The sequence below is a fragment of the Anastrepha ludens genome, chromosome 4 (assembly GCF_028408465.1).
Source record: "Anastrepha ludens isolate Willacy chromosome 4, idAnaLude1.1, whole genome shotgun sequence".
Classification (NCBI taxonomy): Eukaryota; Metazoa; Arthropoda; class Insecta; order Diptera; family Tephritidae; genus Anastrepha; species Anastrepha ludens.
In genome coordinates, this window is record NC_071500.1 from 75,344,604 (window position 1) to 75,416,692 (window position 72,089).

Sequence of the window (72,089 nt, forward strand, 5' to 3'; positions counted from 1 at the left end):
GGAGATGATGACCGCTGCTTTGGTTGGTTTGAATTTACTTCGGAATGTGGAGGTACGTAACCGTAGTTCTACAGAAAATCTTTTTAAATTTCCAAAAGCTTCAATAGCACCATGCCCTTCATGCAGAATGATCATTAAATGTGTAATTTGCACATCATTGTGCGCGATCAGGGAGTTAGTCTAATATAAGTTGGTACAAATTATTGATCAAAAAAATACAAAAGTATGACAAATCATTGAGCTAATAAAATTCGTGGACGCCCAGCAGCTGAAGAGCCGATATTGGTGTTACCTTACTTAGTGCCACAATCAGAAACTCAAAATATGTACAAATTTATTTGGTATAATACATATGGAGAGCTATATGGTATGTTTGACCGCACGCTTTCAAATCTTACAAAGAAGATCACAATATTGATGGAATATTTCTAGAAAAAAGTTTAACTAAGTCATAGACGACTTTATTAACATTAGACCAGTGCTCATATGGTAAAAGAAACTGTCATAATGATCTTAAGAGGAGGGCAACACTAAACTGAAAATACAACCAAGTGGAAATTGAAGCTGGAGCCAAACTGCCAAAAAATGAATATAAAAAATGCAATAAAACCAGAAAATACATACTTGCTAAATAAAATAAAAAGCATACAAACAAAAAAGTCAACTCGGGGAAAAATGAAATAAATGGTCAGATGAAATAAACAGTCCCATAAAGAATAATCATTCAAAATGTGCTGCTGAATAATGCATGAAGCCAACAAACCGGCGATGAAAGTGGCATCGAGCAGTAGCAGTAATGGCATAAGTAGCGTGTTGGTCATCTGAAGCACACTGCATACACACACACACACACCTCATACATATAACCAGTTGAAAGACAACAAGGCTGAGCTTTGCTTTGGCAGCAAGGCTATGGAACGCAGTTGAGTGCAGGCTTTTCCCCTAGAAAGTATTATTTTCCTTTTTTCCTCGATTTTTATATAAGTATATACATACATACATATCCATGTATGTAACACAAATCTGTTTGTGTTTGTTTTCTCACATGTGCCCCTGCTGGAAAAACTGCTCAACTGAGTATTTGACAAGGTGGGTTTTTTGGGTATCCAGTTGCAGTCGCACTTGAACTTTTATTGTATCCCTGCTCCTGCGTCCGCCTACGAAAATGCAGGGCAAGTTGATTAGCCCATAAGTGAGAAGGAGCTGTAATGAAAGTCCCAACCAAGGCGGCAAAGACTATTCACCAGTGTGTGCAGCTGTAAGCTTCTCAACAACCTCCATAAAGTCTTTAAAAATTTGGACCCTGCCGCTTAAAACCCACTTTTTCAATGAAATCGCTTGGCAGGCTAAAGGATCATTTAAGAAAAAGTTAATCAAATTTCTAAATATAAACTGAGTTCATTTCGTAAAATGAGAGCCGATCGGCTTAAAAAATTACAATTTTTATTTTTATTCATGCCCAGCAAGGTTGGTGATTTGGAATTAATTAGTAGGCCTGCGTTTGTAAAATCCAGCATTATTTCCGAATAATCGAAATATTCGTAGATTCAGAAGGCAGATCTTGACACTTCCTAGGATTTCGAAATAAAGAAGATTAAGAAGAATGTGAATTATTATTATTATTTGTTAGTTATTATAATCTAACAACACGGTATTTCTTACAGACTATGCAAAACAAATTAATACTAAACAATTATGTTTTATTTTAGTTCAATTAAAATTAAAATGAAATTATACTTTACTTATTTCATTTTAAAATGTAACATTTCTTATAGTTACAGAGAGAATATTAGAGAATACTTAGAAGTTAGTTAAACAATTCATTTAGTAACATTCTAAAGAAATGTTTTATGGAAGAAAAATCCAAGCCAAATTTATTTAAAATCGAATTAAATTATCTCAAGGTTCTAGAAATCGCAGCACTGGAAGCATAATTAGTTCTAACTATCCCTAACCAGAAAATATCAATATTTCCTAATAATAAATTAAAGGGGATTCTTAATGCACTCGAATGGCAACGACTCCCTGCAGGGTTTGATGTGTGATTGGTTGAATATGTTTGCAACATCCCATCCTATTCACGCTCCACCTAGACCCCAACCGTAACATCAAAGCTCAGACCTCCTTTTACTGTTACGATATTTTGTGCAAGTTGGGAGGGGATTTGGGATTATTATCTTCGTAAGTGTGCTTTTTCGTAATGGCTTGTGGTCGCTATATCTTACATCACATGCGAAAAAGTGTGTACTGTTCTGGCAACGAAATAAATACTTATACTAGCACAAGCGTATGAAAGCGTGTATATCTATGCAGCATTCACAGTAATTTTATGATGTTCGAACGTAGATAACAACCAACCAAATATTCACTTACTCAATCACGCTATTCTAGTACGCATTTCTGCGCCACCCCTCCTTTTCATGATGGCTTTGCTGAAATTCCCTTCTTATACGCGCTGGCTTCGTTTCTTTGCAACGCACACGCATAAATTTCAGGATCTGAAAATGAGAAACCAGAAGCTTTTTGGCAAATGAAATTCAAGTGCTGCTGCTACATTGGATAGAAGGGAGAAACTGAAAAGAATCTAAGAGCTGACCTCGGTCAGCGCCGAATTTCTGTTTTTGCTTCAAAAGAAATGGGTTTGAGCCCTTCTGTCTCCGAAGTGAATTCCATTTCAACACGAAAAATTCATATTATTAATGAGCTGGTAGGTTACAAGCACGAGGAATGGAGCTTGCGTGTGTCTAATGAATGGTGCTATTCAATGGGCGTTGATTCAGTTGCACTAAGTAAATTATTTTCTGGCAGATAAATATATTTATTGCATTTATTTCGGTCGAAATCATTACTTTATTTTGCAAGTCATCACTGATGTACTTTTTGGAAAGTTGGAAATTTTTAAAATATTTTTCCCTTCATTTTATCTCAGCTTGAATGCACTTATGATTACGTAATTCGACTGGTAAGCCACGAATAGGCGACGTATTATTTTATTCCGAACCCAAATACAAATATATATAAACATGTATGCTTTAAACGGATGAAGTAATGGTTTGAGACCTATTCAATAACAAATTTTGTAAACTTCATTTTAAAATTAACAGTTAAAAAGGGTGGTTAAGTTTCAAGGGCCGGTGTTGATATTGAATAAAATACAATTTTTTTAGGAAATTATTGTCATTTCTCTTTATTATGATAATAATGGTATGGGTCAATTACGTATAAAATAAAATATCGGCCAAATAGCCGCCGCGGCCTCGGCGGCACACCTCAATCCGATGGTCCAAATTTTCGATAACGCTGAGGCATAGTTGAGGTTGTATGGCGTTGTTGTGCCGAATTATCTCATTCTTTAGCTTTTGAATTGTTGCTGGCTTATCGACGTATACCTTTTCATTCAAATAACCCCAAAGAAAGAAGTCCAACGGTGTCAAATCATATGATCCACATCCATATCTTCCAATTCGGGACATAAAAAGTTCGTTATCATCTCACGATAGCGAACACTATTCACAGTAACTGCCTGACCGGCCTCATTTTGGAAAAAATACGGCCCAATGATGCCGCCGGCCCATAAACCGCACCAAACAGTCAATCTTGGTGGGTGCATTGGTTTTTCAGCAATCACTTTTAGATTATCATTCGCCCAAATGCGGCAATTCTGCTTATTGACGAATCCACTGAGGTGAAAATGTCCCTCATCACGAATCACGAAGTGCGCGATATGCATTTTGATTTGAACGCCCGTTTTCATAAAAAGCCTGAATAACTTTAACGCGTTGCTCGATTGTGTATCTTTCCATGGTACAAATTAAGTTAGTCTGAAATTGAAAAATGTTAAATGAAATGCAGAAAAAAACTTGACGTTTAGGTGTGGTTCACATTCAATATCGGCCCTTGAAATTTAACCACCCTTTATATAAAATTAGCAAAAGTCGCTTAGGAATAGAATAGCCCCTTTTATGTTTATATTTGTTCTCAATTTATTTATTGAATTCCTTTCAGTGATTGTAAACTCCCAACAATAGCTGAATATTGTGAACAAATTATAAAATAAAAACGACCACTAAAACAAAATACGAATAGAAGCTAGTATTTATAATAGTTATAAGAAAAACGTCGATCTGTCTAAAGAAAACGCAACTACTTCAAAATTTACTAACAGGTATCCATAAATTTAGTCGCGAAATCGCAAACTTGTCGAAGAAACTCTTTTCGTTCTAATGAACACAAGAAAATTGTGAAAAAAATATTAAAAAAAAGTTCGCATGTGCTTGACAAAAGATACTAACATTACCTTTCATAACTTAAGAACTAATTAAAACTTTTGTTGCATTTTGCTCCACTAAAATGACTCTCTAGAATTCCTCTGAATATTATTCACAATATTTATACCCCGCACTTAGGCATAAGGATATTATAATTTTTTCACATATTGGCAGAATATATATTAACAGCATAAGGAAATCGGCCGCCGTAGCCGATTGGTGCTTGGTTACCATTCGGAATTCACAGAGAGAACGTTGGTTCGAATTTCGGTGAAACACCAAAATTAAGAAAAACATTTTTCTAATAGCGGTCGACCGTCGGCAGGCAATGGCAAACCTCCGAGTGTATTTCTGCCATGAAAAAGCTGCTCATAAAAATGCTGCCGTTCGGAGTCGGCTTGAAACTGTAGACCCCTCCATTTGTGGAACAACATCAAGACGCACACCAAAAATAGGAGGAGGAGCTCGGGCAAACACCCAAAGAGGATGTACGCGCCAATTATATATATATAAGGAAATCGAGATAGATATAGATATTTGTATGAATGTTGAGAAGTGTCGATTTAGCCGTGTCTGTCCGCCATATGTCCGTGCGCACGAAAACTCTCGACTAAATATTAATTTACCACTTGTATCAAAAAGTTCCCGAAGCAACCGTCAGATGACGTTCTAAGTTAACTGATTTGAGTTCTGTTTTTTTTTTTTTGTTTTTGTGGTTGATTTCCACATCTGTGATTAACATTCCTACTAACATTTTATTCCTATTGCTTGGTATTTATAAAAATTACGAGTTACGTCGCATTGAGTAAATCTACCTCTGCACGGGTTTTAAATTCTTTACAGTTTTAAAAATGGAATTTAATTTGCAGCAACGAGTTTACAGATTTAATGGTGCGAAAACCTTAGAAATGCTAAGTAACTGTTTCCGTAATGATACTCGAAAGAAAACAGCTATTTACGAGTGACATGAATGCTTCAGTAGAGGTCGGAAGTTCATTGAGAATGGCGAACGTAGTGGCAGGTCGTCGACATTGAAAACTAATGAGTACATTAATAAAGTGAAAGAAAAGTTTATCCATAACCGTAAATGAACCATCAGAAGGTTTGCAAAGGACTTGAAAATTGCTTATGGATCCATTCAGAACATTACAGTTAATGATTTAGGTTTGCGCCGTGTTTCTGCAAAGTTGGTTGTTGGCCCCAAAAGACCATTTGGATATCGCCAAAACATGATTTCCAAGGCTGAGTGCAACCCAACATTGATCAAACGCTTCATTACTCTCGCCTCCAGTAAGCCCACAAGGGTTTGTGAGTACGAAACACAATCCAGATATCAGGCGAATGACCACGTCGTTTTCAGTCTAAGTGATACTCACGGTATTTCTGGTACAACGGTATTGTACACGACGAATTTTTGCCAGAAAATCAAATAGTTAATAAGAACAATTATTTGGGCATTATGAGCCGTTTACGTTAAGCAATTCAACCGAAACGGAAGGATTTGTGGGAAAATAACTGGTTGATTTTGCGCCATGATAACGCACTTACTATGTGCTATCAATATCTGTGAATTTTTGACCAAGAACGAAACGATTACCATCCAACACGCATTGAATTCACCTTATAAAGTCGCCTGCGATTTTTTCTGCTTAATCGATTCAAAAAACCTCTACGGGGAACGTGTTTTAGCTATACCGAAAGTAGAGTTCCAGCTCTTTCAGCTCAGTTGATGAGAAGTACTTTTAGAGCGATACTATCACTTTTGAAAAATACACTTGTATTTTCTGAATATATTCCCGGAACTTTTTGATCAAGCTGCTATTGTAAATTTTAACGCATCAATATTCGTTGCATATTATCCGTGCCCAGTTCGAAGATTAAAGAGGAAAAAACCACATGAACTTGCTGGCTATTAACAGAAAATAAGAAATATTGTTTGTAATTTCTTTTTATCAATTGTAATTTATTTTCGAATCAAACTGCTCGTTAGTTTCTGAACTAGTTGTAGTGTAATTAAACATTGTAATTTACTTAATATATTATGTTTGAAATAAAAAAAAAAAAAAAAAAAAATATTATCTACAATTTAAACCATATTTAAAGCATCAAAAAGACAAAAAAAACATTAAACAAATTTTCTCACAAAAAGAAAACGGATTTCGATGAATCACTAGTGACAGGTCTCAAATTTCATGCGTTATTGAATATAGAAAAAGGCTTGTAAAGCGAAAAATTACTTTACTAGATATATATTCAACCTGTTCTATTCAGGGTTAACACGCTACAAAGTACATGGTAAATTGTAGTGGGCAAGAGAATTTAATACGGAATTTTCCCAGTACTTATTTCGTTTTGCATTCGCCTAATTTTTACAACATTGCTGCATTTACAGTATGGTAAATTACAAAAATTTTAAACAATGTTGGCCCATATAGTGTTTTTTTATAATATGGTATTTTAACAGCGGTTACTCTTTCCCACTGGAAATCGTAATGAAAGTTTGTATCATATCTCTGCGAAACGAAATGAATTGCTTTACACCTGAAAATGCTGCAAAATTCCTACGGTCGGTGGTGTGTTGCCCAAAGAGTGCGTTTATTGAATATAAGCTAAAATCAGCCTTTCTGAAGAAGCGCATTCTCATGGGACCGCCGATCTGGCGGAAAACGCTCACATGATCGTTGAGAAGTCAGAGCCCGAAATTTAAGACGTCGTGTCCCATAGTCCATGCCACAATCGATCGTTTACACGCCAAATTCGGTAATAGTAATCCCCATCTCGGCGATGTTAATTGTCCACCTCCACGTCGTTAGATTTTTTTTTTGTGGGTTGCCGCGAAGGCATTCGAAGCGGCCACATAAATAAAAACGAGTTCCATAAATAGAGGGAGCGTTTGCTCTTTCGAATAAACCAATAAATTAGATTTCTGCTCGTTTTTCAAATTAAAAACAGTTTCTGTATAGACCACCCTATATAATCGTATGAGTATGTTTAATATATACGTATAGGTACATTCCATGCCTTTCCTTTTCAAATCAACTTTTGCGAATTTTGCAAATGCAAAAAAAGGGGATTGATTAGATTGCAACTTCCAAAACGAAATGAGAAACTATAAATAATAATATTGTTTTCAACCCGAGGATGGTTAAATGTTTGCTATGTAATTTGAAATGATAATTCTATCCTCACCAAGGCCTGATTTTCTGACGTCGGATTAGTTCGCTCATTGTGCACAAAAAACCCTTGTGAATATACGGAAGCTGCACATCTGATAATTTCAATAATGGAAGGTACAAACAGGATGCGAAATATAGCCAAATATATCAAGCCCCAAAGAAGATTTATTTTTGCTACTGACAAATCGACACATATATCTTTCATTAGCACGTTTCCATTATTAAAAAGATGTTGGATGAGCAAATAGTAGCCTTGATTTATTTGGCTATCACAAGCTTTAATCTTGATCAAATATTGTATATGTATATAACCTCGTTTTATTTAAATTTAAGTTATGTTGGCAATGGCAGATGCGCTGGCAATATTGTAACGTTAAAAAGCAAATAATGGTAACCAGGAAAGTGGTAATTTTCAATATAACATACATTTTAATTTAATAAATTAATACATTTTAATAATTTACAGCATTAGAAATCCACCGATCTACCCGTGGCCAGTTGGCCTATCTTTCCAGGAGCAGACCACAGTTAGTCAAGAGGATGCGGATCCTGTTGCTCATTGTATTGCGAATACCTCCGCTTGGAACACACTGCAACAGTCCAATGGCCTTAAGTTTCATGGAATGTGAGCGGAAAATGTCCCGCTCGCACCAAGCGAGGGTGCACATTAATCCGTCACGACGGTGAAAATATTCGTTCAAAATAAAGAAGTGATTCACCTCTTGCATTAATGACAGAACTTCCTTAGCAGCTGTGGTGGGAATTCACGTCGATACCTATTGTGTTACATTTCTCATCAAGAATTAATCTTAGCAGCGAGGCCACCTCATCCTCATTTGCTCTAAAGCCTTCCGGGAGGCCCTTTCTGGCTCACTTTCCCAATGCCTTTATTGCCGAAATTAGGCAAAATAAATGCATCAAGTTCCTTCCTGACGCGCAAACAAGATCCTTGTTTACCCACCTCACTTTGTGTCAGGAGTTTATGCTTTTTCGTTCTGAGCCCAGAAATTCCACCACTCCACAGACACGGCTACTTGATCAATACTACATGAGCTCCATCTTGCTAAGGTAAAGATTATTTTTATTGAAATTCAATATTCCGTTTAATCTAAAACCCATTCCACAGGTACCCTCAAGGAAACGTAGAAGCTTAATTAATCCGTCGTCGACTCCGAACGACAGATATTTTTATGAGGAACTTTTTCATGCAGAAATACACTCGGATGTTTGCGTTTTGGTGTTTCACGGAAATTCGAACGTACGCAGTCGCGCACCAACCCATTCGGTTATGGCGACCGCCAAATCAGAGAATATGGTACTACGATATATTGCGATTTTGGATGATGTGGAAAACATACCTTTATAACAAACACAGGGTAAACTAATTATTGGGAGGTTGAATTAGTTTTAAAGGTGACACACAGATAGCGCTATTTATCACTTTATCGCGTTGGCAATACTGAATATATATTCATGACAAAGCCTCATCCCTAGGCTTTGTTTATCAGTATCTGTCATTTCGCTGAAGTATAAACAACGCAGTGTTTTCGTGCTCCGAGTATGTCAACTTTCGTGCCGTCGAAACGCAATTTGCGGGAAGCTTTGCTTTTCTGCTTCAATTTGAAAAAAAATACAGCCCAAGCCCGTGAATTGCTGCAGGAGGCTTACCCAGACCATACTCCGTCGATTTCAACATGTGAGTACTGGTTTCGACGATTCAAAAGTGGTGATTTTCACACCGAAGACAAGGAGCGTCTTGGCCAGCCCAAAAAGTTCGAGGACGCGGAATTGGGGGAATTGGTAAACGAGGACTCGTGCCATACCCAAGAAGAGCTTGCTGAATCATTGGGCGTTGATAAATCAACCGTTTGCAAGCGTCTAAAAGCGATGGGAATGATCCAAAAGCAAGGACATTGGGTCCCGTACGAGTTGAAGCTGCGCGACGTCGAACGGCGACTTTTTACGTGCGAATTGCTGATCGAGCGACAAAATCGGAAGGGTTTTTTGCATCGGGTGGTGACTGGCGACGAAAAATGGATCCACTACGATAACCCAAAACGCAAAAAATCATGGGGTTTGCCCGGCCACGCATCAACATCGACGGCCAAGCAGAATATTCACGGCAAGAAAATCATGCTCTGCATTTGGTGGGATCAGGTCGGCGTCGTATATTTTGAGCTGCTCCAACCGGGCGAAACAATCACGGGGGATCGTTACCGACTGCAATTGATGCGATTAAGCCGGGCATTGAAAGAAAAACGGCCGGAAACGGTAAAAAGGTACGACAAGGTTATTTTGCAACATGACAACGCTCGGCCGCATGTTGCTCAACCTGTCAAAAAATACCTTGGAACGCTTGGCTGGGAAGTGTTACCCCACCTGCCGTATAGTCCAGACATAGCTCCCTCCGATTATCATTTGTTCCGGCATATGAGTCTCGATTTGGCGGACCAGCGGTCCTCCTCGTACGAGGCTACCAAAATATGGGTTGAGTCATGGATAGCCAAGCAGCGGTCAGAATTTTGGAGAAACGGCATCCGGAAATTGCCCGAAAGATGGGCGAAAGTTGTAGCTAGTGATGGCCAATACTTTAAATAAAATATTTTGTACCGTTTTTTCACAATAAAGCCCCAAATCTTCGAAAAAAACCTTTAAAACTAATTCAACCTCCCAATATTATATTTCTTTTTATCTTAAATCTGTTCCCTCTAATTTTAGCTAGAAACTACAACAGTTTTACAGATACATATATCTATGATTGAGCGGCAGGCTAATCACCTACTCTGCCAGAAAGCAAAGTCGATTAACGAAACCAACGCAAGAATGAGTTTTGTCGAGGCTCTATGCTCCCGAGTGGAGGGAACAAAGGAGAAAAAAATCTATGATTGACAAAATTTTAAAACTGGTTTTAAGTTAGTTGGTTTGACCTAAAACGTGCTTTAACATTGAGCTATAACTACGGTCCATTCTCTCGAAACTATCTACATATAATAATAAAATTAAGTAAGGATTCTTGCTTACTCAACTAGTCCATTAGTATTCGGTGTTGTTTGGCAAAAATTCTAATATAATAAGTCGTTAAATCAATAAAATTAAATAAATCAAAATGGCGGTGAATGCATTATTTTCCGACATTAATTAAATCCATAACATCTGCCGAATTACGTACATTTGTACACACTTTCCACGGCAAATCAAATATTCTGAAAGCCAATACAAGCGTATTAAATCAATGCTTCGCGAAAAACAAACAGCTGAAACGCGTCAGCGAATTCAATTAACAAACCGAAATGAAGAATGACCGCTAAAGTCTCAACGAAAACCGCTCGTTATGATTCCGGCGACTTTTACATAAGTAAATACTTAATTTCATTTCTCAGTTGGTCGAAAGCAGGGGAGGAATGTAATCAGCGATGGGGACGATGAGCACTGATTTTTAGAAAGGTGGGAGTGGCAGTTGCTGCGAGGCATGCGGTAAATTTTTGGGAAGCTTGTAGCTATTTTCTTTCTAAAAACTTTTGCTTTGCCTTTTCGGCGCAAAATTTATTTATTTTTTCATCTAGAGCCTTCGTTCGTCCTTAAATCTAGATTTGAGTAAAGTTTTTGCATCCAAATTTATTTTGGTTTTTTTATACATTCTTATATACTTATATATTACACCTCCATTTATTCAATGTTGTGATGGCAGGTATAATGGGGCAAAGATTCAATCCATAATTTAAAAAAAAATGTGCATGTTCTGTTGCTCGTCATCTGCCGGTAGCTACATTCGTCAACATTTCAGCCATTAGTCCTTTCGTGGTTTGATCGTAACCATTTCTTTCTATACATATTTAACTTGCTTTGTTATTTTTATTTTAGGTGGAATCTAAGATATTTAAATTTCCACAGCTTTGCTTTGTCTCATCCAATTTTAATTTTTATTTTTTGAAATGGATTTGCATAATGAACTTGAAAAAGAGAATATTTAATTTTCATATATTAGTGAAAACTTCTGTTAAATTCCTTTCCTCTCAGCCTGCCTTTTCACTAGCATTTCGCTTGCTGTTTTCGTTCATTTATTCAAATTCGTTTTCTAGGATACAAAACGTATCTGCAATTAAATTTAAAGTAACAGATAACTTGCGTGAAAAAGGGGCGTTTCAACGAAACTGTTTAAAAAATGCGGAAAGGCGGAAATGCGGTGCAGTGAACAAAAAATACATTTCATAAATAATAATTGAATTTTTAATTCCAAAACTATGATTGTAGAATGATAGCAATCATATGGGCTTTATACTTACACAGATGGCTGTAAGCGAAGTAAATAGCCAACACTGATATTCATCTACATCTAGTTACAAAAGCTGTGATTGGCAGATGCTTACAAAATGGTTTATAAATACTTTTATAAAAACGATACATACATATGTATATATGTAACTAGCCGCCTGTATAAATATGCATTTGTGTATGGCAAATTGATAAAATTTCATCACAACTTCCCGTTTAATTATGTACATATGTACTTATATATATTCATATAAGTATTATCGTACATACCTATGCCTGTGTATATGGTATGTCATGCAACAGCCTTGTCAAGTGTCCCACTCGATCCCATTATGCCACAATGCGGCGACAAAGGCAACACTGCTTCAACACATGCAACATAATAATTAACTTTTTGTCCATACCACCACCATCCTCATTAGCTTCTGGTTTCTTCCTCTGCTTCACCTGCTTGAACTATTTTCATACAATCGCTGCATTGCCCCATTTAGCCGGGGCGTAACCTGGTGTAGTGATTCCAAAATGGTCACTGCACACCTGCATATTGTTGCAAAATGACTTTATTTTATTTTATTTTAGCTTTGTATAATTTGTTTTCATAGTTCATTTTTTTTTTGTTTGTTTGTTTTTGTTACCTTTGCATTTACTTTTTATGCGGCTGGTTGATTTCTGTGATTCCTGCTCGGCATTCATTTGGTTAGCAGACCGTAAACAACGGACCACACAAATATACGTAGGTACAAAGTATATATGGATGTACGTCAAGTATGTATGTATGTGTGTTACATTAATGTGTATATATGTAATATAGATGGCTTTATTTTCTTTTTTACCTATTTTGTTTATACTTATTGCATACACACGCATTCGCACTTTATATGAATGTAGACACAACCCAACAAAATGAGTTGCAAGCGTGGCTTGGAAGCGAATACTTTTAACACCGAAGGCGATGTTTTAATTGTTTTAAAAATATGTGTGTAACAAATGCAGTTTTAAATACATTTAGATACAATTTTAATATACGAGTACATACAAGGTGAATACAAGACTTGCGTCATAAAAAGGTTTTTGATGGCGCTAACTTTCTAATGAGTTACTGCGTTGGAAGTTACATCCCTAGCTGACTTCGAGTGAAAGCTTGGTGATATTCGGTTCAGTGGAAGCAAAGTTACTGCGTCTAAAGTGTCGGTATGTTTGTGTCATCGGTACAAAAATGAGTTTCGAACAAAGAGCTAATATCACACGTTGTTTTATCAGTAATCAAAAATCAGGCCCCCAAGGTAAAACTCAGGCCCCAGACGAAACACGACCCAAAAAATCGCGTTTGCAGAAGTCAAAAATCAAGTCGATGCTAATTTTCTATCTTGGCGTTTTGAAGCGTTTGTTGCATCGCATTCGTCGAATTCGCCCTGGATACCCTGAAGGAGGTCTTCCTATCTGGCGCTTATTGCATGATACTGCTCCATCTCATCGGTCCACTCTTGTGACTGATTTTTTGACTAGCAATCGCATTTTAACCATCAATTACTCACCGTATTCGCCTGATATGGCTCCCTGTGACTTCTACCTATTCGGAAAATTGCATTTGGCCATGAAAGGAAAACGTTTTGCGTCCGTAGAGTCCATCCAAAGGTTTGTACTGACATTCTGAAGGACATTCTGGACAATGACACTCTTTCGAAAAGTTTTTAGAACGTGCAAAATAGTGAATCGAGGCCAGAGGGGACTATTTTGAATAAATAAACTCGAAGTTAGCAGACCAAAACTCATGTCGTGTCTTGTGTAGCTCAGTCTTGTTTATTTTGGGCTTCACCTTGTATGTACATAAGAGCGGGTTAAATTTTTTCTCCACGACTGGCGACTGAAGTATTCTACTGTGGATTCTGAATAAAAAACTCTATGGAAGTATTGTTCTTAAATTAGTTTCGAGACTCCCTATTTTTAATTCTAGTTATTTATCCCAAATCATACATGATTTGTTTTTATTTTATGGATGGTTTTTAAATACGAATTATTTGTTAGGTGAAACACATATATGTATCTTTAAATCTATGCTTTATGCAAAGTACCTCATACCCAGACAATACTTAAGACGATTTTATAATACTTGTCTGGCAACAGATAGAAATAAATTTTTTTTTATATCTCCCCTTTATTTATTACAGTCTGTTATATATTATATATATATATAATTGGCGCGTACCCCCTTTTTGGGTGTTTGGCCGAGCCCCTCCTCCTATTCTTGGTATGCGTCTTGATGTTGTTCCACAAATGGAGGGACCTACAGTTTCAAGCCGTCTCCGAACGGCAGATATTTTTATGAAGAGCTTTTTCATGGCAGAAATACTCTCAGGGGCTCCCATTGCCTGCCGAGGGGCGACCGCTATTAGAAAAATGTTTTTATTAATTTGGTTTTACCGAGATTCGAACCAATGTTCTCTCTGTGAATTCGGAATGGTAGTCACGCACTAATCCATTCGGCTACGGCGGCCGCCGTATTATATATTAACAATATGTAATTTTTGTTCAATTAGGGTCTATTATGTTCTTTTAGCAATGTAAGAAGAATCTGTTATAATAATTACTATTTTATTTTATTTTTTTTTGTTCAGTAATTAGTTAGATCAGTCGGTGTGAGTCGCTTTAATCTTCGTTTGATATTTTCTGCCGGTACTATTTTACGCATTTGTTCGTTTTGGTGGACTGACAGTCGCTGGATATGCTTAGTGCTACATTTTGCGATTTTTTCTTGGATAGTGTCTATGTTTAATTCACGATGTATGGCTTCATTGGAAATAAACCAACCAGCATTTGTTATATTTCGTAATATTTTGGATTGTGTTCGCTGTATGAGCTGAAGATTTGTGTTTTTAGCCGTTCCCCATATTTCTATTCCGTATTTCCAGATAGGAGTAATAATTGTTTTGTATATAGTCACCTTATTATAAAGTGATAGTTTTGATGCTCGTCCGATTAGCCAACTTAATTGCCGGTACTTATTCTTAATTTGATTTATCTTGTTAGTGATATGCTGTTTCCATGTTAGTTTTTCGTCAATAGTTATTCCAAGATATTTTGCTGCTGGGCAGATTTTTATTTTGTTGTTTTTTAAGGTAAGATTATATTTTGATGGCTTTTTCATCAAACCAATTTACTGTATTGTTTATTAATTTTTGAAGTGTAAAGGTCGCCAGTTTTTCGTCATTGTTGGATGCAATTAATACAGTATCATCCGCAAACGTTGCTATCATTGCATTATTGCATTATTATATAAATTAATAATTAATATTTCACTTATTTAATGTCACGAATTGCGATGTTAGTACAAAAGGGTCACAACTCAAAATTTTCCACACTCGAGCTTGACTTGTTTACAGTAGCACAAAAAACAAACTATGTGACATATGACGCTGAAATTTGCCATGTAAGCTTATAACAGTCCTACCAAAAAACAAAAAATTTATTTTTGCCATATGTCACCGCGGACCGTTTTATTGATAACGTCTCGTTCATATTTGAGCAGAAAGAACATTTTGAGTTGTGACCCTTTTGTATTTAGGGTGCGATATATTTAACATTCAATTCACAATGGGTATGTCAAAGCCTACCTCATTCTAGATGATACATTTTTTTCCACTAAAAATATGCACTTATTTAAGAATTTTTTTTGGAAAGATGATTCATGTAAATTTATTTATCCAATTAGTATACTGTAAACTCATATTTCAAAAATATTTTCAAAAAGTTTCACAAGAAAATATACAAAATTGCGCCGTTGACAGCTGATCTACGCAGACGTCTCGAAAAAAAGGCAATTTGCCGTGGACAGTTTTTCTCAGCATTGGATCATCTGAAATCAAAAAATCAAAGAGTTTTCATTAGGTAATTAATTGTCCGAGGTAACCCTGCCGAGTTTTTATTAAACAACATTTTTTTTTCAATTTTTTTTAACATTTGAAGTAGAAGTTCGATTTTTAGACGATAAATCGCATAATATTGTTTATTGTAAAATAAACAAAAATTGAAAAAACAAAAAAACCTCCCAGGGTTACCTCGGTAATTATGTAGAGAAAGTGTGTACAAAATTTCAGGAAGATCGGCCGAGTAGATTCAGAGAAAAAGTGTCCACCGACTTGAAAAACGTCGTTTTCCAGAAAATCGATTTAAAGTTCGACCATAGCAGGTAGCCGAGTCGGAGCGGCCAACGGTTATAATGCTCTAACTTTGTGAGTTTTGCACCGATTGACTTAAAATTTGGACACAACATTCTTGAGATTATGTACATTCATTTTCTCAAATAAACCAAAATCGATTTTTTTTACCCTAAAAAAATTCAATCTGACAGACCAGATGGCTCCCAAATGTATTGGCATAATTAATGGAAGAAAAAGGCGGAGAGAATCTCTAGTAATTTCGGAGGGGGTTCTGTTATGGTTTGGGCAAACATTAGAGTCAAAGGCAAAACGCCTTTGTGTTTCATATCTACAAAAATGAATAATGTTAAGTATAGTGAGTTATAACTTCTGTACGAAGTATTTGTTTCATTTTTTGATGATAATTTCGATAAGGAGTAGATTTTTCAGCATAACAACACAGCTGTTCATGCTTCCAAGGCAACAAAAGTGTTTTTGTCAGCGAAAAAAACGTAAATTTTAGAATGAGCTGCCTGCAGCCCTGACCATAATCCAATCAGAAATGTATGAGCAATACCTGCTCAATCAGTTTTCAAAAATGGAAGACATTTTGTAGCGCTTAGAATTGCGATTAATGACGAATGGTCAAAAAATTATTAAAATATTATAAAAACTAAATCAAATCAACACAAATTACTAAGATCCAAATTATAAACTAACCAAGAGAAATTTAATTGCTTATTTTAAATATAAAAACATTGGCCGCATACTTTTTAGTTCTAAAGATTTAAATTTTCTTGCTTGTTCTCATTTATGGATATTATCAAAACAATTCTCATTAAAGGTTTAAACTTTAGAAACATAAGTTGTTAGCCCTAAAGTGATAATAAAAATATATGAAATTTAGTTGGTCTTATAATTTTTTCGTGAGTGTATTAATTGGTACCCCCACGATTTCTTCGCTCATACACCTTTCAAACCTATTGAAAACCTCTTCTTTATAAAAATATTCCATAGAATATGCAGTTGTTTGAAAGGTGGTGCAATTTACATTAGAAAAATGGATTGGAACATTCTATAACTCATTGTTTTTTTTTTGAAAGAAAGTATCCATAACTCGTACGTCTGATATAAACTTAAATTAGAACTTAGATTCGTCGAGTTCTTCGACGATTATCGCTTCACATCGTTTTCCCATCTACCGTTATCAGATTCAAATTTTATATTATTTTTTTTTTTTGTTACATTCTGCTTTATATAAATTTTGCATCGACAATTATACGTGGTAAGCTTACCAATACTAATATTTGAAAGTCAAAAAATCTAATTCCGGTGAAACTAATTGCGAAATTTAGTCGGAGCTATATTTATCGAAATTAAAAAAAAGTATGTTATTAAAATGTTTAAAAACATGGCTCCTCATTAAGGGGTTATACGCAGTTATGAAGCAAATAAAAGACGGGTTGTCAAGGATTTATCCTAAAGAAACTTCAGAATATTTTAATTTGAAAATTTTTGGCGGTTATAAAAGCATCCTTCAAGAACGTAACACAATTTTTTATTTATGAAAATGTTGATTATAGAGCGCGCTGCAGGCGATTTCTGGAACCTCCTTTAAAAAAAGACGATTTACGGTGTACATCGTAACTCAGGATTGGATTATCTGAAATCAAAAAACCAAACAAATTTTGTTAATATATTAGATTATCTAGTAATTAATCGTTCGGCTAATCAAAATAGTGAATTTTCACAAAATGGCAGCTTTTAAAAGAAATGATTTCGATTTTTACGTTAAAATTTGGCCGTAAATTGATTATAAAATGGAAAATAAGTATCAGATTTACAAAAGGAACGATTAATTACTAGAAAATGTATCTTTAAAGATTGAGTTAAAACGGTTGATCGATCAAACAAGCCGTTTTCGAGATATCGTGTACACCGACTTGAAAAATGCCGTTTTGAAAAAAACACGTTTAAAATTTCAATACCTACCTTAAAACGTGCCGAGGCATCTCTACATATTTAGGTATAACTCCGAAAGTATTGCTTAGATCTACTTCAAATTTCGTGCGTATACTTTTGAATATATGTACATTACAAAAATGCAATAAAAAAATCAATTTTTTTGAAAGTCAAAACTGCGTATAACCCCTTAAGGAGAGCCCACGAAGCTCGGTCCGAAATGAGTTATTACTATGGTCTGACAGGATCGGGAAAGAAGTGAATCGTAGATGGACCAAAAAAAAATTACAAAAACTTGGTTTTTTTAGGGTATCATTGCTGTGATTAAATAACTGTTTAATCTAGAAGCCATGCTTATAGGTTTTTACTTTCATGGTGAAAAATATCTGGGGGATGGCTTAAAACACTTATTCGACATTCTTTTAACCCGTTGTGAATTGAAAAAATTGATTTAGCCAATAAAAATTGTCACTCCTATTTTAAAAAAGGTCTTTTTACTATAAAATAAACCTCATATCTTGGTTATAAGCCACACCTTACCTCGTTCGTTGAAGTTGGTTCTTAAAAGTGTTGAACAAGCCACAGAGATATCGGGACCGATTTTCGAGCGCATAGCGATATCTCTATAATGCAATTGGAAGTTTTCAAGTCTGTGTAGATATTGCTGTAAATTTGAAGTCATTTTGAATTATAATAATCAAGCCCTCAATTCAGATGATATAAATCAGAATTTACGGCAACCGACTAAAAATAAATAACACTCAATTTCCGGACTCATAATATTGGAGCATAAAATAAAAATACATACCGCTGTTATTCAACTATTCCTACGTTCGCCGTTGCAAGTGAAAAAAAAATAAAAAACCCAACAGATGTCGGCGAATTATTTGGCCCTTAAAAGTGAACGATTGAGCGATATCTGTATAAGTATATCAACAATAGCATATTGACCTACGCCTACTTATTTTCCAACCATCTCTCACCACTATGAACCAACTATTCGGGGTTTCACCTACTCGATCACGCGTACGATCAATGCGCACGCAACGGTGTTGTCAATACCCACCAAACAATCAAGAATTTCTCTCACTTCTACAATAGGCGCAAAGTTTGTGCGATAAATGTCAACTAACTATTTGAAGATAAACGAGAGAAAATATCAAAGTCATACGTAGCAAGCAGGCACATACCGTTGTAGGAAAAGAAAAGTTTGAAATAGTCGTAAATTTCTTTGGGCTGCGGCAGGTGAATGCCTAATGAGGAAGATCGGCTCCGGAATACTGAGCACTGTGTAAATTATGGCATGCAGCCTTTGGTACCTTCTTTGGCGATTTGTCAGCCGCATTGATATCACAGCCGAGCAGCCATCAACTGCTTTAGGTGCCTTAACAAGTGACAGGCAACAGCGCTCTACTATTTTGAAGACAATCAAGTGCCAAATTTATTTTATTTTTGAATTTTTTGACGAAACTTCACTTGCTTCTTAATTTGTCACTTGAATGTGTAATGGTGTACTTAAAAGATCTAATAGTAGCCGAATTCAGACTTACGAGCAAATTAAAATTTCGTAAACGTTATTTAAATTAAGACCAGCAGTAAAGAATAACTGTATTTTTGTTGTTAGTTCAACGACTATTACAAACGTTGCCTTGCAATTAGCATTAGCGCACTCTGAGTCGCTTTCAAAGAACTTGCTCCAATTACGCGTGAGAATTTTTAATACACTGAACACCGTAAGAAAACTGCTGATAGTAGTCGGTCAATTGAAAGACTGCGGTAAGTAAATTCTGAAAGGTGCCGAAACCCAAGCACACCCTGCTCAAAAGTTAGCGAATTCCCACAGCCTGTCAGGCGTTGATGTGGCTTAATTGGCTTAGTGCGGCCATTTGACGTGGAAGCAGTCGGTTAATTGACCAGCTGCACAATCGATATGCCCACGTGCACGTTATAAAAGCCAACTAATCTTCGATTGTTCGTTTCCAATTCTTAAAACGAAATGCATTCGATAATCGTAAAAGTTTATTAAACAGGAACCTTTCAATAAACTTCGGCGAACGAACTCTCATAATTAAATTATTAACAAATAGGCAATTCACTGCTATAAATAAAATGTGGGAATTTACAAAAAACCTACATATGTATGTATTTGTATGTTCGTAAGTGTGTGCACATGATATGGCAGGGTTAAAGGTGCTCAATAGTGCACACCTACTGTCCAGTAAAATTGTTGCAGACAACGATTTCAACGCCGCAACTTCTACAGCCATTGCTTTTACATCGGTTACCACAAACACAGTGGGTTAATGTATGTTAATTACATGCAAATTTTATGTATCGCCAACGATGATCTACACAACATAATTTGCACGGCTCAAAAACGTTTTCCCTCTGCCAGTGTCGCTAAAACCGTTACCGCATAGCGAAGTCCATCATATTTCGCTTGTTGTTGCTACTACCTTTGTTGCGGGTTCTCACCCTTTTGTTTTCTTAACTCCAATCAACAGCAATTTAGTGTTGAGCATATGAAGTCATAATGCACTTTAAATTGCATATTTTTAGGTTGTTTAACTGGAATGCCTGGAGTGCTTGTACTGACTCAGAGACACATTCGCACAAAGGAAGGCCAGTTGCAAATACCGAATACCAACTTCAAATGTTTTTATAATGTGTATTCATACATTTATACACATGCATACATACATATGTGTGTATTTGCATAAAAGTGGTTCAAAAATGTTTATTTCAACCTTCCAAAGAAATATCCCGATTGTCCACATACTACAGAAGCTAAACAAATATACGCACAGAACATATTTTATATAATAATAATATCATAGTAATGGGCACAGAAAGAGCTACATGGCAAACACTTACACATTATGGAAGAGCCAAATATTGGCAAAATGAACAGTTATACCTGACTTCATAGAGAAGAGCTTCATCCTGAAACGGAAAGATTTATAATCGCCGTTTAAGATCAAGTAATTCTCACAAAAAACTATCAAAAATATATAATAAGAGACCCGATTACAACTAACCACAATTTGCCGAAGATGCCAAATACACCCAGAAACAATAGACCATCTAACTGCAGGATACCAAATTCCAGTAGGCACAGAGATAGACATAGACACAACAAAGTTGCAAGAATAATACATCAAGAAATAGCTAATAAACAACATTTAACAGAAAACAAAGATCTATATAACAAATATACCCTCTCAAACATCTTAGATAGTGAAGAATATACCCTCTACTGGGACGCTACAACACACCGATAAAACTATAATGAGCAGTACACCGGATATTACTTTAATAAAGAACATTAACATACATACATACTTTATAGAAATCAGCACCCTGTATGATACCAACATACACAGAATATATCTAGAAAAAAATTAAAAATATGGTGAACAAACTCAAGAAATAAAACGAATATGAAACAAAATACTGTAAAAACAATCCCATTTGTGATTTCAGCAGCTGAATTTTTCCACAAAACATTTATTAAAAACTTAAAAGAACTCAACAGCGAACCAATTATACATCACAAGATACAAAAAGGAGTGATTTTAAAAACATGCAAGAAAAAAAAACACTGGCATAAATATCAATAATATAATATAAAACATATTACAAAAACACCAAAGTGCCGACACGGCTTGCAGCCCGAAACTGCCGTCGCGTTATGTAAAAATGGTCCCAACCTTGCGTCTTGCTCTGTGGGAACAAGAAAACAAGGAAAATTATAAGGGATCCTTTAACTCAGTATTCACTAACTATACTTGAAAAACCTAATTTTGCTCCTGGATGCGTTATTACTGAGAACGTAAAAACTGTATTTGCTTAATTTGTCCTCTTATTTTAGAAAACAATAAAATATCACAGTAGTAGTAGCATTAAACCTTTCACGAGGTTCCAAAGGCTTTCTGTACGACGTGGAAATGGGAACCTCAGTATAGATATATAAGTATTGAAGTCACACATCGCAATTGCCCATTTCGTTTATTTCGTTTATTATATGTCTTAAACATAACTATTGTTTTTACAGACCACTTAGATCTAATATGAGCTTAAATTACAACTATATTACTATAATTATTAAATAAATTAGTAAAAAAGAGTTTAGAAATTTATAAAATTCATTCTTTGAAATCGAAAAGTCAAGCGGAATAGAACTCGAGATCTCATTGAATTCTCTTAAAGCGCGGAGAATAGGATGATGAAATGGATAAGTATTGCGTAACGGTCTAGTAGGAATATGAAAGTAAATGGCACGTAATAGGCATGAACAGTCCGTTTCTCCTTTAATTACACTAAAAACAAAAGACAGTGAGAGTATTGACCTTCTACCCTCTAGAGACTTTAAGTTAATTAAAATCAAACGGGAATGATAGGAAGGGATAGGATTTGAGAATATTAACTACCTGAGAGCATATTTATGGAACAACTTCTGTCCACGACCAATACTCTCAATAGCAAATTGGTGGCAAGGCCTCCAGATAAAAGTTGCAAGAGCAAACAAAGAAGTAAAAAGTAATTTGTGAGTGTAAGGGTTCGAGAACATCGAGCTATTATGCCGCATAAAACCTAAGATTGAGTAAGAAGTGGACACAATAAAGTTAATGTGACTGTTGAAAGAAAAATGTGAGTCAAAGATCACCCATAGATCCTCGAGTTCATGAACAAATTGAAGTAAAGTATTATCAATGCTGTAAGGTGACTGGAAAACATTTTGAGTTTTAGCGAAGTTGACATGAAAACATTTCTTAATATAATATTTAGAGAGATGCCAGATTTACTGCACCAGCGAACTCAGGGCAAATTTATTTAAAGATCGAAACTTCTGAGCGCGCGTTTTGAATCACTCTCATACTCTGATATAAAACATATAATTGTGTATGTGTAGTGCACACATTCATGTACAAGTTTTAACATATACGAGTATAACTAAAAACAGGAGCATTCGTTTATTACATTTGCATAGATTGTTGAACTTAAGTGCAACAAATTTCAAAGTAATTCTGTGCAGTCGCTATTTGTTCAGTATTTGTTATAAACCTTTTTTGCCCCGTTTTATGGCAATGGCTACTTCCACTGATGGGGTTTTACATTCCTGTCTGCTTAGTTGAAAATTGTAATTCGACTGCTCTTAAATAGCGCTCACTTTTGCGAATTTATATTTACGAATTTCGGTGCACATTTTCATGCATATAAAACTACATATACGTGAAATAACTGCACATTTATGAGACAAAAAAAATATTTTCTTACACCTTGAACTGATGTAGGTTTTAAGAGGGTAAACTCCGAAGTTGATCAAACTTTCTTAATGCTTTTTCTTATATATATTTGTCATGTCATTTTTTTAAGAAATGAGCATTAGTAAAAAATATTACTTAAAAAATTAGATGTGTACTCGTATAGAGAACCAATATGTCGGACTACAGATTGGTTCGGCTTAACTTTGTCTTTTTTGTAATTGCGAACGGTGTGTATAGGTGTGTATATATAAAAAAAAAATAACGAGAAGAATCAATATAGTCGTGCCATAGAATAATTATTAATGTTAAAATGTATATATCGCTCATTTATTGCAAGAGTGTCATAATCCAAAAAACCAAAATGGTGGGAAAAGCGGTGCCAAAGTTTTCAACTCACTAAGAGAAAAAGTGAGGAGATATTTTCATCTAAAGAGATAATGTTTTTCATTTCGTCCTGAACTAGAAAGTTTCTTGACTATTAGTATATTATATTTCTCCAGTTTATAGTACATTCAAATTATTATTATATATTTTAGTCTTATAGCGTAGACAGACGGCGGCGTTTATCCGGATCACCAGCGCAGCTGAATCTGATTAAAAATGTAATGTGATAGACGGTTGTTACGCGGGTTAGAGAACAGCTGATTTCCTTATTGGATAGTTTTGTCAGTAAGAGATTGATCAGAGGCAACAAATACTAATACCCGCTGCCCTGATACTAAGAAATAATAGTTTATTTCAAAAAAATTGTAAATTACAATTTTTCAAACTGCTCCGAAATATCCAAACAATATCCAACCTCTTAATGTAATCTCGAATTTGTTGGTGCAAAGAAGCATTGCATCCAGTCTTTCTTGTACTTCCCTACAAAAGTTTCATTATCTTTCATTCACAATAGATATTAAAATAAATTTCACTAATCCGCTTAAATTATGAGAATTAAGGCTATTTGTCAATCCGCAAGTGTAACTACTTCATTTTTGAGATAATTCCGAATTAAGTCGTTAATCCCGATTAACGCCACCGTTTGTCTGGGATATTAGTTGCAATTACTTTCCAATTAACAACAAAAATCTTCTTTTCAATGCTATTATTGGTTAAGCAGGGAAAGTTATATACCAATTCATGGCTCATTTATTTATAATTGCAAACTTGCTTTTTCTTATCATTGCACAGCAACTATTTTCAATTTTACTTGACCTTCCACTGCTGCTAAATACATGTTATGTGGAAAAATTTGTTGAGTATCAATATTTTACATGGAGTAAAAAAAGCAAAAATGTCGAACCATAGCGGCGCATTAAATAACTAAAGCATAGAGACTTACTTTCAATTTGTTTTTTTTTTCCTATTTAATTTTCATAATCCTTTTGTGAAAATTCTCCTACAAAAACCATATAAAACCAATTTTTCCAACAAAAAAATGGTACAAACTTTTATCAACATTTAAAGTATCATATTTTAATCAGGTCATACTCCAATAAATTTTTGGTATAAAAAAATAGGGCTCAAAAATTACTTCAATTAAAAAAAAAAAAATTTTTTAGCGATTTTGAGTATTTCCTCCATACAACAAACGCTCGAAATTGTTTTGTATGGAAGATAACACCCAACATTGTGAGCAGAAAAAATCAGGAAAATGAACGCGTTTTTAACCATTTCATTTTAGTAGAATTAGAAATAGTTTGATAAAACAAATTGCCAAATTTAAATAAGAAACAAATTAATTGTCAAAACTTTTGAATAAGTATATGTGCTATAATTAAGGCACTGTGTATGTAAATGTAGTGCAAACGCTACTAGACGCACTGATTTTGGTTTTATAATAATAATTTTCCTTCCATAAAAGAAGTTTAAGGCTCCATGTTAATGTCATAAAACATTGATTTTGCAATAGTATACATTCTTTGACTTTGTCTCTAACATTTTAAGAAAAACATTATTTGGGTTTATAAAGTTTGTTTTGCCCTAAACTTAGAGCCGCCTTTCATTTAGTCGACGACATCGTTTGAGTAATGAAATAAGAAGCACATAGCTAGTACATATGTGTATAGTAGTTAAAAATGCAATTCCTTGTACTCGTGGTACCAGCCACAACTGCACTTTTGAAATTTCTGGAACCAATGCTGAAACAAGAATATCCTTAGCGCAGTTCTAGGCGCCAATCAGGCATAAGCATCCGTACACAAACACTTGACTACTGCTACTCGAATGCGACATCATTAAGGCAAAAAGCAAAACATTTCAGAGCGTTTGTAAAGGTTTTTTCAGCTTCAATGACTTTCAAGTCTCTAAACCGTCTGTAACGAAAATAAACTGAAATGAAATAAAAACAGTGAGTAAAAGCGCCTGCGAATGATAAGAAGTAGTAAGAGGTGGGTAGCGATTTGCGAGTAGCGAGTTGGTTGGGGTTTGAGCCGCAAAGATGCAATAATAAAAATGGCGTCTGTTAAATTTCAAAAGCAATACACTTTCATGCGCCACAGAAGAAAGAAAAGAGGAAGTAAGAAGTAGAAATGTTGCTTAAGCAGCAAAACCACTTCAACTAAACCTTGGTGACGCAAACGATTCTCTGTAGCCATTCAAGAGCAAGGCATTATGGTCCTCTAGTGTAGTTATGTATGACTGTGCCACTCTTCTCCACTCTGTTTCCTTCCGTCATTAAACGAACTCTTCACAATATCACAGAGCGCTGAAATACATATTTCCTTTTTTACTTTTGAATGGCGTCTATATTAAATAGAGTACTTTTTCTTATGGCTGTCAGTGCCTTCTATGCCATTGGCGAAATCGTTCTCACCAAATTTCATTTAATTTTATGCCGGCTATTGCTTCACTTACTCTGATATATGTACATATATTACCGTTAATTTCAGATACCCGCAATTAAACCGCTCTGAAGATACTACATAGACGACCATGAGAAATTATGCGACTATCCAGAGTCATTGGCAGTAAATGTTACATATAAAAGAGGAAAGCAACGTTAGCTTATGCCACATAAGCAAAATCACCAACTCAGTCTGCTCCAATTTATCATCCCCACAAAAACTTTACTTGTATTATCTAAGAGAACTTATCTTTATGCATTTGTTTCACAGCGGGTGCCCTCTATATCCCCTAAAGCAAATAATACGCCCATAAAAGCCAGAGAATCGCGATTTTAAGGAAACAAAACATTTTCTTTTATTTAACTAATTTTCTTTACTTCCCACTAATTTTCCTACTCTGAGTGTTTGTCTGTGACTTTGATGTTATTAAAGAGCAATTAAATGCAGTGATGCCATTTCCAATGACAATTTTCATAATCTCATAAATATTTTTCCTTGCTATAAATGCCAAATGATAGATATACATAAATGCAGTTATAAAGCGGCAGAGCAGATTATTTGAGGTACTGTAACTTTGCCATACTTACTTATATATACTGAAATATATGCATTGAAAAAATATATAAATATTGAGTAAGTGTTTATATGTATGCCGCTAAAAAACTTGAGTAATAGCGAATATGTAAAACTAAAATTTGCATTTTTTTTTTTTTAAATATATGTACATATTACTGTTGAACATATGGATACCTGTGTATGTAAGTCTATCAGGCGATGTTACTATTAAGTAATGTGAAATAGATATGGGTTATTAGGTGAGGGAAGGAATTTCGATGGGTAAATCGCCTCGCCTTAGATAGTTTATCAAAATCCACTCCGGCAATGCTGAGAGTCTTCGACGAGAATATGCAAATGTCTTGTATGGACGGCAATTTTCTCAGAGGATGCACTTACTTAATTTTTATCCGAAAAATGTTTTACATTATTTAAATCAATTATAAATCAGTGAATTTACATCCATTAGCGGGCATTGAAATCAGGAGGTTTGCCATTGCCAACTGGGGACTACCGCTATTCAAATATTTGGAACCAATCGAATGGCACACAAGCTCAAGTCCAGTCGTCAATGGCAGCCGCCATGGTAGTTATCAAAGTCATTAGATATTTTTACGATATTGCTTTGTTGGAAATTTTATATTGCATTTGCGAAAGAGCTGGTGTGCTTATAAGGTTGTGCACTATATGGTGGTCTTCTGCACATTTACGAACCAAATATATACTCCCAATCATATTCCCAAACTAAACAACTTGTCATACCGCGCGTTAACAATCGATTTATTGCAATGATCAAGGCACCAAGATGAAATGGACTATCTAAGTCGTAGTCGCGGCGGATATATGCCAGATATCATATTAAAAAAAATGCCATGAAATTATCCACCAGATTATAATAAAAAAAATCATCCGTTTAATAATAAAAAAAATCATCCGTAAGTTCTCAAGCTCTGAAAAAACACCCGATATATAAATTTGGTGGTCTATTCAGTACTTTAACCATTCATTTTGTTGGAATTTAATTTTTTTTTTTAAATTATGTATAAACAATTATTTCATATCATTCGTCAGGTGGAAGTGTTCAAAAAATTGTCATCAAATATTTCAAGAAAATATTTCATTATAATGCAGATTTCCGCATAAAAACTACGTTATTATCCTATGCTGCTAATAAAATCGTATTCAAATAAAGCATGCACTGTTATTTTTATTATACACCAATGTTCTCAATAAAAAAGCTATAATATTATACATGTTACCTACGATAAGTCTTGGTCGAAAAAACCTCGAGTTGATTCGGTGCATAGCTCTTGGGGCCGGTAGCACTTTGGGCAAGGACAAAGAATCACCGCTGGGCAGGCGATCGGCTGGCCGCTTGAAATCCATAAGGCAACCATCTAGTCACCTCCTAGCGCTCTACGTGACTAGTGGATTTATACTATTTACTGAATTACGTACACATTGTTGCCAGCAATTACTATGCTCAGCAATCACTTTCTACCAAAGGAGCCACCCCAACAAACATCTACGAGCAACCGTATCAACTAAACTTTCAACTCACTGAGGACCTCCAAATACGAGTATCTATCAAACAGGTCCATTAATTCTCACATCAACAAACATCAAACTGAATCCACCGCAGGCTGCAGAATTTAGGTGCAAAGTGAGCCTCATGTTGCTCTAGCACAAATACGTTCCGGATATTGTAACAGGTTGAACTCGTACTGGGCCCAAATTGGCCACAAATGTACGGCATATGATGTGGTGACACTAAACATCTCTCCCCACGCTCATTTAAATCCACTCGTCCAACACCCCGACCCGTCTTCTTCTCACTTACCTTCAAATTCAATGCATTTCCTCAGTTTACCCTTAAATGTCATCGACGACGACGGCTACTGGTCTAACCACTCTAAGCAGAGTTCAGTTAGCTGCAACATATTACATATGTACATACATAGCTACTCTAGATTCCAGAACAAAGAAAGCATTTGTCATGCATCATCGAAATAATAACCGCATTAGTCCTGAAATACTACATTACATAACCCCGCTACGCCAGCCAGTAACGGTTACCGCAATCGGTCATTTACATTTTAATTTGAAGTAATCGTTTTATTCACACAATTAAATTGCAAAACGCCCATTTGAACATAGGTATACATATGTATATAGGTAAGCAGATATGTGCATACACAACACTAACATCTCTCAGAAAAAGCAAACAGTTTTTTAGTATGCAACACGAGCGCCAAACCGCACAAATCCCTATCAATCATAATCGATCAGCATTTTGTGGTATTAGCGTGAAATTGCAGAACCACGTGACAATAAAGCAAAAGACGGAAGATTCAACGAATGGCATATGTACATACATATGTGAAAGGGATTGTATTTTCTACATAATTGTGTGCATGAGTACATTTGATATATTTAGACGTAGTGGTTGTGCTAGTGCAGCGAGTATTCTACCATAGATCCATCAACATTTTCCACCAACGAATGTCAAAGTTCTTTTGATACAATTATTCATACCTTCTTTCCCGTCTCTACATAATTACTTAAATATGTACGGCAGGAATCACAGATAGTGTTGACAATTTCGTTAATATCCCGGAGAATTTCTGGTTTAAAAAAATATGTGCATTAGTTCAATAAAATATCTACAGGGACTGTCAAAACGGTTTGACGTTATATTAAAATGTATTGTCACGCTTAGTTTGTGCTTGATCTGTTACGTAATTTGAAACTACAAGTAATTAGCTAGTTAAGCCAGGAAGGCCTTTGCAAGTATGAAAATTAGAGTCAACGTATTTTTAGTAAAATATTGATAAGCGTTAAAAAAGCAGCTAAAATTGATTTAAGACACATTTTTATATAGTAACTTAGAATTTAAAATTATAAGTTGCATCTAGGAAAACTTCTGAACGTTCTAATATGAAGCAGTGTGATAGCCTGTTCTGGCCTAACCTAGTTAGGTTAGGTTTCGCAGCCGCATCGCACATAGGGACAGCAACGCCACTTACACCACGAAATGTGTCCGTTGTGAGCCGCAGGGGCTGGGCTGGGCTATATTTCCCTTCCAAACTGAACCACCCTGAGCTTTGGACAAAGCGTAAAAGGGTGTTAATACCTAAAATGTATAAATTATCTATATTTCATAAGATGTAGGATCTTATACATATATCGGTTCCTGCTTTTGGCTAGAGTTCCTGCTCCGGGCATGTGTAAAAAAGATGTTGAATTATTTCTAACCCCTCCTCATTCCTACAGCTACGACAGAAATCATGCATGTAAACGCCTAGTCTCATTGGGTGATTTGCTAAAAGTCAACGTCCCCTACCAAGGTCCTAATTTGAAGCTTGCTGAATTTTATAATATTCTTGGACAGACGTAGATTTAGCCTTGATGATGTTTGCCCAGCAATTTCACAGGTATTGGCACTAATCCATCTTTGATCTACAGAATTGATTAGAGCGTCCATAACAAGAAGCTTACAAGTTGTGAGAGGTAGCCCCATAAAATTATTTATGTTTAGCATACAGGTAACGTATCGGGTACTTTTTCCCCCGGGCCCGGAGTTTTCAGAGGGGCCTGGACTCGAGGCTCACTATAACATAAACCTGTTGCAAAACTCGTATTTTGATAAATAAAAAAAATTTGAAGCGGCCCGCATCTCAAGTTTCCCTCGGGGCCCGAATACTCTCTCCACGGCCCTGCTAATATCCTATGTACCCCTACAAATGAAATATCACACCTTTGCTCTTCAACCCAAATACGGCAATTTTGCTCATTGACGTAGCCCTTAAGCGAAAAAAATGCCTCATCGTTGACCTGAGCGCGCGATGAACACTTTTCACTGAGTGTTCGTGATTCGTAGTACAATTATTCGATTTGTCAACGTCGTTGAGGCGTAAGTTTTTCCATGATGAAATGTCAATCAATACTGAAAACAATTATGTATTTAGTTTGACTGTAGACCCGCGTGATCTGTCAAAAAAACTCAATTGGAAAAAGTACCTCCAATCTGATCACCCTTTATATACACACTTGAAACCCATGGTTTAGAAAAGTTTTGATAGTAAGATGTTAAATTTTGTTTATGCTCAAATTACGCGTCATTCACTTTTATAAATCGTACTGCCTATCCACAAGCAAACATGTTGAAGCAAATATGTGTGTCCATTATTTGCGCAATCAATTAGATAAATTTCCTGGCAACCTGGGTGATTACAGCAAAGAACAAAAGAACGATTCTACCGGGGTATCAAGATTATGGATACCAAGGCCGTTGGCTCTGACTGTTTTGTCTATATTTTATTCATTTTATTATTATTTGTATAATTTACAGTTCTTTTTCGGTTTGAAATCATTGGGTAATATAAAATAAAATGCTTTACAAAATGTTCTTCGGTGTTCTTCGTTTTAATTTAAGTTCCAGTGTAAATGGATTGTCTTTATATCAAAAGGTATCGTAAACACAGAGGAGCCAAGCTGAGCTAAACTGGCGAAAATAAAGGAAAAATGGTAAAAAAAGCTTAAAAAAACAAATAGGTTTTGCAGTTCCAAACACTTCTGCCATCTAAACATTTAGGGATTTTATATATGTTATTGTACTGCTCTAGAAAACAAATTTTCAAAAGTTGCAGTCCAAGCAATTTTATAAAATTGAACACATAGAAATTATTCTACACAAATTCTTTCCCTCCATCCCGTTGTAAAAAACGCGGTGTCAAAACATGTTACTTTTGAAGTTATGGCACCATTCACAATAGTTGTGAAAGTTCATAAGGATTTGTTAAAGAAGAGTATTTACTTATTTCTTACTCGTTACTTTTGGGTTGTACTTTGTTTTTAATCAGTAATGAAACTATCCACGTTGCTTACTTAAATAAACGTAATCCACAGAAACGCTCCATTCATCATGATATGGGGGCGACTTGTATGCTGATACAACAACAACAATAACGTAGACGAAGGTTTATGAATATATTTAATAAAGCTCCGACACCAGGTCACTTACGCCATCAGGTTTCATCTTCAGCTTTGAAAAAACATGTATGGTACCAAACCTGTTGCAACCGAATGAGCTGATAGAAAAATTAGGCAAATCTACGCTATGATCAGAAAGTACCGGGAATGTTTAAATAAAACAAAATATGACCGGTCTGAAGCAACACACATGTACCAACGCTTAACCCAGTCCTCCATGCACCCCTGGTAGGCCTTCGTCGCATTCTCTTTGATCTCCTTTATCGACTGAAATCTACTTCCACGAAGTGGTAACTTCAACTTGGAAATCAAAAAAACTCGCACCGAGCCATATCAGGTGAATATGGTGCCTGCACCATGGTATTTACTTGGTGATTGGTCAAATAGTCCAGCACAATTTGGGCTCGATGCGATGGCGCGTTATCATCATGCAAAATCCAAGAATTGTTTGCCCACATTTCCGGCCCTTTGCGACGTCCAGTATCTCTTAAACGCTTGAAAACGGATAACTAATATGCTTTATTGTCTTACAGTCCTACCAACATAAGAAAACTTATGGACCAGTTCCCACGTGCGAGATCATAGGGTAAAAAGGTTCAGGTGTAATGACTTGTCAGATTAAATAAATATTAAATCGAAAGTGAAGCTTAAACACAATTTTTCCCTTAAATTGTTGTCGGAAAACCGGCTCTTGACTAAATACCTCTCGGTTTTGGCATTCACTTATTGTTAATTGTAACTTACATACATACGAAATTACTAAATTGTCAAATCCATACAAGCCTTTAGTTGTCAATTTAAAGAGGTTTCTTCTCTTAAAAAAATTGTCTCTTTACGTATAGGGGAATTTTATAAAAAGGTTGCATATTTTTTATAAGAAAAGAACAAGAAACATCAAGCCCTTCTACAAATTAATTATTGCATGTAATAATTCATTCGGCCGCCGTAGCCCCAGAAAATGTTTAGAAAAATTCTGGGTATGCAGTTTTATAGCCCATTCAACTTTAATATAACAAAGTTTTAAGGACACGTGTTATACTATACATATGAAGTAAGTATTCTGAGCAATTTTTAATATTGTATATTTTACATTTCATTCTCATTTGGTACCTTTCATGTTGAAATTATTTTTTTTAGATTTTCTACATCCAAAAGAGACATGAAATAAAATAAATATGATAAATATTTAAATGCATCTAACATTACCTGAGTATTGTTGAGCCTGAAATGGACATTGTCAGGTGAATTACATAACGCGCTGACGCATCCTCACACTTATGGAAAATACATTCACCTGAAAATGACTACATACTTACAACGTTTGCTCATCTCGTCCGGACACTTATACCAATGTTACGTGTGTGAGCATTGCAAGTGAGGCTGGAAGGTCAAAAACCGATGGTATTAAAAAAACAAAAAGGTACGCGAAATGAAAGAACCGTTAACATGTTATATGGAAATGTCATCTAAAAGTTTTTAAATGCAAATGTTGACAGCATTTTGTAGAAGTACATACTTCTCTTTTTAATTGTACCCTACCTGCTTTTATGAAGCATGGCGCATTTTTGTTTCATTGTTAATGACGTCTCGTGCCTTTTATATAAGTATATTAGGTGAAGTAAAAAGTTCTGAGCGTTCTCCGCTTGATGCCATTATTGGCCCATCCGCTAAGCGGAAGAATTCAAAATAAAAGCTAATGCTGAACCTCATTCCCATAAACCAATTTCATTTACTTGAATTTGAATTGTAAGGTTCTATCCAAAGATGATAGATAACAGGGTTTGGTCACTCAAAGCGAAATTGTGAGAGTAACTTCGGTTGCCACGTCACCGGGGACACACCCGCTTATTTCACACGTATTCACATACGTTCAATCAGTCGTTAGTTTTCTTTATAAATCACCATTACACTATCACTTTTTTCGTAAACAAACCGCTGTCATGACCGCGGCTACGTCAGCCAATCAGCTAATTCCTTCAAAATCGCTGAGAGCCGGTTCACGGTCTGATGTTGGCCACACTCTGCATTCTATACAGCGTAGGTACTATCAGCTTATAGCGAACACACCCTTTACATAGTGCTTCATTTGTAGGTAAAATGCGAATTCCGAACAATTCTTTGTCTTCCATAACTTTTTATGGAAAAGTTGTCGAAATGAGCTTTGACATAAGAAATAATATATGTAATGATGATAAATTACGGCAAAAAAGCTATTAAGCACTTCGATGGAGAAGACCAGTAGCAGTAATATGTGAATGGAAACTATCACGCATCTCGGAGAAATTAACTTGGGAAAATTAAGTTTTTGAATATTATATCTGCTTTTAAATATTTTCTTTTGAAGGGATTTTATAATTTCTAGGAACGAACTTAATGCTAATTGGAAGCGGAAAACTAGCAAGCTGATGAATCCTTCCTTTCAAACCAGTCGATTCATACAAAAAACGGAAGAAAAAGATGATAAAAATACATAAATAGGTGGAACATGCATTTCTAATAGGTGTATGGCCGAGCTCCACCTTCTATTTGTGGCGTGCGTCTTGATGTTGTTCCACAAATGAAGGTGCCTACAGTTTTCTTTTTTTACGCCGCGTCCATGCCATGAAAACACATTCGGATACGGTGACTGCCGACAAAGAAGATACAAAATAATAATCTGGCAGAACTTGGACAAGGCAAAGAACTTTTTAATCGAATTACGAATGTGATTCGGCAGGATTTGCGAGAGGGGACAGAATAATTGGCGATGGTCATAGGAACATTCTATTACCCTAGTAAACAGAATTTTACTAATAGCGATAGCAATAACAATTTAGATATTATCAAGTAACTTTTTATATCCGCTTGGCTCACAAGCGATTAGTATAAATAGGGATATTTTTTAATTATAAATATGCTATAAAATAAACATATCTCAGCAACGCTGGAATGGAGCTGTCTTAAATTACATGTGTTTGTAAGATAGTGAGTTATACGAGGGGTGCCTTTTATATTTCGGGATTTGGCAACCCTGGTGTTGCAATCTGGCAACTGACAGCTGTATCGCAAAGTTTGACATTTTTTGGCTTTTACGTACTCAGAACGTTTTGAAATACCAGCGCTATTTGTGTTGTTTACAGTAACTTAAAAGATTCATCTCGTTCCATAAATGGAATTAAATCGTGAACATTTTCGTGCGATTATTTTTTACAACTTTCGACGTGGATTAACTCAACAATATTGCATGGATGAACTTAATTCATTTTTTGGCGATGAAGCTCCATCAATGACCAGTGTTTATCGATGGTATGGTGAATTCAATCGTGGTTGTAGTTCACTCCAAGACGAGTTTCGTGAAGGTCCTCCAAAATCAGTTGTTGTTCCGACAACCATTGATGCTGTGCGCGAACTGATATTGCAAGATCGTAAGATCGTCATGTGACCTATCGTGAGATTGAGACAATCTTAGGCATTAGTCGGACCAGCATACATTCAATAGTGCATAAACATTTGACTGTCAAAAAAATTTGTTCGCGTTGGGTCCCACACAATTTGTCAATCGCTCAAAAAAAGGCTCGTGTCGATTGGTCGAAGGAAATGCTCAAAAAATACGATCACGGGGCTTCGAAACACGTCTGTGACATCGTGACAAGTGATGCATCATGGATTTACGAGTATGAGCCCGAAAGTAAACAGCAGTCGACTGTATGGGTGTTTCAAGATGAGCCAAATCCAACAAAAGTTGTTCGCGCACGAAGCACTTCCAAGCAAATGGACGCCTGTTTTTTCGGAAAAACTGTACATGTCGCAACCGTACCACTGGAACAACGCAGAACAGTAAATTCTGAGTGGTACACAACCATTTGTTTGCAGTTGTCTTCCAAGAAATTAGGAAAACCCATCGCCAAAGACGGATCACTTTTCACCAGGACAATGCGAGCTCTCACACATCGGCTCAAACAACAACATTTTTGAGCACCCAAAACATCGAATTAATGGGTCATCCGCCGTATAGTCCTGATTTGGTACCGAATGACTTCTTTTTATTCCCGTACGTAAAAAACAAACTGAGAGGTCAACGTTTTTCGACACCTGAAGAAGCGGTTGCGGCATTCAGAATGCATGTTTTGGAGGTACCTCATTCAGAGTGGCAAAAGTGCTTCGACAATTGGTTCAAACGCATGCAAAAGTGTATAGATCTTCATGGAGAATATTTTGAAAAACAATAAAGTGATTTTCGATGATTAAAATTGGTTTTTGTTCTCTTATCCCGACATATAAAAGGCACCCCTCGTACCATTCTAATGATTAATTCGCTAGCGCGAATCTTACTTGATAACTCGTATGCAAATGTTTCGTCAAGTTATCCGAGTTTTTTAACCAGGCGAGATGCCTTGAAAAGCAATACTATTACATAATAGTTTGTCAAAACGAAAATAATATCGTAGTGCCAATTCATTTGCATTTTTTTTTATATTTTATTCAATGTTGAGAATTTTAATGTTAAAGTAGTACACAGTTTATAAGACTCTAACCAGACCCGCTCTATTTTATGATGCAGCAGTATGAACGAAGAAAATACTCTATGAGGCGACACTTGGAGCGTACGAAAGGAATATACTGGGGAAAAGCATATACATTTGCGCGTTGAAGATGGAACAGTTACTTATGTAGCGTCCACTAGCTAAGCCAAGTGGTACAAATGGTTAGCTGGCACCCGCAGACGGTTGCAAACACGATACCCACAGGTGGTAGTAGACAAGAAAGAAGGACTCTTCTTCATTGTAGCAGAACTTAGATTCACTTTGCAATTTAAAAAAACATCGCTTAGGCTATTACAATTCCAATCCCTTCTCTTCATTTCTGATTCACAGGCAGTAGTACGTATATGTCCCAAAGAGCAGAATAGATGGATCTAAATGCAATCACTCTTTTTTTTTTCTTACTTACACACTTCCATATATCAGAATTGGAAAATAATCCTGTAACTAGATTTCTTATGAAATTCCAAACACCTACCGGCTTTCTAACTCTCGTAAATACATTAAATCTGCCCCATATTTAGCAGCGGTGGAGAACAAAATTTTGCAAATTTTAGACCTTTGTCATTATGGGTGATTATTTTATATGAATGACCGTTTGGGACAATCCAATCCCCGTCTTCTATCTTTTCTTGAAATCTACTTCTACTACTTATATTTTATTTGTGTACTACCAAGCACATACCGGAAATACCTGTCTTCGCTAATTCTAAAGTATTACTACCTGCCTATTGGATATGTGCAAGTAATAACATTTACAAACAATTTAAAACTAAAACGTCTTTTAATAGATTCTTTTAGGTTTTACTATTTTTACTCAAAATAAGGTTTCTAATAATTATATGTAAAATATTACATCATTTAAACATCTACTATGAGCACACTTACAGGTAAATTCCCCCAAATAGTCGATTCATCAATGCTAATTATTGAAGATTATTCATCAACACTTTGCGCTGTAGCAGCAATATTCTCAATAGAACGACCAGTTTTTGGTCTACCAGTTCTTTTTCTATCCTCGACAGAAGCAGTTTTTTAAAATAGTTTCACGATTATTTATACTAAAAAATAGATTATCTGTACCAGATTTAAAACGTAAAACTTTTTAAAAAATATACAAAATGTTATTTCGTTAATTTTTAGATTATTTTCTTGTCGCATTTCAAATAGAGTTTTATTTTTACACCCAAACACTTTCGCTGAGGTTATTATAATTTTGAATAATTGAAAATATCTGCCTGTAGCATCCGTCGCATACTGAAAAATTAAATAAAATTTCAAAGTCAAGCCTTAGAAGATCCAAAAGGCGCATGAGCTCACACCAAAGCAGCAACGAGTCAGACTTGAGAGAGCGATGGAGTTGCTTCGCTTGGCCGAAAGCAGTCAATTTCCTAATATTGTGTTTTCTGCAGAGAAAAATTTTTAAATTGAGCAATTCGTAAGTTTATTTGACCGACCGTTCATACTAGAATTTGAGTCATCGATTGGCCACCAGGATGCAGCACCCGCCACAGGTAATGATTTGGGGCGCTGTAACCGCAAATGGGCGCTCTCCAATCGTTTTCGACGACACTGGCGTCAAGGAAAATGCGAAATATTATCGGGAAAGTATTCTGGAGGATGCTTTGAAGCCGTGGGCAGGCAAACATTTCAGTGGCAGACCATGGACGTTTCAGCAGGACTCGGCACCAACTCACAAAGCTCGAGTGAACCAAGAATGGCTAAAAAACAACGTTCCGAACTTCATAAGGTCCACACAATGGCTCACAAATTGACCAGACGCGAATCCGATGGATTATTCTCTTTAGACCATTTTGGAGAGCAAGATCCGAGCTAAAAGATCGACCAGTATAGTGGCGCTGAAAAAAGCCATTGTCCGCGAGTGGGCCAAAATACCTGCCAGTCACATTCCGGCAGCTTGGGTTTGTTTCTGAACCGTCCATAGGCCATAGTCGAGGCAAAAGGTGGTCATATCAAGCAAAAATAAGTTGATTCCTAATTTCCTATTATTTTCACACATTTTTTACTTTGAATTGAATAAAAGTAATTTTCAAAACTAAATGTTTGGCCTTTTTAATTGGTTACACTTCGAGAGGCAAGTCTGTATATCAAAATGCGTAGACTAATGAGAGGAGTCCATTTAGTCATGTCTGTCCGTCGGTATACACGGTAACTCGATTAATAACACAGGCCAACAACGTTTCGTTCTAGGAAAGTGTAGGGTCATTTTCGAAGTAATTTTTTGCGTAGAATCCGAATCCGGGGTTTAAATTGCTCTATCACGTCAGGATTTTGAGATATCTTAACCTCAAAAATGGGCAAAAATGTAGCTACGCAGATTTTGCTCTTCATAAAAAAGTAAACATAGTATTTTAAAGTATAAGTCTTCCTCTTTTAAATGCCGTTGAGTTTGCTTAAATATCTTTATTTTTCACTGAGATATCGCATTTTGAAGTCTCCATGTTTGTTAATTTTTCGTTATCGAAATTTTCCGATAACGAAAATCCAAAATCTTCGTAGTTACATAACCTCAAAAATGGGCGTTTTTTGCACTTTTAGGTTAGGATATCTCAAAGTCCTGACGTGATGGAGCAATTTAAACCCCTGATTCGGATTCTACGCAAAAAATTACTTCGGAAATGACACTACACTTTTATAGAACATTCCGAACCCATTTTTTTGCAGACCTGTGTAATTAATGTATTTCAATGTATACATATTCCTCTTTGACCAATGTATTGAAAATGTGTAAAATCGGTCATTACCCATGCCCACCTCTCATATAAAGGTGATATCTGTTATAAATGATAATGCAATATTACTAAAATTTCGCATTAATGGTACACGCAAGGCAAGAAATACGACGCAGGTAAAATTTTGAAATATGCGGTGCTAGTGGTTCTGGTAAATGCGTGTGTCTCGATAGAAACTTAATAGGACTCATACAAACTTGATATGTGTATTGCTCCCCAGCATTTTAAATCCGATTTACATAAATATTTTCGAGATTGGATACAACCACACACATTTTTTATATGTTAAGACTGAATTTCCGTCCGTCTGCCAGTTATTACAAACTATAACATTCAGAGTTATGAGTTTGTTTGATTCCGAAAATTAAGAGTCAAGGGAAATTAAATTTTACTAAAATGTGCGCGGATATATAAAGTCCGGACCGAATTTAGCCTTCGGTACTTGTTCTAGTTGATTTCTAAATATTGTTGCCTATTTATTTATTTGCCTTCATTTGCAGTGTTTGGCCTACGATTCGTTAGGCTTGTCAACTGACAGCAGAAACCACCGTTAAAATAACTAAAAACAACAATAATAAGCACTTAGAAGAACCAAGCGTTTAGTAAACTGTTGAAAAGCGAGCCTTCAGTTGCTACCCTCGCGTGAGTGTCCATTCGCTGCGCTATGTACAATGGGTACCAGTGCATAGGGTAGCGTCGTTCCAAAATGGTTGTTGTTATTGCTGTGGCCACAACAACAGCCGCAATTATTGTATAAATTAACGTCACAAACAAATGTTACAAAAGCCACCAATGAAGTGGAATGATGTGCTACTGCCATGACAAAAAGTCTCCCCTCTTTTCTCCCACACATAACAAAATCAGCCAAATCACTGTCCTTAAAGTATCTTCTCTAACGCGGCCGGACTTTTACACACAATTTGGCTTACAAATGGGCCTAATTCAGTGTACAACATTTGCTTGTCCCACATTCAACTTCGCTACAGCCGTTGGTATCCTCTCCTTTTCCACGAGATACTAACTGATGTATATTTGCGTCTTTTAATATTGCGTAAAATTTAATGTACCATCGAAGTAACTACAATTTCCTCTTTCCTTTTCACTAAACTCTCACACTCCATCGCACACTACTCATTCAACTGTCAGAGCAAATGCGACAAGTGATTCTCAGATTTATGTGACTTTTGCGGTTTTAAGTATTATAAGTACTAGAGGCGGCGCAAGAACCAAAAGCTTTCAACAGTACCTCACTCTCTTTTCCCCATATCTCTCTGAATGTTAACAGTTTATGTTTTCATGAGACGCGAAGCAACGCTTTACGCTTACAAAGTTTTACTTTTCGTGAGAATTACAAAAACAGTTTTGATTTATTGCATTGACTGCACATTAATGATGTGCCCTGTCCGGAAAGTGAAATAATAGCAAACATATAAAAAAATAGATATATACATATGCATGGTGCTCAAGTCTTTGAATTGGGTGGAAAACCACAAGTGTATCTGGCATGGGTCTAAAGCATTTTCTCTTCCTAAGCAATAATTCCTATATTCAAAACTAGTACTGAGTAATCCATTTCTGAATTATGTATGTATGTACAATATATGTAGATAATCTATTATATTGCTCAATAAACAAGACATTTCGAGAAATGTTAGAATCAATAAATCGCTCTAGAATTAAATTTTGCGCACTTAGCAATTTCGCTATTTTGAATGTTTTATTATGTCAACTAAAATCAAAAACTAAGAATGCGTACAGAACAGTTTTGAGCTACTTCTTTTCATCAGCTCTAACAGATAATTTTTTTGAATTGGTATTATCCAGGTTTAGTTACACCTAAATATCAGAACTATTTTCCCTTGTAGTCCACTCTAGTTGTGAAGATGTAGTTATTAAGGGATATGGTTATCCGAGTGTATGTCTGCAAACATAAACAACCATCTGCCGTGGCATAAAACTGTAGGTGCCTCTATTTGTGGAGCCACATCAGGACGTGCCTCAAGAATGATAGAAACAAGATTGCGCCCATCAGAGAGTGTGTGACGTCAAATCAGCTGAGTTGTGCAGTGTTACCAATCATTTGCTCTTCGCAATAAATTTAGTGCTTTTTTATACCCAAAATACGAAAATTTCGAAGTTTGGTGTTTGTTCCTTTTTGTTTTTAATTTAAAGCTACCGAAACTGTAAGTTAAAAAAAAAACTTTATTACTAAACAAAATAGTGTTAAAAAAGGTCACTCTGAGAAGATTTTAGTGCTAATGAAAATTTGTTAATTCTTATAAAATTTGATATTTTGAAAGTGCAAATTTAATTTTTTGCTCCTTTTAAAGTTATGCAAGAATATTAAATTTTCTTCTCTCAACTCTTCTTAACATTGAAAACCTTTTTACAATTTTAAAAAGCATTTGAATTTACTAAATGCGAATTAAAACCACAGAGGCGTAATCGTTTCTTCCGGTCCTCAATCCTTAGTGGAGTATAGGGCATCAAGAGGTGTATTCATAGTAAAAATAAGCAAAAAAATACCACAAAACACTGAAGAAACACGCCTTTTTTACAAAAAGAGTACCTCATTTTGTTACATAACCTGAAATATAGCATATTTGTCGTTCCCTTAGCAAGAGTGTTACTTTAACAAAAAAACCCATCAATTAAATTTTACATATCCATTACACATTTATTTAAAAAAGCGCACATGTTAAAGACAATTTGTATCGCATACAAAGTTCTTTAAGTAATTCAATAAAAAATTGGTATTTTATTTTCTGTAAATGGGCATTTAAGTGCGTTTTTATATACAACATATGGCAACACTGCAGTAGTGAGAGAGAGATTTGACTGCTGAAAGCAGAAGAACACCAACAACAAATTTAATTGCAGGCAATGCGACCAGATTTAAAAAAAAAATTAAGCTAAATAAAACTAAGTGAATTATTGAACTAATTTTTTAAAATGTATATTTTATAATATTATAAACATTACTTTTAATTAATATAGAACAGACTAGAAAAATGTCATGAAGAAAGAACTAAAACTCCGAGACTAAATAACAAAAAAATGCTAAATCAAGTTAGGAAAATGGTAATCTGGCCACACTGATCACCAATTGTGCTAATATGGCGTCACTCATTGTCAAATTCACTGAGAGCAAAGTAACGGTACCACGTTTATACCATCTCATTATTCTTTTCATCACGGACGTGCCCTGCACTAAAAATTGGAGTATGAGCTCGGCCAAACACCCTTCTGCCTGGGGTTTTTATTAGTGTTAATGGTGGTTTCTAAGCAGCAGAAGACGACTGACTCAAAATTTCCTCTGCCTAAATGCAAGTGTGTTGCATTCAAATAAAAGGCCGCTTCCATAGATGGATAGATAGATTTTATGAGGAACTTCTTGATAGCAAACTCGCATACAACAACAGTACATATATCCTTTTTTAGATGCTTGGCAGAGCTTCATTTCCATTTCGTAGTGTGCATCTTGATGTTGATTAACAAATGGATGGTCAAAATGTCAGATGGTATTTTTTATAATTTTTTTCATACCCGAAGTGTATCCCTATAACTTTGTGTTTCGCGGGGAATGTGGAGGGTGGTAGAGAATTCGATTATGGTCGCACACACCAAATTTAAAAATCTAAAAACATTTACACAATACAATAAAACTAAAACGAGGAAAATTAACAGAAATCAAATTTGTATCTTATAGAACGATTGAACGAATGATACGTGTGACTGCTGATAACTGGAAAACTATTAACACAGTAGGCAGTAGGCAACGTGAGTAAAAGCAATCAAGGAGGCCAACTGTATCTTTCAGATTCGGCAAGATTTCTATCCACTTACACAAAGGCTGTAAGGTGGTATAAACACCCCGACGTCAGGGTAAAAAGACCAGTAAAAGTTACGGAAGTAGGCAGCAACCAAGCCGACGTCTACGTTGGGATCAAAATACCATAAAGATAGCTGAAAAAGCAGGTGAATGCAAGATCATTGAAGACGTCTTGCTGTCACCTCACGAAAGTGAGCAGCGTTGGTTGGCGTTGGCAGCAAACCCGAGACGTTGAGACAACTCGGAAAATGAAACCTCCAAACTTGTGCTGGCATCGTGCCCCGAGGAGGAAATAAAACCAAAAGAAATAGGACAGCTACTGAAACGTATTGAAGAAGTTGGGCTCAGAGAAATACACATTTTTTATATAATTAGTGAAATAACATTAATGCACATTTTTCACATAATTAGTGAAATAACCTATAACTATTAACTATAGATTGAAATTTCGACAAAATTCAATTTATATATGAATGCTTGACTCTCAACTAAGTGCTGATAGAGTAAAATAAAAACTTCTATGAAATTGCGAACAAATTGAAACAGTCCTCCATATCGTAAATCTCTTTAAAATTGCAAAAATCCGTCAAAATGTGCATTAATATAATACGAGTATGTACATGCATACATATGTAATTGCGTTAATTGGCAGCAACAGATTTCGCCGGCAATTCATATGACAATATGGCGAACAATACTAAGCAATTATCGAGCAGTGATTATATGAGCAGGACGGGATGCTTACCGCATGTGCCCAACATAATCGTTGGCAATTTTAAAAACAATTAACACAATCTGAGCGAAAATTGACAATCGAAAATATGTAGTCAAAAATAAAGGGGCGAAATGGTGGACAATGGCCAGTATAGCAATTACAGGAACACCCGCACAAAACGATAACGAATTTGTGATGTGGCCTGCAGACTTATGCAACAAATGAAAATTGTCCCAACATTTTATGAGCGACCGCACCCGCCCTTTGAAATAAATGCAACATAAAGAAAAACAAAACGGAACGACACATGTTGAAATTTTACAGTCCACAAAAGAATTAAAAGCAAAAGATAATAAAACTGACTGCAAATTTGGGTATCCATTGATGCATTGCCAGCAGGTAAGAAGCGCTCATGAGGGTAGAATCGCCAGCGCCATCATCCAGAACAATAAATACAACACATATGTGCTCGCATTGTGCGGTCATCAGGAATCAGTGGAATCAGTGAGTCGAAAATGCCTATTTACCCTTCGGACATTCGTTAACTTTTCCTACAAATTTCTTGTTCAATGAAAATCTGTTGAGTTGTTAATATGTTTAACTTGATTAATACGAGTATAAATGCGTTTGCGGTTTTCCATTCAAATAGATATTAAACAATTTGCAAAGGTGTTTGAGCACTATTGTCGGTCAACACCCATACTCGTTGCGTGAAATAAGTGCATAAATGATTTCGCTTTAGTAAAAGTTCCCCGTTTTGGTCTTAATTGATATTGTCGAAATTAATTGTGGTTGCATGCCAGCCTCACCGCAAAACTTCAACGCATGAGCGCTCATGCACCTAATGTATATGACTTGATACTTGCCTCAACACCTTACCCGAGCCTTTAGCCAGAAAAGTGTATGCATTCATTACTTTGTCACCGACACTATCCCCTCAATTTCGATTTAGTACCGTTCCACTCAATTGGCTTTCACACTAGCCATCGGTTTTCCCTCACTTCCCTCAGCCATCGCCTCTTTCATAACATGTGTCGTTCTGCCTGTCCGCATACTGAATATTCCTGTCGGCCTATCAATTTAATTTGCAGTCAATTTTATTGACCTGCATAACAACCGCAAACGCAGTTAAAAGCTGGCATATTGAAAGAGGGTGGCCAGCGACCGTTGACCATTACCATGTTCAGTCTGTGCACATGGACTAGAGACGACCGTTTCACATTCATTAAAATAATTAATACGCTTGTTTTCGATAATATTTTAGATCAAATTAATTGAAATCCCCCTTTCTATCTCTTTGAGCTAGGATGACAGAGTTCATACTGGCTGTGAAGGGTGTTTGCCTTAGACACTGACCTCTTCACACTAAGTTGTCGATGAATTTGTTAACGACATTAATTGACTGCCAAGATTTAAATACTAATTTTAATGGATTTGCAAATTTGACTACACGGAATGTACTTACTGGAGTGTTCCAATACTCGATTTTCGTCCAAAAGTTTGTGTAGTTTAATAATGAAAATCTAAGTGGATATGTACAATAATTAGTTTTGCCTGTTGTGTAAAATTACGAGCAACTTACCACATTTTCACTTTTAATGAAAATACATTTGAATAACACAGGCCTACAAAATTGAAATGCTTTTTACATTTACTTTTTAGGAAACTGGTTTCCGTTGTATTTTTGGGCGCTGCATACGATTCTTCGGTCTTAAAGAAACTGTCAAGCCAGGCTTACAGAAAACCGGGGGTAAAAATTAATAAAACATGTTTATGAGTGTTTTTACCTTTACTTTTATCAAACACTTTTCGTGCTACAGACTTCGATCTATACTCAAATTATGGCTTCAATCTTACACCATGTGTTTCAGGCCTTACAGAGGATCTGTGCCTTACCGAATGATAGTCACACGCAAACCAATTCGGCTACATCGACACCAAGGTCCAAGTTACACTAGCTGCAAGAATTTTCATCCCGGATTGGCACTACTATTTTTTATGTAATTCGATTACGAAACAACGAAAATCAATGCAGGGAGCAATTGTGATTTGCGAGAATTTTCATTAGTATACTTAAATGTAATTACAGTGAAATTCCTTATAACCGGACACTCACCGTCGCAGTGTTTTTGTCCGGCTATAGGAGATGTCCGCTTATAAGGGATGAAGTCACAAAATATATACCACACATATAAATTGTATTGTACATAGTTTATTTAAGAAATTTTTGGAAGTAAAGAATATTTGCATACTTTAGTATTGCATATAAATACATATATGTACATATATCGATTAAGTACATTGTACAAGTCTTTACATTTCCATACTAGTGTTTTTAAACTAAGCTTCTATACAAAGTATTAAAATTTTGGATTAAACCTTGATCAAGGGGTTGGCTAACTGCCGTTGTATTTGACGGCAAGAAAATAATTTTTATGTTGGTTATGTTTAATTCCTTTGGGTGAGAAGCCGCTTTATCTAAAAACAAGATAATTTTTCGATTCTGGGCTTTCATTCTTCGATTGAACTGCTGCAGCCATTCACTCATTACTTCTCGAGTCATCCATGCTTTTTTATTAGACTTCCAATCCACTAGCAGTTTTGCGATTGGAACATGTTTAAAAGATCGAGGACGGGCTGCTTTACCTATAACCAAAAGCAGCTCCTTATCTCCAGCCATGTTAGCACAGAACAAAATTGTAAGTCTTTCCTTTGATAGTGTACCGCCCACGCATTTTTCGGATTTAAGAGCGAGGGTTTTGTCAGATAAGGCACGAAAAAAAAGCCCACTTTCGTCTGCGTTCTAAATGTCTTGGGTCTTGTAACCGGTCAACAGAGATTGCAGTCTTGTCCTAAACTGTTCGACACCATCCTGGTTTACATCTGCAGCTTCACCAGATACGCATTTGAAAGCAACATTATTCTTTATTCGCCATTTGTTTAACCATCCATCTGAAGCATTAAAATTAGGTACACCCAGTTTGCCTGCAATTTCTATTGCCTTTGCTTTCAAAATGGGACCAGAAATCGGAATGTTTTGACTTCTAGCTTTAGCGAACCAATTAAAACACATCTTGTCTATTTCAGAGCCGCCTTCTTTAAGAAAGCTTCGCTTTTGATGAACATTAACTCCAGACTCCCATTTAAAACGAATTTTTTCTTTATTTTTATTGATTTCAGCAGCTAGTGTTTTGCCAATATTGAACCTTTCAAAGCAAAAGAAACGTGTACCTACTATTAAATTTTTGGGCTCACTGTACTTAACCTTTTTGCAATTCCACGTACTGATAATTTATCTTTTTCGAAAACATTAATAATTTCCATTTTTTCTTTAATAGAAAGTACCTTCTTTTTCGGCGCCATATTATTACGAACTTTGAGCGCAACCATTCGCATGCAACTGACTTAACAAACTGAATGGAAAACTACTCTTAGTTTAAAACACAGGACTTGAATGTATGCATACATGTTAAAAGGAGAATCACCTATTTCATTTTTATAATGAACAACAAAGCTTGCTGTGATATTTTTGAATTTTGTCCGTTTATGAGAAATTTCTTTTATGAAAATGGTTTGAAATACTTTGTCCGCGTCCGGTTATTAGAGTGTCCGTTTATTAGGATGATATTTGTATGAAAAAATGAATGAAAAACCTGTGTACCCAAAATTTGTCCGGTTATTGGAGCTGTCCGGTTATAAGGACTGTCCGTAATGGGGAATTTCACTGTATTTCCTTTTATGAGCACACAGAACAAAAAGTGTGTTTTTATCTTTCGAGTTTTCACGATTTTTTTAGGTGACGCAAAAATATAATTTTAATTTAAAACTACCGTTCGTATTTGAACTATTGAAGTTTTTGAAGCATGAATTTAAGGCTTTTATTATTGATTGGCATATTACTCCCCATAAATAATATAGTAAATAGTGATTTAAAATATGGGCATATACTCGTATGTATGTATGTCTTTAAAAACTCAAAACAATTTAAAAAAAATCTAGAGAGTATGTACATACAGGGTTTTCCAAACAGAGGTGTTATTTTGATATTCAAAAATAAATTCTATTTTTTAATATAAATGATCGGATGTTTATTTGATTACAAAAAGGAAGGTATGCCGTTAATAGGGGAAAATAACATCAGGCAAATGACCACCACGACCACGCTTACAGGACAATATCCTTTTCATAAAATTTTCCATAACCGAATTGCAAAGTAGCTGCCCTATGTCCTCAATAGCCTCACGAATTCCGAATTCCATCTTTGAGGTCTTGAATCAACCCTGGGTTGTTGGCGTAGGCCTTCCCTTTCACATGGCTCCAAAGAAAAAAGTCACAAGGTGTTAAATCACATGATCTTGGTGGCCAATTGTGATCACCTCTTTGAGAGATAACACGGTCCGGAAACTTTTCCCGTAAAAGATCACTGATTTCGTTGCTTGTGTGGCACGTAGCACCGTCTTGTTGAAAATAAACGTTATCCAGATCAATACCATTCAAATCCGGCTATAAAAAATCGTTAATCATCTCTCCTGTTTAACACCAAACACTTTTTATTGGGAAACCCTTTACCATGATAAGAAATAAGGTAGTTTTATCATAGCTTTTTTATTTGAAAAAAAGAAAGTTTTTGGGCATTTCCCTAGATGTAAACAAATGGCACCGAGAGTCGAATTGGTGTGTGTGTGTGATTATAATTCGGTAATCAAATGATGAGAATATTTTTTCTAATTTAAAATTAAGCTAGAAAAAGTGGCTGATTGTTTCAAATAAATATAATTATTAAAAATATATATATATTTTATATATTTTAGTATCGGCAAGCTCAATTTTATTTTAAAACTAAATATAAACCGGAAGGCATTGTACAGATCCATAAGTAAAAACAATCGCTGCTGGTTGTCCTGCGCTGAGAATTCCTGATTCCTAAACGCTCATACAAAATGATTAAATTTCATAGAAAGTTGTAAAAAACCCAAAAAATAATAATTAAGAAAAACAATATTTCTCAATAAAATCATTATTATGAGATAAGAAATATATTTAAAAAAAATTTTATTGTAAATTTTCCTAGTCAAAGATATTATTTTCTTTTTTCTCTTTGTCGATATCCTATTGCTTTTAATGTTATTATAAAAATTTTAATTTGGCATAGCAACCCCGCCAATACGCTCAAGCAAAAATAGCAAGCACTTACACCATCACACACTCGACTGCCTGTCAAACTCACATCAAGGGTACCTGTCAAAAAACAGGAATTTTTTTACAATACCGGAAGGTCAGTAAAATATTACATTATTTAATTAAGAATGCGTTTAACTATTTCAATGATTATTTAGTAAGATGAACTGCATATTTAGAGAGTGCCAAAATTCAAGGAGCAACGAAAATACCGGCGCTACTACATATGCCAGAAAATTTGGTCATGGCATGGCAAAAACTTTATGATGAAACTGCAGATGCATTACAAAAGTATCTTTTCCACAAAATACTGTAACCCTCGTTATGGATATGCCCAACTGGATCGAAGCGCGGTACTAGTAATAGCAAAGTGAATATTTTATCTGTCATATCTAATATACAAACATTTTCTTATTTTATATGCAAATATTATTTTCAGACACCAAATATTAGATATGAAAGATGTGGAATTCATGGCTACATCATGCGCTATCACTAGAGCAAAAAAAACCAAACTTTGCTCAAGCATTTCCCAATCTTCACTCTTTCAGAACAGACACACAACAGTCCTTGGGATTTATATAGGATAGCGATATGATTTGCAATAAAAATTTTGGAAAATTAATATTAAATAACTAAATAGACACTTATCTTAGTGCATACACATCATTTTGTGTTGGAAGAATTACTTAAAATATCCATCTGCTCCTTCATGGATTGTGATTAGTGAGCAATTATTGGAATACGTGCGTAGCGTTTTTACCGAAGACTTTTATTTAATCAAAAACAATAATTATATCAATAAGTTAATCAATTATATTCGCCGTTGCTGTTTACAACCTCTTCCCACTTCTCGACCAATTTGTTGATGCCGTTCCGCCAAAAATCGCCTGGCCTGGTGCCAAAGAAGTTGGTAAGCCAGTTTTTAAAGGCCTCTTTGCTGTCGAAGATAGCACCCTTCATATTGTTTCACAGGGAGTGAAAAATATGGTAATCCGTCAGTGAAAGGTCCGGAGATTACGGCGGATGCTGAAGGGCCTCCCATTCGAGCTCTTGGAGAGCGGCTTCAACAACTTGTGCAACATAGGGCCTGGCGTTGTCGTGAAGAAGTATGGTTTGATCATGTCGAGGTATTTTCAGTCGAGTAGTCTCATTCACGCGATGTAGCTGGGCAATGTAGAACTCCTTGTTGACTGTGACATTCTTTTCGAGCATTTCCCAGGGAACTATGCCCTCCTAGTGCCATCAAACACATATCATGATCTTCTTTGGATGAAGAATTCGAATTCAGAAGGCCTTCCGCTGCGGGACGTGTCACCGACGTCAAAGTCGCCACATATATTCGTGCTATAGACTCGCCTATGGCATCTTTTCCATACATGTCGCATTTGTACCGGGCTGTACAATCGTTGTATGATAAAAGAAAATATAAGAACGCTACGAACTTATTCCCCAACCTAATAGTTCGGTCTGCAGGACAGAAGAAAATGCCAATAACTACTGTTTTTACATTACAATGTAAAATTTATTTTCGATTGTTTAGTACTTAGACTTTTGAAAATGTTCGGCTTGGATTGGGTTGAAATCAGATGGGTTTCGGCTCGGTTCGATTCTGCCTCAAAAATCGACGATCGGTTGTTCTATAGTTATCACAGAAAAGTGTATGCATCTCATGGAGATTTTATTGATGGCAAACTACTTCTTAACATTTCTTTCGTTCACTGGTGAAATTTCAATTAAATGATGACGAAATATAACAGATAAAGTAATATTTTGTATAGTCTCTTTCTTGTATAGTATTACATATCAAAATACATTTTTACCAGCTCTGCTAATACGATTAAATAAATATATTTACCTCTTTTGCTTTATATTTTCAATCCGTAAAAAGTTACCTTAAGAAATATAATATTTAAATTTCCAAAGCAATGATTTATTGAGGTAGCAGTGCTAATTGAGCAATTTGCGAAGAGTGTGAATGTAAATAAGCAGAACTCAATTAAAAAAAATTCAAAGTGATACTTCCTACTATTTTTGTAGTATGGCATCAAGGCAAATCTATACAAGGTGTTTTCAATAGAGTAGCTGATTTTTGTTTCATTCGCCTTAAGCATTGGGATGTCAGCACAAAATTAAATTATGAAAACCCATTGCATTTTACTACCACTCTACTTTCCTTTGCAGTGGCATTCCGATGCACAAAACGTTATTGTTTGTCTAGGAACACCATCTTGTAGATTCGCCTTGCATGATTTACCAAATATAACAAAAGTTTCATATTTATATTTTTTAAATTGGTTTACAACAGCAGACATTTTGTTCACTATTTTACTTTAATCAAGCTTGACAAAAAGTTTTCCTATGCTTTCTGGCCGGTTAAAGTCTCTACATAGAACTTTTGAAAATCTATGTTTTGGCGCATTTCATATTCAGTGAGAAGAATCGTCAAGAAATTTAAGGGCGGGTAGATGTTGAAATGGAATAAAATGGCGTTTGCTGTGTGGCACGTAGCGCCGTCCTGCTGGAACCACATGTCGTCTAGGTCCATATGGTTCAATTGGAAGGGCCACCATGTCTACCGAAAAATGGGCACAATGCGCGCAACGTTTGCGTTAATGAACACTCATTTGCCATGATGATTTGGCATAAACAACTGAATAACAAACAAAAGATTTGACAGATGTCCCAAAAAAAAAAAAAGCCTGCCACAGGGAGCCAAAATCGACCCGCGCCAATTGAAAAACCCTTTGTAAACGCAAAAAAAAAAACACATTAAGAAAGTAAAATCTGACTTTTGTAGAAAATACCATTTATAGCTTAGCTCAGAGGTAGATAGTTCTTCGAGCTAAACTATAAATGTTGGTACGGATAAAACGAAGCATTGAAGTAGGTATTTTTGAAGTTGCTCCTATTCAGTAGGATATACAAATGCAGAAATAAAGTTCCACAATCTTGCAGCTCTAACGAAAAACAGTTGGTTGGAAATAAGCGATTTGCGAATTGTAAGGAATAAATGTTATGTCATAGCGACTTGGTTGCTTGAAGCTTGTCAAATAAATATTTTTCAATCTTCCAATTTAGCAATTTAAGCACGAACATCCAATTTCTTACGACCAAAAAATTCTGATATTGCACCCAAAAATTTTATCTTTCCATGGCGAACTGTGAGCATATTGACCTAAGCCATAAACAAATCGCAATATTATTAAATACTACTGTACATTAATCTTTCTGGCTGAAATTAAGTAGCAAACAGATCACTATTAACTTTACAATATAAATCAATACGATTAGAAAGGCGTAACTGAATGTCATCATCCTACGCATGGCTATTAATATATAATAATTGTCACTAAACACACATCATTAACAAACATACTAAATAGCAGAGAACCCAGGACCGAAGCCCGCTATTATTGCTTTGAACCACAATAAAACCCTCTCTGCTTTGATTTGATGAGCTCTACCCTCAAGGTAGCTAACTAAGTGTTTTATGGAGCTGTCGAAAAATGCGTAGAAGTGCCGGAGTTTTCCTATGAGTAAAGTATGGTTAACAGAGACAAAAACTTAATAGGCAAGGAGAGCTAAATCACCATTTTCAAATGATACCCTAGCATCTAGGATTTTAATCATAGCAGTGGTCCAACTGTGCTTAGACCTAAACCCACACTGAAGAACAAGCTATTTTCTTGTACATCTATATTTTGAGATTTGCCCAGTCATTGAAGGCTCACATTAATTCGAGAGTACTGACACAATTGGCCTGTAAGCCATAGGAACAGGCAAGATAAGTGATCTTTCTCAGCTGCTGGAAAACATCCACTTGAAATACTATAATTTATTATGTTAGTAAGAGGATTTGTAATAAAAAGAAGCATAATTTTAATTTACCGATATTCCGCCATTACACACTACTCATTTATTATTGATGGAAAGATATTTTTATCAATTTGAACTTGGAAAAACATCGCGCGCCATATTCTAAGAAAAATGTTAGGGTATAAAGTAGATATTTTCATCTGCAAATGATTCGAAATATTTAGTGGAGATAATTCAGCGGTTATTGTATATCAGGTGCCTTTTAAGAGCTTGATAATTTAAAATAATATTATAATACAAAACAGAAATATTGTTGAAATGAATTGTATTTATTATAATCTGGTAAATAATCTCATGGCATTTATTTTTTGAATATGATATCCGAAATACATATGTCCACGACTACGATTTATATCATCCATTCGATCAATCCAATTTTTGACTATTTTTTCCGGAATTCGAAGTGTGTTGGTTCAAATCTCCGTGAAACTCCAAAATGCAGAAAAAGCTTTTTCTAATAGCGGTTGCCCTTCGGCAGGCAATGGCAAACCTCCGAGTGAATTTCTGCCATGAAAAAGCTCCTAATAGAAAATTGCTGCCGTTCGGAGTCGACTTGAAACTGTAGGTCCCTTCATTTGTGGAACAACATCAAGACGCACACCACAAATAGGAGGAAGAGCTCGGCCAAACACCTAACAGAAGTGTACGCTCCAAAGGCCCACAAGTAACTCTACAAACTTCGCGAACAGATTTTTCATCTCTTTTTTTTTCAAAGTACATTTCCACAATTCGGAAGCTTTGTTTTGCCGTTAAACAATTCATGATAATTTGCCAAACTTGCTGAACAGAAATGTAAACACAGTTTGCCACCCACAGCTGTAAAACCATAGATATCGATATCGAAGGTTCTCATGCAGCTAAAAACACCCGATACTTTTTAAGGGGTTAGGGGTAGTCAGAATTTTCAAAAAATTGAATATTTTTTTACATTTTCTAAAAGTATAATATCTTAGAGATATTGTGTGAAAATTTAAAGTGACTCCGCCAAATACTTTTCGAGTTATTCAACAATTAACAAAGGGAGCTCAGGCTCTGCGGTAATCGATAGCAAAACTGTAATACTTTCAAAAAAATAAACTACTTCTATCAAATTTTCCTTCGACGTGAGTCAGTTCTTGAAGTTCAAGGAAATTTTCTTTTAATCTAACAGCATTAAGTGTTCCTACAATATTCTCTGAGAATGCTGCTGAAATGACGGCTCTTGGACGCATTTAAATCCGGTTCATTCCGGTGATGTATAACCGATTCATCAAAGCTAATTAAATTCACTTCGGTTTTGGTGAGCGTCGCAATTCAAATACGTACAGAGATGTTCGGTCTTTGTCGCCCCGCTTTCCCTTGCCGTAAAGTGCTGCTGAACTTTACTCTTAGTGAACAAATCGTAATTAGTTGCTGCGCCACATTCCAAAGCATCTAAAATATTATTATATTAAACTTAGATTTTACGTAAACTGGTTCATTCGAGTCCCCCCAGTATTCTCCCGACAACGAATACCAATTAGGGCAGTGCTGTCGATAGGATCATGTCTGTCATCTGAGAACACAATTCACACCACAAAAACATTCCATACCCACACGCTTACGAGTTAATTTTATAAAAGTGCTTTGGAAGAGTTTAATAGAATGTTCTTGAAGGAGAATATTTTGCATGCACTAAGTCCATGAGTTTGAAAATAATAGTTATTATCTAATGCATTTTCATTTTATAATCACTTTGAGTATAATGTCCAATTCACCAAGTTGTTGCCATTCTATTGCGTAGGCGGCTTTTGATTATTCATTCATAGCCAAGCAAATGTAAGCAAAATGCATTTTGATAAACTTTTAAAATCCAATTTAAATTCAAAGATGTGTTTTAATGGAATACGCAAAATTAAAACAAAAGATGAAAAAGAAAAAATGCAAGGAGTTGTTGAAATGGTGGTGCATCGTTAATAAAAAAAGGAAAAGATAAATATAAAACTATGGTAGTCATCCGAGGCTACTGAAGAGGAAAGAGTAATGTGTGTGCTGTATAACCAAGATATAACTGAAAAGAAATCAAATTTATTTGACAAATGCGCAGAAAAGCAATTTTCTACGGACAAATTGCAAGTGCATCGTTGAGTAACCAGCGAAAGAGGGTGTGTAATAGGAGCTGTTTGGAGGGACATAAAGGAAAAACATAGGAGATGATAGAAAATTGTGCAACGATGGTGACAGCGAAGTAAGTAAATTACACTTTTATTTATTTACTAGAAACCCTAAGTAAGTAAACATATACATATACATATTTATATGTATGTATGAATATATGAATAGTGGGTCATGTGTACAATGGTCCTTTGCCAGTGGGGTTTGTACTTGTACATAAAATGCAAGCTGCATTAGACGCCATACTTTTCCCGAGATTCTGTGTCGCTTGCTACACTTCAAATCGGAGACAACGAGTTGGGTGGTTCGGTTAAGACGAACTCTGCTTTTGATTCGCGGACTCTCTAAATAAAAGGTGCTACGATTGGATGTCGAGATGTAGCAAATATGCTACACTGTCGGCAAGTGCGCATGAAGCAATAACAAAATCACTAGCAAAAGCGACCGAGAACATTTACTACTTAGGCAACAGTGAACGCAAATTATCGCATGTTTTGAAGAAAAACGCTATAAATGAAAGCTGAAATGTCAGTGAGTCCGAACTAAACTGAGGGGTTGTAATACACTCGTATTTTCCAAAAATATGAATTGCAGTTATCTGCTTTAGGTAGTAAAAGATAAGTGCGCTTTGAAATATCTTCCAATAAAAAATTAAAACTATCTGTTTCAGTTCTTCATTAAATTTTGAATAGGTGTTTGCGACTCGAAAACAGAAAGGGGTTTTTGCAAGCAAAAAACTATTGAGGGTGTTATGCAAAGTTCTACAAACAGAAACTGAGGAATCGAAAAAGTTTTGTAAACCACAAATTTCGCATTTGGAAATATTAATTATTATAAAGGGTTTTCCAATAACAGGTATTATAGGTGAATGGATTGCGCTATCGAGAGATGATTAACGATTTTTTATGGCCGGAATTGGATGGTATTGATCTGGACAACGTTTATTTTCATCAAGACGGCGCTACGTGCCACACAAGCAACGAAATCATTGATCTTTTGCGGCAAAAGTTTCCGGACCGTATTATCTCTCGAAGAGATGATCACAACTGGCCTCCGAGATCTTGTGATTTAAAGCCTTGTAACATTTTTCTTTGAGGCCACGTGAAAGAGAAGGTTTACGCCAACAACCCAGGGTCGAATCAAGACGTCAAAGATGGAAGTCGTGAGGCTATCGAGGGCATAGGGCAGCTACTTTGCAATTCGGTCATGGAAAATTTCATGAAAAGGATATTGTCCTGTAAGCGTGGTCGTGGTGGTCATTTGCCTGATGTTGTTTTCCAGTATTAACGGCACACCTTCCTCTTTATAATGAAATAAACATCCGATCATTTGTATTAAAAAATAGCATTTTTCTTTGAATATCAAAATAACACCTCAGTTTGGAAACCCCTACATTTATATAGGTTATTATGCCACATACATATATGTATATGTAGCATTACGTGACATCTGATATTAGCTTTAGTGTCATCCCTAAAATTACATTGTATGACAAAATGGATCGAAATATAAGACAAGAATACGAAAGCAATTATGAAAAACATTGGGCCATTTGCCGTTCTGCCCCTAAACGTCACAATTTGGTTTTACAGCTTATTAAAGTTTTTCCAATTTGATCTTAAGTTGAACTAAATTGCTTGAAAAACTTGTGTAAAACTGCATTTACCATTGATATTGCCTCTATATGCTCTAGCAAAGTTTCAAGGCGCATTTTTTGCGAAACATTCCAATTCTATATTTCTCTTACCCATGTAGGCCATTTTAACACTTTTTTAAATTTGAAAAGTATGAAGTTTGTATGGTCAATGGAGGACTAAAATATTTCAAAAAAATATTTCCCGTAAAATTTTTAGTCGGGCTGTAATAAAGGACAAAAGTACAGCAAAAATTTGTTTCCAACAAAATTAAAACTACACTGAAAAACCTTTTCCTGCACCATCTTACCTAAACTATAAAGATCAACGAGCTCTGAAAATTTAGAAAAACCAGTTGCTCTTATTTTTCCTTTTCGGTAGTTCTTTTCGAAAATATTCCTGAATCTCCTGAAAATCTTTCAAGTACATAAATGTTTGTGATAAACTCTTTTTTATCTTGATTTGCGAAGGTAGTTAGTTTTGGAACAGTTTTTCACAGTAATAATTGTCTAGTTTTTGATTGTGATGGTTATCGCACACAGCGGTGCTGGGATTTAGAAACATCGTATCTTTATATTTAGGTTTCACAGGAACTACAATACTTCAACACAAATGAGAAGGAAAGATACCTCAACATAATATCTCGATATATATACCCTGTGATCAGAAAGTACCGGGAATGTTTCAATAAAACAAAACAGAGATGAATTTCAGGCAAATTTATTTTATCTCCTTCAAAATATGACCCGTGCGAACGTTTAACCCAGTCCTCCATGCACCCCTGGTAGGCCTTCGTCGCATTCTCTTTGATCTCTGAAATCTCCTTCCACGAAGTGGTAACATCAACTTGGGAAACCACTTGGTGTTTGGTGAAATAATTCAGCACAATTTGGGCTCGGTGCGATGGCGCGTTATCATCATGCAAAATCCAAGAATTGTTTGCCCACATTTCCAGCCGTTTGCGACGTACATTATTTTTCAAACACTTCAAACCAGATAAATGATAAAAGACGTGAGTCTTACGGTCCTACCAACCTAAGAAAAAAATATGGACTGGTTCCCACTGCGCGGTTCGTTTAAATTAAACATTCTCGGTACTTTTTGATCATAGGGTAAGTATATAGTTGACGATTACACCCATTTATTGGGTGTTTGACCGAGTTCCTCTTCCTTATTTTATAATTCTAAGTCGACTCCGAACGGCAGATAGCTTTTTATGAGGTGCTGTTTTCATCGTTGAAATACTCTCGGAGATTCGCCATTGCTTGCCGAGGGGCGACCTCTACAACTTTTTTTTTTAACTTTTTGTATAATTTGGTATTTCATGCCCAGATACTCCGAATGGTAGTCCCTCACCAACTCATTCGGCTACGGTGGCCGAACTCAATAACAACATCAAAAAATGACTTCATGCCACTTGAAAATTACGACCATATTATATTTAAAATAAATTATAGGAACTCCTTACGTAGGCGGAGTCATCAGAAGGAATATGGTAATCAGCTTTGTAAATAAATTTGAAACTTTGAAATTTGCTGTTACTAAACGTTCGAGCGCTCAGCATTGTCGTCTTTGAAAGGATACTTAGAAACTTCAGACAACTGTAATTATGTAATGCAACTTTTCTGGATTTCTTCCGATATATTTTCTGTTCAAAATTTGTCAGTTTCACATTTATCTAACTTTTGCCGTCACGATCAATAAGCGCAAACGGAGTGTTTGAAAGTCGGAAACGTGCATTGAAGAACTGCATGTTTTTCACATACAAACATAAATATATCGCTTAGTCAAGATTAAAAATGATTCAAACGCAATGAATTTTTTCATTCTAAAATACAGGGTGGCTGATGAAAGCCGCTACCAAAAAAAATTGAATAACTTTTTTTCTTTTTAAGTTATCTGTTCCATTTTTGTTTTAATTTGCAGATTGATCTTTAAAATTTATTAAAATGGATAACTGGGACACGCAAACAAGAATTTGGATAGTCCGCCGCTATCACGCACTGGAGTCCGTAGTTTTGGTACAGAGAGAGTACAGGCGGATGTTTGGCGGCGATCCCCCGAGCAGATGGACCATAATGATACTGGTGAATAATTTTGCTGAGCAAGGAACAGTCGCAAGAAGGCCTTATCATCGAAACCCACCAGTTCGGACGGAGGAAACGATCGCTGCTGTCGCTGCAGCTATACAAAGCAATCCAAGGGTTTCAACAAGAAGCTTATCTGCTCAACTTGGTGTCAGCCGACAGTCTTTGCAAACAATAATGCACAAAGATTTAGACTTATTTCCCTACAAAATTCAAATGGTTAACAAACAGAATGCAGCAGACTTGCCGATTCGCTTGGAATTTTGCCAGAAGATCCTGCAAATGGTGGAAAAAGACCAAAACATGTTAAACTGCCTTTTCATGTCTGATGAGGCCCATTTCGATTTAAACGGCAATGTGAACAAACAAAATTGTCGAATATGGAGTACTTCTAACCCACAGATACTCCACGAGACGGAATTGCATCCTCTTCGCGTGACAGTGTGTTGTGCGGTTTCTTCACGCTGTATTGTCGGGCCTTATTTTTTTGAAGAAAATGGTCACTCCGTTACGGTTACTGGAGACCGTTATTTGAAAATCCTGAAAGAATTTTTCTATCCAGAACTACGCCGAAAGAGAGTTCCTTTCAACTCTGTGTGGTTTCAACAAGATGGGGCAACGTCTCACATAGCCCAGACTCCCAATAAACTGATTTCAAGAAACTCCGAATTTCGTTGGCCCCCCAGGTCGCCTGACCTTACTGCACCTGACTTTTTTTTGTGGGGTTTATGTAAACAAGAAGTTTATAAAACAAAGCCAACAAATATGGATGAACTAAAACAATCCATTCGGGCAACAATTGCGGCTATTCCTGTCGCAACTCTCAAAGCAGCAATGAACAACTTTTTACTGAGATGCCGCACTTGTGTCAACGAGCATGGGGGACATTTAAATTCAATTATTTTTAAAACTAGTTAAGCCACATTTAATAAAATTTAATGACCCTCAACTTGAAAAAAAAAATAAATGAATTCCATACACTAAAAAAAAGTTATTTGAGTTTCTTAATGTAGCAAAATTCATCAGCCACCCTGTATGTATGCATTTATGTATATGCAACAGTGTGAAACAACTATACGTTTATTTATGTATTTACACATACATAATTTTTAAAACGATTTACTCCTCCGGCATATCAAACTGAAGTTTGGCTTAAGGCTACTAATCTATAAAATTTAAGGTTTATGATTTTGAAAAGAAGTGAGCTTCAAACATTTGAACATTACTTGTGCGCGGAACCAATGCAATGATAAAAATTTGTTCGTACATTTCTCCTATTTTTTGTATGGTTTTGGTTTTTTATTAGTTTGTGGGTTTTCCTGTGCCAACTGTAAATGCGAAAAGGGCGGAGCCAACGATGCTTTTGATTGCGGTATATGAGTGTAGTAAGCTTTCTGGCGCGCCACCAAATACATGCACATATGTGGCAGATAAGAGCTTGTGAGTTCGGGTTCCATTACGTGTGATTCGTGCACATAAGGAAAATAAAACACAAATTCATGTATTTGGCGAGGCTTGAAGGGTCTTTTGAAAAGATTTACATATGTATGTTGGCGATTTTATAAAATATACTGACTACATATATTGAAAACTATAAGCACAAAAATGATAGAATAGAAGATTGCGCCTAGAAACTCGCTCTGACTTTAGACAAGGACTGTACGAATAGGTGGTAAAGAAGAAGTGTCAAACCCACATACAAATGCAAAGATGATACAAATGATAAACAAATTTTCGAATGTTTATAAAAAATTTTAAAATAAGCAATATTCATTAGTTTAATATGAAAAAGGAGTAATAGTAAATAAATATACCATGGGTTGTATTATCAAATTATCAAAAGTAGTCAGTGGAGCGCAATGGCTTAATAAAAGCGAAGTGGTTTTGTGTTTCTTTTCTTCGTTTTTGAAGTCACATCCAAACAGTTGCCTGTCAAATTCAAGCCAAAAACGATAGCAGAACGTTGAAGGCTCTTTCTTTTATATCATTCTTGCTATAAATATATAAATTATACGAAAATGAGAAGATATCACTAATTTGTTGCAAGAGTGTTAGAATCCAAAAATACAAATTACCAACTCTCCCTAAGTAAAATTGAAGAAATATTTTCCTTTAATTAAATGTCCTTGATTATATTGCATACAAGAAGATCTTATGGTAATATCAGCATAAAAACTTTTTTTGTTCTAAGACCTGGGCTGAAAAATCGCGGGTCTAACAAGAAAACACGTTTTTTTGTTAAAGATTACCTTTATTCATCAATGTAATTTCCATCAATAACAAAGCAATCATTCTTGCGTCGCTCGAACATATCAATATCACTCTCCAAGAACGATTTACTATATTTTGAATGCAAATAGGCCTCAGTTTAACTTCCCAGCGTTAAACTTCTTCATTCGAGGGAAATTTCTTACCGGCGAGCATTTTTTAGGTCTGCGAACAGCCAGCAGTGTTTTGATTGGCTCAGAGTCATCAACACGTTCCTGTTTTTGGTCAACAGTGAGCAAACACGGCACCGACTTTGAGCAGTAGTCTTGTAGTCAAATGCTCGAGGAATATAAAGCCAACACCTTTGTTTTTTTGATATATTTACGATGTCTAACTCACACAACTTCACTTTTCGATTTTTTTATGTTTTCTTCTGTCACCGCCTCATTTAGACGTCCATTGCGTTGAGCGTGATCTATGTCTCTACGACCACGTTTGAAGTCCGCAAACCATCGTTTTACTGTTAATTCAGATGGAGTGGAGACCCCATAATACTTTTTAAGTCATTGCTTCGCTTGAACACAATTTTCTCCCATCAAGAGGCAGTGTAAAAATAAAAGACGAAATTCTTTTGATCCCTGGTTTGGAAAATAACAAAGGTAGCATCACTCTTAGCACAATAACTCACGAACTAATGAATAGAATATCATGAAATTTTAGAAGATGTCTTTTTAAGGTTAGTACTAACTGAAAAAGTGGTAAATGGAACAAACTAGTGCCATCTTTGTGTTACGCTCGAGACTTTTCAGCCCACGTATTATTTATGGCACTCTTACAACAAATGAGCGGAATGTATGTAAAGGTGGTTTATTCAAAAAACATTTAGGATTTACATACCCCACAAATCTCGGTGGTTAATCCACTGGTTCGAGCCGAGAGATAAATTGCTCACCGAAATGACGACGCAGTAAATCCATTGACTCATTGGCAAGTAGCGTCGGAGATCACGGGCTCCAATTTCTGGTATCAAAAAGTAATTTATCAAGGCGCGGTAACATCCGCCATTCATTGTTACATTGACGCTAGCCTCGTCTTTGAAGAACTATGGGCCCTAGATTCCTCCAACCCTTAGGCCGTACCAAACGGTTGTTTTCAATGCAAAGGTATAATGACTGTTCTTTAATGGATTCGGGTTGCTCTTTAGCCCAAATACGGCAATTTTGCTTATCGACGTAGCCAGCCGTTTGCCTCCCGACTTTCAACCGAAATCATTGTGCATATTGTAATACACACACCAAAATTTGAATTAAAGAAAATTAATATAAAATTGTGGAAACAGGTTTTGAATACTACGCTGATAAACTCCAAGACGCTTTTTGTGTGCGCTTGTAGTCCAATCATAAGTAAAATAAAAAAAATAATATTCTGGCTTTATTAAAAATATAAATTTTTTCTATTGTTTTTGGAATGTATTCACCTTTTCGAAGTAGCATCCAACCAATTTTCAAAATTCCGGCCAAACGATTTGTGCTCTATCGCTGATCTGACTCATTGGGGCGATAACCGCCTTAACGTATTTAATTGGTCCCGTATTTCCACATACCACGCAACTATCAGGATGCCGCACAAAAAACATCACTAAGGTTGTAATTTTTCCCCACCTTTTACTAGCATTAAGCATGACTCAGAGTCACAGTCAATATCTCGAGGTCCTAAGTGTGGTCCTAAATCATCTTGACAAAAAATTAGAAATTTACAACTCAGCTTTCTCCCTTCTGATAGAAATTCTGTGTGTATGCAGCCCAATTTGTATCACTCATAGGGGGGATATTATCACATGCCCTTGTCAAGCTTTATATTATACTTATGTGCGTGTACTCGTATGGACGCAGTTTAGAAGGACGCGACGACAAATGGAACTCTAGCTTACGGGAGCGTCAAATATATGTGTATGTGTTTGGCTGGTTCGTAATTTGATTGAATGGATCACACAATTTCATTCATACATACCACAACTTTTTGCGTTAGAGCCTCATTAAATCATCACTCACTTCATGGAATAATGTTAAGCAGTTGTAATAAACTGCATCAACGAAGGGTGCGGCAACAGTCTGCCTAAACAGAGTGAACAATCAAAATTCCTTAGATGTAGACTAGACAATGTTTTCGCAATAATATCAAGAATGAGAGGCAATGGCATACACCGATCGTTTCATTGATTACACCACAACGTCCACCTTCGATTAACCGCCGCTCTCCGCAACTCATCTACCCAGTAGTACCCCCACCCAAACCACTCACGCCAAGCATGCGCTTGAGCGTATTTCAATTAATTATGAATCACTGTGTTTGTAATTACATGAAATGCGATCCTATGCGTTCGAATGCAGTTCGTAGCGATGCGACATGACCGAGACAAAAAATTCAATTGGCAATTGGCTAGCCAAAGAAACACCGCCCAACACCAATAACAATATTAACAGCATAAATCGTTTTTTTTTTCAGCACCGTACATGCACGTAGCCCTGTCTGTGTGCAATGTAATAGCGATTGATATAATTCCAACAGGTCCGCATCGGAATCATGTCGAAGCGCAGCAAATGCACGCAATGCAATCGACACAAATAAACAGACCAGAGGAATGGTTGTAAATACCCACAAAACATGACAAATTCTGTAACAGGGTGTATTTTGTCATTGTTGCTGTGCCTTCCAACACAACGATTTAATTGTATAATATCACAATTGCAGCTAGAGGCCAAGCAATGTCTCAGCCTACTTACATATGTATATATGTATATGTATACAATATGCTTTTGCTTTGTGATAAAAACAACAAACTACACTTGGTAGTTCCTGTACTGGCATCAATTCATCAGCCGATAAAAACCATCCAGCTGAAGTCCAGCCCCTTGTCACATTCAGCGCTTTAATTTCAGCTGCTATTTCGATGGGCACATTGACGGATCACTTTGGATTTATGGTTAATTTGTGAACAGCGGGTATTCTTCTACGCAACTAGTGCTTAATTATAATTATGCACATGAGTACATACATATTTTATATAAAAAAAATGGGGAGTTTACTTTTTAAACGGGGAGTTGACCTCCCACTGTGAAAGTGGTCTTTATAACCTTATTTAAAAGAAACACCTGGGGAGAAAATTTCAGCATCAGATGCGATGCGATGATACAAGGTGCCCATTCTCTACTTAAGGGCATCTATGAATCAAGCCAATCTGTGGATTAATTAATTCAGCATATTGGTGAAATAAAAGTCTTAGCTCAAATGGATCTGTTTTTTTTTTTTTATTGTATGAGAAAAAAGAAAAAGTAGGTTTAATGCTGAAATTCTCACAAACGTAAAGCACTTGCAAATTTAGATCCCAATACCCGAACATCAAGAGCTTTGGAAGCAGGAGTGCAACTGAACAATTCAAATTCTAAATAATAATAAAAGGATATGTGAATTATTTCTATATTATATCTATAAATATATGAAGAGGACTTCTCTTTCTAGAGGCTGAAAAGTTTTGATTTGATGAACAAATAAAGACGGCAATTCGGCAACTGAATTTCAAGCAGAAGTTTCTCTACATATACTCGTTCTCATCGTGGTTGGTCTCCTTGCCGCGGGGATAGGGGGGATGGACATCAGTTAAGAAGCTGGAGAGGGTCCAAAGGTATGCCCTCATTGGAAGCAGTGGAACGGAAGGGTTGGGAGAAAGTATTCTGCGAGGAGCTCAAATTTAGGCCACCGGACCGCTGTCATGTTTTCCAAGCGGAGGTGGCCGCAATTTAAAAAGCAGTGGATCGGTTTCGTACTTCTGTAATTGGAAAGTAAATGTCTACTTCGACGGCCGAGCTGCAATTAGGGCCCTGGCCTCAAAGTTTGTGCGTTCGAAATTAGTCGGAGAATGCCTAATTTCTCTCTAGACTGCATCCAAATAGTTCGATATTAGGCTTATTTGGGTTCTCGGTCACAGTAGCATACCAGGGAAACTGCTAGGCTGATGAGCTAGCTAGACAGGCCCCTCGAGACAGTTTCTCCGCGTAATGAGAGGATTGGGGTTGCCTTGAGAACCTTTGGTTTACTCCTGAAAGAATGAGCCTTCCTAATGCAGAAGTTATAGAAGTTATTGGTTTTTTATAATTTTTGTAACTTTTAATTTGTTATAATATGTTAAATAGCAATTATTTTATTTTAAAAAAATATATATATTATATACAAAATATTTAAGCTAAAAGGAAGGGAACAGCTGATTTAATTAGATTACTTTTAATTTTATTTGTGAAAACGGATGGTTGCTTATATTAATCTGATTCGTATGTAAAAATGATATTAATGTAAAAAAGAGGTTGTCTGTAAAGTCAGTTTGCTGACGATAGTTTAACGTGATAACGTCATAAGAAAATACAGATGGAATGGTTGCATTTTTCAAAAGAAAATTCTAATTTTATTTGTTTGATAGATATTTTGTATGGATATAGGATGGAGGTAAATGGAATCGCAATGGAATTGATCAAGTTTCATTTACACAAACGTGAAAAGTTACAAAACATTTATCAAATTCATGAAAGATATGTTCAATTTCGATTGGGCATCAGACGTTAATAAGTCAACAACACTAAGAGGCAACATCATCGGTTTGACTTTTTCAAGACACATTACACTCGAAACACTCCCTTTCATTTCCTACTTTTCTTATCATATCATATCGTAGAGAATAGATTCCTACCTACATTTGATATGCCCATATGATTTGTATGCATCTTTACATATAGATTTCTTCTTTTTGTTTGAAAATTGCGCGAAATTGTACATGTATATGCATGTTTATATGTTTTGGCATAGGACATATGTATATTAGACTATGAAAATTGCACCAAAGTATATGTATGTTTATATATATTACATATATTAGTATACAACATATCTTATAAGGTGATAGGTGATAAATGATAATATAAATCCGGCGATAGGTCCTCACATTCTTGACGGATATTGCCTTTAACAGCTGCAAGAGTCTGAGGCTTGTTGACATAAGCCCGCGACTTCAAAAAGCCCCACAAAAAGAAGTCTGGAGCGGTCAAATGCGATCTTGTTGGCCAGTGGAAATCGCCAAAACGGGAGATCAGGCGCCCGGGAAATGCATCCTTCAGCATATCGGTTGTGGCACGTGCAGTGTGTGCCGTTGCATCGTCCTGTTGGAACCACATGTTTTCCAATCCCAATTCATCAAGTTGCGGCAAAAAAAACTCGTTGATCATTGCTCTGTAGCGCTCACCATTCACAGTAACCGTTTGGCCCGTGACGTCTTCGAAGAAAAAAGGTCCGATGACTCCTCCAGCAAAAACAGCACACCATACAGTGACTTTGAGCGGGTGTAATGGCTCTTCGTGGGTTACACGCGGATTTTCAGTGCCCCAGAAGCGTAAATTTTGCTTATTTACGTAACCGCTAAGATGGAAATGGGCCTCCTCACTCATTAGAAGTGAGATTTCGAACGTTGCCGAACGCGAGGGCCGATTGTGCCTCTTTGTCGTTCGTTCCGCGCTCCGCTTGCAGTTCAAGCAAGGTAACCACGCATGAGCAAGATAACGACGCATGAGCAAGATAACGACGCTTGAGCAAGATAACGACGCATTTTTTGGTGCGTGCAGCCGGCTACATCGAATTATAAGACGTTATCACGTCAAAATCTTATTCATAGGATCATAGGGAATTTTCCACCAAATGGATAATTCATTCTTTGGAAAACCATATAAAAGCTTTATGGTTATAATGGACGCAACCGAAGTTAATAGAATTCACATCGTTCTATTGGCTTTATCAATTCAATTACCTATGGCATGTAAGAAAGAACGAGACGTTTTAAGTATCATAAAAATAAGAAAAAGTGATATTAAAAACTTTTGTAGGAATTTCACAAATTTAGTTTTTTATTTTCTTTTTCCTCAAATTTCTTATTTTTAATCGGTAGCTCTCATCGGTTTTACAGCTGTTGCACATTTGTGAATTTACTTCGAGCGTTAAACCACTATTACTATTGTAAAAATTACACGTTCTTTACGCCTGAAATTTTCTTCGGAATCATTTCACTTTGTTTAACGAATACTTTGTAACAATCATCCACATGCTTAAAAGTTATATTCTTTTCCGCTGCAAGCTATAAAAGTGTGTTTTCGTGGTTGGCTTTAGAAACACACGGATGTACGAGATTTTCGGTTTATTTTTAAAGTTTTCAAACTAAATAACAGGTGGCGCAAAATTAATCAATTATGGAAAGATTTATAATATTTGCGAATATCGTCCTACGGCAATCATATTTGACACTTGTGAGCTAGACAGCTGCAGTATACAAACAGACAAGCAATGGAGCACGTAAGGGTGAAAATAAAGATTTCCGTCATTCAAAATAATTTTTTTTTTTTAGTAAAAAGTTGAATGGTTAATTTTGCGCCACCCGATTAATTTTGCGCCACCCTTTACAATATTAGACAGTATAACTACTACGAGCTTTTTCATAGCAGAAATACATCGAAGATTTCCATTGCCTGGCGACTGCTATTAGAAACACTTAGGTATATTCATTGTTTTGTTTGAGTCTATAATCCACTGCTGTATGGGATCATCGCTCCTTTATTGAACCACTCCTTCACAATTATATTTATTTGTTCTTGAGTTGGCATGTAGCGCATCTGACGACTTAAATTTATTTAAAACTTGAATTACTTCTTACTTTTCGAAGAATGGCTGCATCTAAATAATTAAACTTAATAATATTGTCTTTTAAGTAGAAGTTTATATAAAACCTTTCGCGTAAAGTTTGACTATTTTTTATGGCATATTCGGTGGACAAGCCATCTTTTCTTTGACGCCATAAATTATGCTACAATAATTTTCAAACAATATGCATTTAATTAAGAACTTAGCGTTAAGTATGGACACAGTGTGACGCCACGTGCAATTGAGAAGACAAAGTTCTCTAAAGCAGATGATTGAAACTTCAAAGGAATTTAGCGCGCAACTTTTAATTAACCATTAAAGTGAAAGAGATGAAGTGTCGACGAAAAATCACACTGGCACGTACATCAGAGAAAAGGCGAAGGGGGCCAGGACAACACGAACAGTGAAAAATAGAGGTAATAAAAATCTAAAACTATATGCAGCTGGTTAGAAAACTGTATTGCAATAATTTTGTTGAATTGAAATATAAGTTTTACGCTGTTTTGCATTTAAATAGAAACTTTTAGCACGGCTCTTCAAGTCAGATCTCAAAGCAATCGCTCAGAAAGTACGAATAGAGCTTGTATGACGTATGACAACTTGTATTCCTTTGCGGAGAATACAATCAGCAAAAGAGAAGTGTCAAAATAAGGCAGTTGAAAGTGTTTCAGTTGGAAAATGGTTATTTGAAATTAAGTATTTGTGGGAATAGATTTAAGCGCTTTAAAATTTAAATATTAACGAATGACATTTGTCGACTGACATTCGACCGCAAAATTTGCATAATCACTGACAACACTTCAGTGCAATAAAAACAAAAAATTCTACAACAAAGTACAATTGTCCCAAATTGAAACTCGAGAGCGCACACAACAACAGGCAGCAGCATTGAATGCATTCCTTGCGATTGACACATCATTTCACGGCCTGTCGCCTCTTAATGCTTCGCTCCTCATAAAACTCTTCCAATCCAGCTTCCATTATTGTATGTTTACATCGGCACATATTGAGATTTGTGAACAAAGTGCGGAATAATTCACAATAATTCCAACCATATCTATAAATCCTTTCAACATTGTGACTGATGCCCTGCCACTGATAAACCCACGCAAGGATACTGCAGGATAATCACTCAAGCGTATTGTCAGCGTGTGCGGTTTGCTGCTGTTGCTGGGGTGACAAAAATCTGCATATCAAAAAATCCAACGCGAAAGGATTCTCACACTCGCGCTTCACGTGAACCCTGATTTTCTATACAAAATATTTTGTACTACCGGAAATCAAGTGGTTTGTCGCCTGTAACCGAATGGCACAACAACAAGCCGAACAACTGCTGTTGTGTAGAAGTGATGACAGCAACATACTCGTAAACGCTCCCCATTATCAACGCATCGTTTATCAATTTGAAGCGTTAAGTGAGGTAACGAACTTTATTGTTGCGGTGAATAGACAGGAATCGCTCAGGTGATGGCCAATGCTACGTATGTATGTATTTGAATATGTTTTGTATGTTTGTGCGTGTGCACATAAAGGATAAAAAAAGGGTAATATAAAACGATAAGATCCTGTGAGGGAATGATTAAGCGATTTGTGCGCTTCTTTGCTTTTCGAAAACGCACGAAATATTTATTTGGTGTTTATTCAGCTTTAAAATATTCAAATGTGGTGTTTCTTTAAGTTTCTTGTACTGTAAGTACTGCAGCTGCTATTGAGAAATATAGCCAGCGATTTTCTTACCAGAGGCACCCTAATCAATCTCATTAAACCTTACGTAACCGAAAAGCTTGCCAATATTCTCTTTATTATTGTGCAGGGCACTCGAAGAAAGCTTATTAATTAAGCCGGATGCTATAAATTCCTGTGCTAGCGAGGCATCCATCCGTATTTACCGAAATTTATAAGTGTATAAGTAATTATCTTCGTGTTATTTGGCAGAAGAAAATCTTCACGCAACAGACGAAAACAATTGCTAATTTAAGTCTCCCATTCATATTATTGAAAATACCAACGTCGTCGTTTCTATAAATGGGCGAGATTGAAACTAACTTCTGACAATAATAAGAAAAATTGTAGCATTGGAGAAACACTAATCCAGAAACGGTACTACTTGGAGGTTCCTGGTGACCCATTTTTGCACGATGATAAAAGGGTATCCAAAAAATAGTCTAATTTTTAATTAGTCATGATGCTCTCTCTCATATCATTGAACTTTAATAGTGTAGAATCCTAAATTAATCACTGTCCCTGGTGATGTTATATATTGGGTGTTTACTGATATCGAAATCATTCGGAATTTTCAAACCTTGTGTGAAGAAAAAGCGGGTAACAAAGTGCTGCCATCTGCTCAGAAAACTCCTTCACCTTTCACTGAAATCCGTGTCAAATTCCGTTCATTTTTTCAGAAATTACCACATTTAAACGGACAAACAGGCAGGGAAAGGTTAAAAAAATATTTTTAATATATATCGCTATACTCTCTGTATCATTCAGGATTTTTTTATAATATTTTCAATGTTCAGGTACCAAGATGCTTTAATTCCACTATCATACATTTTTTGTTAGGTTTATGGCCTAGAGTATTTCTGAGAAAATTTTCTGAGGACTTATTGATGTTGTAGGTTCTGTCTCACGTCGGCTTCGAATGACAAAGGTTTTTATGGGAAGCCTTCTCATGACTCAATAGCTTCCAATTTTAAACTTTATAAAAAAGTATCGTTCATTTATTATAGGGAGAAATGCCCAACATCATCAAAGAAAAAATTACAAAAAATCAACGAGATAATTAACTTCTTCAAACTTGCACTTTGTTGCACTAAAATTTAATAGGATTTCTAAAAACTCATATTACGAGTAAAAATCGTGCAATTTGGAATCAAAACTTTGTAGATTTTTTTTAATTTTTATATAAAATTAGAAAGTTGGATTTATTTATTTAGAAAAATCATACTTACGTACTTTTATAAAAAAATAATAAACATTAAAAAAATAGTCAAAACTGGTGAAAATGCTATCGTTTTGTCGCTGGGTATACAAATGTTCACATATTTTATTGCTATTTGAAAACATTTTCGGAAAAAATTGCACTCTCTCCCTTATTACTGGTTAGTTAGGAAACGAATTTTATATATTTATATGTATGTAGATTTAATTTAATACAAAATAGAGCTAAACCATTTCAGTACTAATTGAAAGCGATGTAAAGCCAATCCCGCGGACTTCTTCCCATTCCTATTAAAATCAAAGGGTACAAGTACGAAGTGGCAATAAAAATTTTCACAACAGTGTTGACCAAATTGCATGTAAAATGTTTGGCGTTTCCTGAATGCAACAGCACGAAAGAGATCGGCGGCCGGCAATGGGCTGTAAGAGTCGCCTTCGCAAGGTATATCACAAATTATACAATTTCGCCATTTTTTTCAAAAGACTGTCATCCCATACTTTTTATGGCTTGCCGCTGACATTGCGGAAACAATGAACTGACATTTCGAGGAAGCATTGAACTAAGGTTTCTCGCTTCCGTTGCTGCCGTTGTAGCAACTACCGCTTTTTTCATTCCCGCTGTTGAGTGGCTTACAAAACATGGCTAATTCTTGCATGACAAGCCCACATTCATAACCGCCGTTTCAGCTATTACCATCACTCCCTTTGGCTAAAGATATGCGCTCATAATTTTGTTTTTATTTCTTCATGGGCACACCGCAAAATGAACCGCGGAAATTAATGCAACCACAAGGACGAAGGGAAATACTAGAAGCAAATACCCTTTTGCAAGAACAATTTTTTAAAATTTAATTTTTCAGTATTTCCATAGCGAATTTAGCTTTTAATATGGCAGAATGTGCAAAGAGATATGAGGCTAAAAATGAAATTTGCGAGAGTACTCTCATACTACCAAGTTTGTTACCCCGAGTTTCGCGGGGTACATACGATCGATTTACGAACTTTTATTATTTTATTTCATTTTTATTTGTTTTATTTTTATATCAGTATACATGACCCTAACATATGCTAGCATTAACAGGCATTAGATTAGCAGCTATGGAGATTAAAGGTGTTTTGTTGTGCTTGGACGATTTTTTTTATCAAAAAACTGAATCGAATAATCCAAGTACCACACGGTAATCACATCTCAGCCAACAAATTCACCGCACTTGTTCCATTGTGTTTTTTATCTGAAAAGAGATTTGCCAAAATTGAGGAGATAAAGATCGCACGGCTGGAAGAGCTCTAGGCGTTACCAATAAGCGCATTTGAGAAGTGATTCGAAGATTAGAAAAATGACAAAATAGATAATCGCCATCTTCGTTTGTGCCGCCATATGTACATACGTAAATACTCCTATATTTTTGAGTCAATAGCAATTTTTGTTATGCACTGACCATTTAATGAAAATTAATCAAAATAAATCACCATACACACAAAATCAGGGCACAAAAGATCTCTTAGGTCGAAGTGTCGGCCATTGGGCACACTACAAATTCAAAATTACTAACATACGAGTGCACACAAATTACAACTCCTTCCTGAAAAAATAAAAGCATGCCTGCAAATAAAAATGCTGGCAACTTCTACAACCACTGAGGCCTGTTACTCCGATAGATCTCCATATCAAGAAAATGGCTACCATGGGTGTATTTAGGTTAAATGGTCATGCCAGTATTTTATGGCGACAAACTAAGTTCTCCTCGGGTAGGACTGATTACACCATCCCAACGGTGATATTCTATAGGAGTTTTGCCACTGTCTTTCCATCTCTGGTGGAAACAACTCCGAAACAACAGTCTACACAGGTGATTCAGAAATTGATTGCCGTGTTGAAGCTGCTATCTATTCTCATAGACTGAAAATTGTAAATTTTTTTTTTTGTCTTCCCAATACTTGCAGGGTCTTCCATGCGGAAGTATTGGCAATAGGAAAAACTTGTAGGCTACTAATCGCAGACTTCTCTTTATGGGCAATAAT

At 35.9% G+C, this 72,089-nt stretch overlaps 1 long non-coding RNA gene across 3 annotated transcripts; it reads left to right on the forward strand.

Annotated features, from left to right (window-relative positions):
* Positions 1-6,386: 6,386 nt before the first annotated feature.
* LOC128859861 (uncharacterized) lies at positions 6,387-32,486 on the forward strand. 3 transcript variants are annotated; one of them, XR_008454201.1, is made up of 5 exons: positions 6,387-7,558; positions 7,778-7,849; positions 7,911-8,512; positions 8,571-8,820; positions 32,415-32,486. It is a non-coding gene; the product is annotated as an uncharacterized LOC128859861 (long non-coding RNA). The 3 variants fall into 3 exon arrangements; XR_008454199.1 differs by lacking the exon at positions 32,415-32,486 and adding an exon at positions 10,163-10,510; XR_008454200.1 differs by lacking the exon at positions 32,415-32,486 and adding an exon at positions 10,179-10,510.
* The last annotated feature ends 39,603 nt before the right edge of the window (positions 32,487-72,089 follow it).